General features: G+C 35.5%; 3 non-coding genes across 3 annotated transcripts; 2 read left to right on the top strand and 1 right to left on the bottom strand.

Annotated features, from left to right (window-relative positions):
* Positions 1–4,668: 4,668 nt before the first annotated feature.
* LOC111438074 lies at positions 4,669–4,774 on the bottom strand. Its single transcript, XR_002709608.1, has one exon. It is a non-coding gene; the product is annotated as a Plant small nucleolar RNA R71 (small nucleolar RNA).
* A 32,880-nt stretch (positions 4,775–37,654) lies between these two features.
* On the top strand, positions 37,655–37,726 carry TRNAM-CAU. The gene has a single exon. It is a non-coding gene; the product is annotated as a tRNA-Met (tRNA).
* Positions 37,727–38,223: 497 nt separating this feature from the next.
* Positions 38,224–38,303, top strand: TRNAL-UAG. Its single transcript has one exon. It is a non-coding gene; the product is annotated as a tRNA-Leu (tRNA).
* The last annotated feature ends 33,786 nt before the right edge of the window (positions 38,304–72,089 follow it).

Raw genomic sequence — 72,089 nt, 5'->3', positions numbered from 1 at the left:
CTGTTTGGATTGGGATCTTCACGGACAAAAAAGATTGCAATCAGTTTGATAGTGATTGAGTGACATTGCTTCTTCGACCCGAACCTAGGAATCTCTTCGATATGATACAAAATGGATCAGCATCATAATTATTTTAAATTAATTAACCAAAAGATAACGCTAAAGACCAAACTGAGCATTACTGACAACTAAGAGTAAAATGTAAAATATTCGAACCAATAACCAAATGAAAACTAAACTTCGAAGTATAATAAAAATGTAACTGTGGGATCTCACATCGGTTGGAGAGGGGAACGAAACATTCCTTATAATGTCGTAGAAACTTTTCCCTAGCAAACACATTTTAAAACCGTGAGGTTGAGAGCAATATGTAACGGCTCAAAAGGGACAATATTTTTTAGCGGTTGGCTTGGACAATTGTAACATATCAACGAAGACAATTTTTGTTAATAGTAAGCTTGGACTATTGTAACAGATCAAAGCAGACAATATCTATTAACGGTGGACTTGGGCTGTTGTAACTGGTCAACCCGAAAAATATTTCTTAGGGGTGAGATTAAAATGATATATATATTTTTTAATTCTTTCCATCCTTTGGAAGAAATAAAAACTTGATCCCAATTCATTACTTATCCCTTTTGTGGTCTTTCATTAAGTTGGTAAATGGTAACCTTAGTGTATTAAATTCATAACATCCCATTAATGTTGTATTTCTAAAATTCATATTAGCAAATTAATTGAATATTGTCCCAAAGATTATACAACGGGATGGACAACAATGAAACGAACCTCATCCCATCAAACAATTTACAATACAACATAATTGCAAACAAGCTTCGTCTCAACTTGGCTTTCATTGTTTCGATGATATTGCTCCTCGGCTCTTCTTTTGGTAATTTTCAACCTTGTTTCTTTTTCTTTTTTTTTTTTTTTCATTTTTTGATAACTCTCCAAAAGTAGAGTTATATCAAGTCTTTTTACCGTTAATTTTGCACTTATACTCACCATTTTCTCATTAACTGCTCCATTTATTCTAATTAGTATACATGAGATAGCCAATTGTGGTTCAATATGAAAAGAAGATTAATTTTCATAAATCGAGCTTAATTGTACACTTAATTGAGCTATTTGGTAAAATTCTAGAACATTTATGCTGAACCATGATGCTATAGCAAATCTGGAACCAACACTGCTTGCAAATCTGGAAATAAATTGCAGACCTTGATGCTGAAACAATACGGAAAGCAAACTTTTCGAGGATGACCTGAAAATTTTAATCCACATCAGAAGTCCATGTGGATCATTGGCTACCAAATTAGAAACATAGTAGGTGGACAATTTTATCGTTTCTCAGCCCTAAATTAGAAGAAACAAGCATTATAAAAGGAAAAGGATACCTAAAATAGGGAGGGGCCACACTTGGGGGAGAGAAATTGGATTAGACAGCAGCAATGGAGGGGCCACACTTGGGGAAAGAAATCGGATTAGACAGCAGTAGCCTCCGCTACTGTGAAACCAGAGAAGAAGAAGAAAATCCTAATCCAGCAAATATTGACAGCAGATGAAAAAGTTGACCAACAAAGATTGATTAGGGCAAAGAGGTGGATGTGAGAGCTCAAGGGAAGGGAACTTCCAGAACGACAACAAAACGAGATAACTCTCTATTTTCTTATTCTCTTTCCTCATTCCATCAATTTTACATGATTGAGATGTGAATTCCTCTGTTTAATTCAGTTTGTATGGAGAGCTTGTTAGATCGATATGACTACCCTAGAAGGGGTGAATAGAGTTTCAACAATATTTTTGTTTTTTTAATAACAATAAAACTTGATACCGTGCAATAAAAATTAACAATAATTTAGAATTTAAATAGAAAAGGGAATTTAAATAGAAAAAGGGTTAGAAAATATAACACCTTAGTTTTATAGTGTTTCAGTCAAACTCGACCTACTCCACTACCCAAGCGCCTCTTGGGAATTTGAATAAAACTTTCTGACTCTTTCCTTTGATCAGAGCCCGAGCCGAACCGCTACACCACTCCTTTTACGAGTGCAAGAGAAAACTCAATCCTTTCCACGGCTCAGGATCAAACTGGTACACCCTTCTTTTTACGAGTTCAAGAGCAAACTCAATCCTTTCCACGGCTCAGGATCAAACTGGCACAATTGTCTGAAATCTTATAGAAACACCACAACTCTCTGAAGTAATAGATTTACAATTTTCTCACAATACAATTGACATCTCTCTCAAGAATAAGATAAACAAGAAATAGAATTGGAAGCTTTGGAGAGAGCAACAATGGAGGCTTTTAAACAAAAATTTTAGATCGAGAAAACTATGAAAATTGTGTATTGTATTCTATGTTGTGTGTTGTGTTCTGAAAAATATGAAGAGGTGATGAGAGAAATAGAATTGGAAGCTTTGGAGAGAGCAACACCACAACTCTCTGAAGTAATAGATTTACAATTTTCTCACAATACAATTGACATCTCTCTCAAGAATAAGATAAACAAGAAATAGAATTGGAAGCTTTGGAGAGAGCAACAATGGAGGCTTTTAAACAAAAATTTTAGATCGAAACACACCACAACTCTTTGAAGTAATAGATTTCCAATTTTCTCGCAATACAATAGACATCTCTCTCAATCTCTCTCAAGAATAAGATAAACAAGAAATAGAATTGGAAGCTTTGGAGAGAGCAACAATGGAGGCTTTTAAACAAAAATTTTAGATCGAAACACACCACAACTCTCTGAAGTAATAGATTTCCAATTTTCTCGCAATACAATAGACATCTCTCTCAATCTCTCTCAAGAATAAGATAAACAAGAAATAGAATTGGAAGCTTTGGAGAGAGCAACAATGGAGGCTTTTAAACAAAAATTTTAGATCAAGAAAACTACTGAAACTGTGTATTGTGTTCTATGTTGTGTATGTTGTGTTCTATGTTGTGTATGTTGTGTTCTGAAAAATATGAAAAGGTGATGAGAGAAATAGAATTGGAAGCATCTCTCTCCATCTCTCTCAAGAATAAGATAAACAAGAAATAGAATTGGAAGCTTTGGAGAGAGCAACAATGGAGGCTTTTAAACAAAAATTTTAGATCGAGAAAACTATGAAAATTGTGTATTGTATTCTATGTTGTGTGTTGTGTTCTGAAAAATATGAAGAGGTGATGAGAAAAATAGAATTGGAAGCTTTGGAGAGAGCAACACCACAACTCTCTGAAGTAATAGATTTACAATTTTCTCACAATACAATAGACATCTCTCTCAAGAATAAGATAAACATGAAATAGAATTGGAAGCTTTGGAGAGAGCAACAATGGAGGCTTTTAAACAAAAATTGTAGATCGAGAAAATTATGAAAATTGTGTATTGTATTCTATGTTGTGTGTGTTGTGTTCTAAAAAATATGAAGAAGTGATGAGAGAAATAGAATTGGAAGCTTTTGGAGAGAGCAACAATGGAGGATTTTAAACAAAAATTTTAGATCGAGAAAACTATGGAAATTGTGTATTGTGTTCTACGTTGTGTGTGTTGTGTTCTGAAAAATATGAAGTTGTGTGTGTTGTGTTCTGAAAAATATGAAGAGGTGATGAGTTTAAATAGTGAAGTTGAGAAAATTATGAAAATTGTGTAGTGTGTTCTATATTGTGTGTTGTGTTCTATGTTGTGTGTGTTGTGTTCTTAAAAATATGAAGAGGTGATGAGTTTAAATAGTGATGAAGTTGTAAAAATAGGAATTGATACGGATCACTAAAATGTGAAGACATAAAAATAATATTTATTTATTTTTAAATTTATCGTAAAAAATTATAGACCACGTGTTCATATATATATATTATTATTTTAAATTAATACTCAAAACATTTTAAATTCATTTTCATTTATATAAATATATTTAAATGTAATAATATAATAAAAAAAATATTAATAAAAACCACGTGCGTGACCTTTAAAAAGTAATTAGAAAATAAATCTAATTGAAATATTATAAATGTAATTTAAATAATTTTATAATTCAAGAAAACTAGTTTTCATTGAAATAGTAACCAAAAACTTTTATTTTAGATTAAAGCAATTGAAAATTTCACCATTTATTACTCTACCAAAGTTATAAATGTCATACTTCGATTGGTCCATGATGTCAATTTCGTCCGCTGGTCCATAATGTCAATTTTGTCACCATATCATCACGTCAACTATCTTGTTTTGAATTTGATTGGTCCATGATGTTAATTTTGCCGCCACATCATCACGTCGGGTATCTTGTTTTGACTGAAACTTCTTCGTTTTATCTCTAATTTGAGTGAACCAAAAAAGACGTTCAAATCGTTATTCCCAACCTTACACTATCGACAAAATACTGAGAATTGTTAATAATTAAAGTTAGGTTTGTTATCATCCAAACATCAATTAATTAATTAATTTGAGATTAAAGGCCAAAAAGCCAACAATCTCACCCTTTTTCATGATGACAAACCATATCAAGAAAAATAGTATGAAATCCATAAAACCATAAAACTTAAAATAATGAACATGTCCAAATAATAATATCGTGATACCACATCATCATAGTCATTTTAATATATCATCATAGTCATTTTAATACATCATCACTCATTTCAATTTTTTATCAAGTATTTTTCACCCACTAGAAATGCACGGTTCAGAAATGAGATTGTCGCTTTTCAACAATTTGAAGATGAAACACTAAGTGAAGCGTGGGAGAAATTCAAGGAGATGCTTAGAAAATGTCCTCATCATGGATTACCTCATTGTATACAACCATGGATTAAATATTGCTACTAAACAAGTAGTTGGTGCTTCCGCCAATGGAGCTATTTTGTCAAAGACATACAATGAAGCATATGAGATTTTAGAGAGAATAGCATCTAACAATTGCCAATGGGCGGATGTGAGAAGCATGGGCAGATGTGAGAAGCAACTCAGGAAAGAAGACCCGAGGAGTACTTAAAGTTGATGTTTTGTCTTCTATCAATACTCGACTAGCTTCGGTGACTAATATTTTACAAAATCTAGCATTGGGACATGGCACAATGACCAAAGCATCAGCCCATACAGCTGCTGTAATGACCCAGACAGCAGCTAAATCTTGTGTATATTGTGGAGAAGAACACACTTTTGATCAATGTCCAAGCAATCCGGCCTTAATTTTTTATGTGGGGAATCAAGCTAGTCATGGGAACCCGAAAAATAATCCCTTCTCAAATACTTATAATCTGGGGTGGAGAAATCATCCAAACTTCTCATGGAAGAGACAAGGCTCATACAATCAACAAATGCCACCTAAAGCAATTTATCCTCTAGGTTTTGAATTACAAAACCAATTGACATATGGTTCTCAACAAGCCACCTCCCAAGGGAAAGGAGCTAGCCAAACTCAACACATACCAGGAATATCTCTTGAGAGCCTAATAAAGGAATATATGGCTAAAAATGATGTTGTGATACAAAGTCAACAAGCATCCTTGCGAAATTTGGAAGTTCAAGTAGGTCAATTAGCAAATGAGTTACGAAATAGACCTCTTGGAAAGTTGCCGACAAACACCGAAACACCAAAAAGAGAAGGCAAGGAGCAATGTCAAGCAATAGAGTTGAGAAGTGGGAAAGAAATACCCAGCAGAGGAGAAAAAATTAAAGCACATGGTGATAGTCGCTCTCAAGAAACTGTTGATACACAACAGAGAAAGGAGGAAGCTACTATGCAGAAAGAGCACAACAAAAATGATGCAGAAGTTGCTGTATAGAAAGAAAATAACAGAAATTATGCAGAAATTGTGAAGCCTCCTAAAACACAAACAATAGTCAGCAGTGGACAAGAAAGCAGAATATACACACCATCACCTCCTTTCCCACAAAGAATAAAAAGAAAGAAGTTAGAAGCCCACTTTGAGAGGTTCGTGGATATATTTAAGGGAATTCACATAAATATAACATTAGTTGAAGCTTTGAAGCAAATGCCAAATTATGTGAAATTCTTGAAGGATGTGCTCACCAATAGAAGAAAGTTTGAAGAATTCAAGGTGGTACCCATTGAATGAAGAGTGTAGTGCAATAATGAAAAACAAGATCCCACTAAAGAAGAAAGACCCCGGTTCATTCATAATTCCCATATAAAGAGGAGGGAAGAAGCTAGGTCGAGCATTATGTGATTTGGGATCAAGCATTAATCTAATGTCGCTGTCTATTTACAAAAAGTTAGGTATTGGTGAAGCTAGATCAACTACAGTCACTCTTCAACTAGCAGATCGATCTTTCACTTATCTAGATGGAAAAATCGAAGATATCCTAATTCAAGTGGACAAGTTCATATTTCTAGCAGATTTTATCATTTTGAGGAGACTATTTTTGAAAACTGGAAGAACATTGGTAGATGTCCACAAGGGAACTATAATGCTAAGAATGAATGATCAACAAATAGAATTTCATATGAATGACAACATGAAATATCCAGCAGTAGTAGAGGAATGCTCAACAATTTATAAATTGATAGAGAATCCAACAACTGATAGCTGGAAACAGCAACAAGAAGAAGACAGCAGCTGGAATAATTGCATTACACAACAAGTAGAATTGGAGAAAATTGTAAGAGTTTTTGAATCACTGGTAGAGGAAAGAATAAATTCATCAATGAAGTTATCTATCGACACACCCTTGAACTATATCTTAGAAGAACTATTTGACATATGGGAGATAGACTTCACGAAATTATTCACACCCACGGTAGAATGGACAGTTTCGAAGGGACATCATTTCTTTGACAATGGATAACTGAAAAAAATGAAAAGAGAAAGAGGGAGCTAGTCACAATTTGCAAGTAAATATATGAAGCTCCGAGTAAACCAAGTTAGTTTTTCTTTTCTTTTTATTTATGCACTTATATAGTTGTTTTTAAATAGCTATCTTCACTTTCCTTAGAATGATAATTCTGTAGATTTTATTTTACTTGTTGTCGTGAATAACTCACATGCCCCAAAGAAGCTATTTTGTAGATGAATTAGGGGGATTTAGATGTGGTTAGGAATGCAAATTTCAGCATATAAAAGAGACTAATTACACTTGGTGCATGCTAGGATGTGATTGATGACAAATATTATTCTCTTGTAGTGCACGTTGCCACATAGTTGTCTTGTTCATTTTCATTTGCATGTGGTTTTATTTCATTTTAATGTTGTTCACTTTCTCATTCACTACATGCCAAGGAACTACCACCAAAGAAATTTTTTTTAGGAACATCCTAAAAGATTTTTTAATCCCCCAATGAAAGAAATTTGTATGGAAAAGAGAAATGGACAGAAAATAATCCTTCTACATTCTCGGGTAAGCTTGAAATGTTTAAAAGGGGCTGCTAGACATCATAGCTCACATGCAAAAGTAGACATACAGCAGCAGTACCAACAGCTGGACTGATAGCAGATTTACAACAGTAGTATTTCCAAGTTTTTTGATAAAATCTTAAAAGAATGGAGCCGCAGAGAATCTTCACGATGCCTAAAGATAAGAGAATTCTCTAAACACACCCTTTACAATCTTATTATCTTATTTTGAAGCACGTATTCATATTTTGTTGTCTATTTTTGTTTTGTTGACTGCATATAATTTTGAAAGATGTTCATGCATGCACCTTAGAAACTACATATAATTTTGAAAGATTTTCGTGCATGCACCCTAGAAACATGAGCTTTATTAGATAGGGTAATATGGAGTAGGGATGTTTTATGCAAGAACTAGGGATCTAATATAAAGTGCTTCAATGTGATAAATAAAATAGTAAGGTGAGAGGTGTGTTTCCTTAAAAACAAACTATATAACTCGAAAAAAAAAAGTTAAGGAAATTACAGCTTAAATGTAACGACCCGAAATTTTCTACTTAGTTTAAGGTCGCTATTGTACACATACCATAAACATTGAATGCGGAAGACTTCATTTAAATTCCATAAAACATAACCTTTAACTTAAAACACAGCCATGGACTTACGTGTTTCGAAAACATCTTTAAAACGACACAACAAAAGACCCGAAATAAAATAAATAAGCGTTTAAGTTTAAAACATCCTATTCTATCCTAAGTCTAAGAAAATAAATACCACTATCCTATGCATATGCCATGATCTCGAGTTGCGATGCAGTTGTCAGCCGTACAGGAATGCCTTGCCTTAACTTGGAAAATGTAGAAGCACATGGCTTGAGTATTTAAAGAAATACTCAGTAAGTGACCCCACTATTGGGGTTAAATGCAACAATCACATGTAATAAAATGATGGGACCTATCTTTCGTTTCGTTTCATTTCATTTCGTTTCGTTTCTTTTTCGTTTCGTTTCGTTTCGTTTCGTTTTCTCTACGGTGTAATCCTAACAGGTAATCGTGGACGTGTATCATATACTCTACACGCAGCCCATACGTGCGAGTATGGGCTCACCAGCTAGTTCGCACACCGCTGGGCCACTGTCCCTAGCCAGTGGACATGCTCTGGGGGCCCACCGGGACCCGTTAAAACTAAAACCATCACAGCACCGCTATGCAGGGCATAATGATCGTTGTCCTGCCATTTGGATGTACGTGTCCATACCCTCGTGATGGGATAGGGGTATCCCCCCAAATGCATGATCACACAATATGCATGAGGTCCCACTAGTTCTACAGTCATCATTTAATGAACATAACCCCGTGTCACGTTTTCATGCTTACATGTCATTCTAATTCACATTTCGTTACATATCATACATATTCCTAGCGGGGTTATATATCATGCAATTTACCGTATTTCATGTCATACAATTCATATCAAGTCTTCTTACCATTAATTTTGCACTTATACTCACCATTTTCTCATTAATTACTCCATTTATTCTAATTAGTATATATGAAATAGCCAATTGTGGTTTAATATGAAAAAAAGATCAATTTGCATAACTTGAGCTTAATTGTATACTTAATTGAGCTATTTTGTAAAATTTCAGAACATTTATGCTGAACCATGATACTATAGCATATATGGAAACAGCACTTCTTGCAAATCTGGAAATAAATTGCTGACCTTGATGCTGAAACAATCCGGAAAGCAAACTTTTCGGGATGACCTAGAAATTTTAATCCACATCAGCAGTCCACGTGGATCATTGGCTACCAAATTAGAAACATCCTAGGTAGACAATTTTATCCTTTCTCAACCCTAAATTAGAAGAAACAAGCATTATAAAAGATTATAAAAGGAAAAGGATACCTAAAATAGGGAGGGGCCACACTTGGGGAGAGAAATCGGATTAGACAGCAGCAGCCTCCGCTGCTGTGAACTGCTGTGAAACCAGAGAAGAAGGAAAAGGAGACCAAGGATTGATTAGGGCAAAGAGGTGGATATGAGAGCTCAAGGGAAGGGAACTTCCATTGACGAACGACAGCAAACCGGGATAACTCTCTATTTCCTTATTCTCTTTTCTCATTCCCTCAATCTTACATGATTGAGATGCTAATTCCTCTGTTTAATTCAGTTTGTATGGAGAGCTAAACTTTATAGGCGAGACAAGAGAGTTTTATATAATTTAAGTATGTTGGCTGTATGATTTGAGTTTATTAAAGAGTTGTTGTTAATGATTAACATGTGTGTTTAATTAGCTACTTTACATACATAGTTGTTCTCTTATTCAGGAATGTTGGCTTTTATGTCCTAAAACTCATAGTTTGTAAACAAAAATATATTCTATATTCAATAAAGTTATTATTGTTGTTTATTCAGTAAAGATTGTTACCGAATAAAGTGAACTTTACGATTATTAATCTAAATCCAATAAACTAAGAATACTCTAGCTATAGTATGATTACTTGAACTATATGTAGAGACATAAGAGTGGATCAAGTTCAAGTATATAGTCAAAAGGATCTTTAGTATAAGGATAAGGCTGAGTACCTTATTTTAGGGACACTATGTATGCGGCCCACTTTTGTATATGATATAAACAATGTGATCATTAAATTGTACATGTGGAGACATGTGAGTGTGGCGTCCTATGCAATGAGTATTGCATAAGATCGGACAATGAAGAAAACCACTCTCACTTTATAATGTCGTTTACTGTTGAGACTGTTTTTCTTTTTATTCGATGACCTAGGTAACTCGATCTTAATTATGAGCTAACCATGAACTCCTGTTTTTTCGGAATTATCCTTAAATTTGCATGGGTGAGAGTGGCTCGAGTTTGCCGACTCAATAGGCCTCCCATTTAGGGGGTAGAACTGGGTGAATAGCTGGGGAGGTGGGGTGCACAATGGAATTCGCTCCTACCCACTTTTAGGGATAGAAGAGAGGTAGTTCCCTTAAGCACTGACTCCAGGTCTTGAACAAGGGGCCCCACCCTCTCATTGGCCTGAGAGGGATTCGATTTACTGGTTGGACCTCAAACCAATTGTTCATTAGAGGATCAGTGAGACATAAGGAATAAGAAGTAATTTCAGGGGTAAAACGGTAAATTGACCAAGCTCTAGTTACGAACAACCTGTGAAGAATCGACTTACTAATCATAGTTATATCAAATGGACAGAAATATATCTATAGTAAGGGGAGTGCAACTACTAGGCTATAGTGGAGTGTTCTAGTAGTTAACGAATGTTGGTTAACAAGGTTAATGAGTTTAGCCGGTTAATCTTGGATCGTTGGAGCCTATGATCTATAGGTCCATTAGGTCCCTCTGCTAGCTCATATCGAACTAAACCATAGAACAGTGTGACGAGTGAGTTCGAAGTGTTCGAATTCAAATTAGGGAATATGCGCTACATATATACGATATATTTAACCGCATTTTTGTTTTATTTACGAATTAAACAAAAAGAGAGAATCTGTCTTGGCGCCCAAAACCCTTTACTCTCCCATAACATAAATACACTCTTTCTAAAGACATACAATTCTATAAACACCAACAGACACATAAATCATATCACTCAAATACACACTATGTTCACACTTACACAAACTACACTCAAATGACACTCTAGTCAACACGTGATAGCTATACATATCATCATACTCACTAAAGATACATCACCATTCTCACAAACACAAACATCTAACTATAACCAATCTATACCTACTCCTTAACCTTCTGACACCGATGGTTTTGATGTGTGATCATTCTTGACCGGACCCTCCTTTACGGTTAGGCACCCTCCACTGTGCGCACAAGCCGAAGGCGTATTGGCAATTCCTTCGCTTACTGCAGAGATAAGGCTGCAGCGCGGCGTAGAGATACTGAGGTTTGACGTTAGACTGTTCATAAGCTCCCACCTAACTCCTTACTAAGATTGCTTTGTAAAACTCGGATGTGATGGTTGACGTCGTTGTTAACATATACCATCCGAGACCCAATCTTTAATGTAAGGCTCCATCCACTGAGTGCCAATGCCGAAGGCGTAGTGACATTTCCTTCGGTTACTGCAGAGATAAGGCTGCAGGGTGAGTGAGGAAAAAACTTATTAAGTCTTGCATCTTGAGCTTTTTGACCTTTTACTGTGAATAGGCTACTACCTTACTCCTATCGCGGGTTGTTAAGTCTTCCCTTCGGATGTGATGGTTTTCGTAGTTGTTAACATAATATCCGAAGAAGAACAATCTGTAGGGCTCCATCCACTGAGTGCCAAGGCCGAAGGCGTAGTGGCATTTCCTTCGGTGACAGCTTTATTGCTGGGCGAGTGACGATAAGCTTATTAAGTCTTGCTTTCTCGTGTTTTTTGACCATATAAGAAGCTCAAAAGAAAGCTAAATACTCCTTATGTCTGACACTGAACGTACCCCACCTTGATATTATGGTTTTCTTCATTTTCCCATAATATCATTGGCCTCTCTGTTAAGGTTTTTGCTTACTTACTTTACAGAGATACGAACAGTTTAGTAGGGCACCATCCACTGTGCGCCAAGACAGAAGGCTTAGTGGCATTTCCTTCCGGCATAAATAGGTCGGAATCTGTCTTATTTAAATATCTTAATCAATTATGTGTCGGAATTGATTGGGATTGGCATTTGAATTAATATTAAATATTAATTAAATAGTTTAATTAATCATTTAATGTAACTTTAATTTGAAATTCATTATTCAAATTAATTATTGAATTAAAATGAAGAAAGTCAAAATGTTGACTTCATTTAATGGAAAAATCCATGTTAGTGGAATTTTGAGGTGTCAAAATTTGGTTTAACCAAACTTGCATGCTTGCCAAATAAACCCCACAAATTTTAGTGGAATTTTGAGTGTCAAAATTTGGTGAACTCAAACTTGCATGCTTGCCACATAATCCCAAACATTTGAGTAGAATTTTGAGTGTCAAAATTTGGTGATCTCAAATTTGTATGAACATGCAAACATTACTCTATAAATAGAGTGATCATGGTACATGGAAGGGCTTCCTTAGTGAAAAACCTTGAGAAAAACCTCTTACAAACACTTTCTTCATATATACAAAATCCCTCCCAAGTTTAGTCACTCACCGGATTCCACAACCCCGTTCTAAGGCCGGAGGATAGTGGAGAAGACACTAGTGGTGGTTCGAAACCGGTTCGTGAGGAAAAAGGAATTTGAACTACAAAAGGTTAGTATTCAAACTCATTAAGTTTTAATACTTATGAACATGCTAGTTATTTACTATAATTGATGTTCTAAAAGTGCCTAAGATCCAAATTGCTTCTGCATGTGTTATATTAACACCATTAATTGGCATCAGAGCAAGTTTTAGGCACTTTATTTACATCAATTTGATCATGGTGGGTACCATTTCATGGATGAAATCATTGTGGTTGCTAAAGTCGATGGTTTTGGTTTTGGTATTTTTTTTATGCTTCCATTTGATACAATTATTGTAATAAGTCTAATGTGTATGGACTTTAATGAATGAAGAAAGGTCTGTAATTTTTATGGAGCCATTAGAGTCCATTTTAGGTTGTAATTGATCGAAAATGGAAGAGATAGCAAGCTGAACCGAAGAAGATGGAAGAGGGGGTTCGGGTGATTTTCTGTCGTTGGGGTCCGATTCAACGTTTTTAATGGTTGGTTCGCCCAGTTCATGATCCTCGGGAGCGGCTCAAGTTATTTTTAATTATTAATGTAATAATTTAGTTAATTGCTTGCTTTAAAATGCCAAAACCAACCCACTTTAGTGTGTTTAATTAATTATGCATTATGAATGTATGTTTTAATTAAATAGAAAATGTATATGCATAAAGTATGTCATATAGATTTAAAATCCCACCATAGGCTAAGCATGTTTCATGCATTCCAAGTATGTTATAAGTGTTATAATGTATAGTATGCATGTGTAGGGTTCCATGAGTGATAGATATAAATTGTTATATTATTGCATGGAATGGATGATTATATAATTTTTATATAAAGCATGTTAGATGCATGTTATAGGTTATTTTCAACGTCATAAAACGAGATAGACGTTAAAATCTATAATAAAGATAAGTACATGCTCACTTAGGGTTAAGAACCAAGCACGATCAATTTTAATAGTTAAAATAGGTCGATGTCTTGTAAAATTGTGCTCACAAGAAAGCTCACCTGGCACGATCTTGTCTAAGGCTTGAGGTACTTAAGTTGACGGTTTACAGAACACCTACTACCTGGAGATCGGACCAGTACTTGAGCTTAGTTAGCCCAGTTTTATGAGCATGCTTAAGTGATGTAAGTTTTGAAAAAATCACCTAGACTTAGATTATTTAATTAGCGGGAATATACCTAAGTAATGAGTATACCCAACCGTCTAAAATACTTAGTGAGAGGAAAAAGGTGTATGAGATACATCGTTTTCCTTTCACTCTCTCTGAAAAATTCCCACCGTGAGATTCATGCTCGGCCTCGTGTCGCCCTGGGAGCATCCTCCATTCGAAAGGTATTTGCATGAGTCAATAACAAGGTGAATAGAAAAAGTATTTATAGTAAGTGGGAGAAGGAAGAAGGTATTTGCATGAGTCAATAACAAGGTGAATAGAAAAAGTATTTATAGTAAGTGGGAGAAGGAAGTATATCAAATACGTCCTATATAACAAGGTGAATAGAAAAAGTATTTATAGTAAGTGGGAGAAGGAAGTATATCAAATACGTCCTATGGTCTCCACCACTAGGTTAAAGTATTTATAGTAAGTGGGAGAAGGAAGTATATCAAATACGTCCTATGGTCTCCACCACTAGGTTGCACCGTGAGATTCCCATGTTCCACCTGCATGTTGCCCTAGCGTCCTATGGTCTCCACCACTAGGTTGCACCGTGAGATTCCCATGTTCCACCTGCATGTTGCCCTAGAGCAACTACCTATTCGGAGGGTCGTAACATGGGAGTCGAAACAACGCAAACTCCAGAAATCGATAGGATTTCTTAGGTCCGTTCCCAACTTTGGCTTTTTCATTTGATAGCATTGTTGGGACCGATCTATGAGGTTTGAAAATGGCAGGTCACACTTACGAAGAAATACTAAGAGTTGGTATATTCTTGACCAAAACAGCGATAACTAAGAACACTATAGGAACAAGAGTTATTCTGGGATTAGTGTTTAAGTCAAGAATGTCTCGGTTTAGTGAATGAGTGATTGACTGCCCCTCGGTAGCAGTTGCTCTAACTCACTAAAGTATTGTTGCAAATTAATAATGATTTGGGTACATTATTACATTTGCTAAAACTGATTGGATTAAACAAGATTAAGTCAAATCACTAATAGAATTTTCTTTATGTCACAGCATGACAAACTCAATAGTACAATTACTCGCTTCTGAGAAATTAAACGGCGACAACTATACAACTTGGAAATCAAACCTAAACACAATATTGGTCATTATTGATTTAAAGTTTGTTTTAACTGAGGAGTGTCCTCCAAACCCTAGCTCAAATGCAAACCGAACAATTCGGGATGCGTATGACAGATGGATAAAGGCAAATGATAAAGCCCGAGTGTACATTCTAGCCAGCATATCTGATATTTTGGCTAAGAAATACGATGTTATGGGTACTGCTAAAGAGATTATGGAATCTCTAAAAGGGATGTTTGGACAACCGTCCTTCTCCCTTAGACATGAAGCCATAAAATACATTTACAACTGCCGTATGAAAGAAGGGACCTCAGTTAGAGAACATGTCCTGGACATGATGGTCCATTTCAATGTGGCAGAAGAAAATGAAGTTGTCATTGATGAGAAGAGTCAAGTCAGATTTATCATGATGTCTCTTCCGAAGAGCTTCTTCCAGTTCCGCACAAATGTGGTGATGAACAAAATAGAATATAACTTGATTGCTCTTCTCAATGAGCTACAGACTTATCAGTCCCTCTTAATGAACAAGGGACAAACAGGAGAAGCAAATGTTGCCATCTCCAAGAAATTACTACGAGGATCGTCCTCCAAAAATAAGTCTGGACCTTAGAAGAAGGGTAAAGGGAAAAATAAGATTCCTACTAACCGCAAGGTTCAAAAAGAAGATAAAGGAAAATGTTTCCATTGCAACGAAAATGGGCACGGGAAGAGAAACTGCCCAAAATACCTTGCAGAGAAGAAAGCCGAAAAGACACAACAAGGTAAATATGATTTACTCGTTGTAGAAATATGTTTAGTAGAGTATGATTACTCAACTTGGATACTAGACTCAGGGGCCACTAATCATATTTGTTCTTTTTACCAGGAAACTAGCTCCTGGAGAATGCTTGCGGACGGCGAGATAACACTCAGGGTTGGAACAGGAGAGGTTGTCTCAGCAAGAACAGTAGGAAATTTAAAGTTGTTTTTTGGAGATAGATTCATTATATTAGATAATGTACTTTTTGTTCCAAGAATGAAAAGAAATTTAGTATCTATCTCTTGTTTATTAGAACAATTGTATAAAGTATCTCTTGAAATCAATGAAGTGTTCATTTGCAAAAGAGGTATTCATATTTGTTCTACAAAACTAGAAAACAACTTATATATGTTAAAACCGAGCGAAACAAAAGTTATTTTAAATACCGAGATGTTTAAAACAGCTGAAACTCAAAATAAACGACAAAAGATTTCTCCTAATACCTACCTTTGGCACTTAAAACTAGGCCACATTAATCTCAATAGAATTGAGAGACTGGTTAAAAAGGACTTCTAAATGAGTTAGAAGACAACTCTTTACCTCCATGTGAGTCTTGTCTTGAGGGTAAAATGACTAAACGATCGTTTTCTGAAAAAGGTTATAGAGCCAAAGAAACCTTAGAACTCGTGCATACAGATCTTTGTGGTCCAATGAATGTCAAAGCACGATGAGGGTATGAATATTTCATCAGTTTTATTGATGATTACCTAATGCGTCACAAGTTCGAAGCTCTTGAAAAATTCAGAGAGTATAAGACTGAGGTTGAGAATTTATTAGGTAAAACTATTAAGACACTTCGATCAGATCGAGGAGGAGAGTACATGGACTTAAGATTTAGGGACTATATGATAGAACATGGAATAAAGTCTCAACTCTCGGCCCCTGGTATGCCTCAACAAAATGGTGTATCTGAAAGGAGAAATAGAACTCTGTTAGACATGCTTTGGTCTATGATGAGTTTTGCTCAATTACCCGATCTGTTTTAGGGATATGCAGTGGAGACTGCTACATATATTTTGAACATGGTTCCTACTAAGAGTGTTTCAGAAACACTTTATGAGTTATGGAAAGGGCGTAAAGGTAGTTTACGTCACTTCAAAATTTGAGGATGTCCAGCACATGTGTTGTTGCAAAATCCCAAGAAATTAGAACGACGTTCAAAATTATGTCTATTCTTAGGATACCCCAAAGAGACGAAAGGTGGTTTGTTTTATGACCCTCAAGAAAATAGAGTGTTTGTATCAACAAACGCTACATTCTTAGAGGAAGACCATGTAAGAAATCATCAACCTCGCCGTAAACAAGTATTAAGTGAGATTTCTAAAGAAGCTACTGATAAAACAATAAGAGTTGTTGATCAAGTTGGTTCTTCAACAAGAGTTGTTGATGGCCTGACACTTCTGATCAATCACATCCTTCTCAAGAGTTAAGAATGCTTCGACGTAGTGGGAGGGTTATAACTCAACCCGATCGTTACTTGGGTTTCGTAGAAACCCAAGTCATCATATCTGATGATGGCATTCAGGATCCATTGACTTATAAACAGGCAATGAATGATGAAGATAGAGATCAGTGGATCAAAGCCATGAATCTTGAAATGGAGTCAATGTACTTCAATTCAGTCTGGGAACTTGTAGATCAACCAGATGGGGTAAAACCTATTGGTTGCAAATGGATCTATAAGAGGAAATGTGACCAAACCGGTAAGGTACAGACCTTTAAAGCTCGACTTGTAGCAAAGGGTTATACCCAAAAAGAGGGGGTGGACTATGAAGAAACCTTCTCTCCTGTTGATATGCTTAAATCGATAAGAATATCTTGTCTATTGCCACATTTTATGATTATGAAATTTGGCAAATGGATGTTAAGACAACCTTTCTAAACGGCAATCTTGAAGAGAGTATCTATATGGCTTAACCAGAGGGGTTCATTGAATAGGATCACAAGCAAAGGGTTTGCAAGCTTAAAAGATCCATTTATGGGTTGAAGCAAGCATCTCAATCCTGGAATATAAAGTTTGATACTGCGATCAAATCTTATGGCTTTAAACAGAATGTTTACGAACCTTGTGTTTATAAAAGGATAGTCAACTCTACAGTAGCTTTCCTGGTGTTGTACGTTGACGATATTCTACTCATTGGGAATTATGTGGGATTTCTAACTGACAATAAGCATTGGCTAGCGACACAATTCCAAATGAAAGATTTGGGAGAGGCTCAGTTTGTTCTTGGAATTCAAATTGTTCGGAATCGCAAGAACAAAACACTAGCATTGTCTCAGGCACGTACATCGACAAAATGTTCATTCGATATAAGATGCAGGACTCTAAGAAAGGATTATTACCTTTCAGGCATGGAGTTCATTTTTTGAAGGAACAAAGTCTTAAGACACCTCAAGAAGTTGAGGATATGAGACACATTCCTTATGCATTAGCAGTCGGTAGTCTGATGTATGCCATGCTATGTACCCGACCCGACATATGCTATGCTGTGGGAATTGTTAGCAGATATCAGTCCAATCCGGAACGTGCTCATTGGACTGCCGTTAAGAATATCCTCAAGTATCTTAAGAGAACGAGGGACTATATGATAATGTAAGGTGCTAAGGATCTAATCCTTATAGGGTACACTGACTCAGATTTTCAAATCGATGTAGTTTCGAGGAAATCGACATCAGGATCTGTCTTCACTCTGAACGGAGAGCAATAATATGGAGAAGCATAAAGCAAGGTTGCATTGCTGATTCCACCATGAAGGCTGAGTATGTTGCTGCTTGTGAACCAGCGAAAGAATCTGTATGGCTTAGGAAGTTCTTAACTGATTTGAAAGTTGTTCCAAATATGCATCTTCCCGTCACTCTTTATTGTGATAACAGTGGAGCAGTTGCAAATTCAAAAGAACCAAGAAGCCATAAGCGAGGAAAACATATTGAGCACAAATATCATCTCATAAGGGAGATTGTGCAACGAGGAGATGTGATCGTCACACAGATAGCTTCAGAGCACAACATTGCTGATCCATTTACAAAGCCCCTCACGGCTAAAGTGTTTGAAGGGCACCTAGTGAGTCTAGGACTACGAGTTATGTAATCTAGGGCAAGTGGGAGAAAAGGCATGAGTATTATTCCAAGTGGAAGTTTGTTGGGTTTTATGTTCTAAAACTCATAGTTTGTAAACAAAAACATATTCTATTTTCAATAAAGTTATTATTGTTGTTTATTCAGTAAAGATTGTTACTGAATAAAGTGAACTTTACGATCATTAATCTAAATCCAATGAACTAAGAATACTCTGGCTATAGTATGATTACTTGAACTATATGTAGAAACATAAGAGTGGATCAAGTTCAAGTATATAGTCAAAATGATCTATAGTATAAGGATAAGGCTGAGTACCTTATTTTGGGGACACTATGGATGCGGCCCACTTTTGTATATGATATAAACAATGTGATCACTAAATTGTACATGTGGAGACATGTGAGTGGGGCGTCCTATGCAATGAGTATTGCATAAGATCGGACAATGAAGAAAACCACTCTCACTTTATAATGTCGTTTACTGTTGAGACTGATTTTCTTTTCATTCGATGACCTAGGTAACTCGATCTTAATCCTGAGCTAACCATGAACTCGTGTTTATTCGGAATTATCCTTAGATTTTCATGGGTGAGAGTGGCTCGAGTTTGCCGACTCAATAGGCCTCCCATTTCAGGGGTAAGACTGGGTGAATAGCTGGGGACGTGGGGTGCAAGATGGAATTCGCTCCTACCCACTTTTAGGGATAGAAGAGAGGTAGTTCCCTTAAGCACTGACTCCAGGTCTTGAACAAGGGGCCCCACCCTCTCATTGGCCTGAGAGGGATTCAGTTTACTGGTTGGACCACAAACCAATTGTTCATAAGAGGATCGGTGGGACATAAGGAACAAGAAGTAACTTCAGGGGTAAAACGATAAATTGACCCAGCTCTAGTTACGAACAACCTGTGAAGGATCGACTTAATAATCATGGTTAGATCAAATGTACAGAAATATATCTATAGTGAGGGGAGTGCAACTACTAGGCTATAGTGGAGTGTCCTAGTAGTTAACGAATGTTGGTTAACAAGGTTAATGAGTTTAACCGGTTAATCTTGGATCGTTGGAGCCCATGATCTATAGGTCCATTAGGTCCCTCTGCTAGCTCATATCGGACTAAACCATAGAACAGTGTGATGAGTGAGTTCAAAGTGTTCGAATTCAAATTAGGGAATATGCACTACATATATACGATATATTTAACCGCATTTTTGTTTTATTTACGAATTAAACAAAAAGAGAGAATTTAAGATATTTAAATAAGATTTAAATATCTTAATCAAATATGTGTCGGAATTGATTGGGATTGGCATTTGAATTAATATTAAATATTAATTAAATAGTTTAATTAATCATTTAATATTACCTTAATTTAAAATTAATTATTCAAATTAATTGTTGAATTAAAATGAAGAAAGTCAAAATGTTGACTTCATTTAATGGAAAAATCCATGTTAGTGGAATTTTGAGGTGTCAAAATTTGGTTTAACCAAACTTGCATGCTTGCCAAATAAAGCCCACAAATTTTAGTGGATTTTGAGTGTCAAAATTTGGTGAACTCAAACTTGCATGCTTGCCACATAATCCCAAACATTTGAGTGAAATTTTAAGTGTCAAAATTTGGTGATCTCAAATTTGCATGAACATGCAAACATAACTCTATAAATAGAGTGGTCATGGTACATGGAAGGGCTTCCTTGGTGAAAAACCTTGAGAGAAACCTCGTACAAACACTCTCTTCATATATACAAAAGATTAGTATTCAAACTCATTAAGTTTTAATACTTATGAACATGCTAGTTATTTACTATAATTGATGTTCTAAAAGTGCCTAACATCCAAATTGCTTCCGCATGTGTTATATTAACACCATCAGGGAGAAGGTTGGGAGCAATGAAATCCTCTTTAATACTCTAAGACTTGAAGGGTAATAGAAGAGTTATGAATAATTCTTCTCTTAGAGCCTTGTTAATAGAAATTATAACGATTATGGAAAAAATCATCATTCATGACCCTCGGAAGTGGGCTTGAGACTCTATTAAAAGGAACTGAAATCTACCACAAAACTCAACAACTTATCTATTTAATCTCTCTTAGCCAAACCTTCCTCATTAGAGTTGATTTTCCCATTATTTTCTATTTTTCGACAGCAGTGGCACTCTGATTTAGTTTTGTTTAAGTAGTCAAAATCACCAACATCCATTTGAATGTTACCCAAAAACCCTGTCACAGCCCAAAATTTGAATCTCGAAATCAAGAGCTGGACCAACAGACTATGCAATGAAATCGTGTAAAAACAAATAGGGAAGACGAGATTACAAAAAAAATGTTTAGCAATTATGTAAAAGGTTTGAAATCTAAAACAAGGTGTTCAAGTATGAAAAGTATGTAAAGGTTTACAAAACAATGCATGACAAAGCTAAACAAAATTATCCACAGACTCCTAGACGCCCCGGAACACTCCTATGTGGCATTAAGATTCAGCATGCATTCCCGCCTCGATCCATGGCATCACTCACCTGAGAAAATAAAAAAGAGTAGAAAGGAACGAGTATAAAAATATTCAGTAAGCAGCCTACTTGTAGGCTCTTTTCGCATCCTTATCTTGGTGGGTAATCACGATCTTTCTCGGGTTTCTAAGGAGAGTGATCTAAGCTGCAACTCTCTTTTCTGTATCTTAGGAGGCTTGTCCATCTTAAGCAATGAAATGATCAGTGTCCTGAGGTGAGGCACGACCTCATAAGTAAATCTGAGGGGATTGTATGGCTGGATCTGAAAACGTGACTCTCTCTGAACATCATCCATGGAGGTTAACTGACGGCCCTCACATGGGACCATACATCCACTAAACGGGGTGCGACCCCCTGTGTGCCGGTCAGCTACTGAGTCATCCTATGTGGCTCCACGTCCCCTGCTTAGGGACGGGTTTCTACGACCCAAGAGTCCTTTTCAGAAGACCCCTTAACTATCACCACTAGGTCTGGGCACCTGTCACACTTCCCTATCTGGATCTGCTAAGCTCAACGATCACTGTACCGGAGCTCTGTCTCGACGGTACGATATCGGAGGAGAGAGGGAAGTGGAAGTTCTGATGACACTATCTACACTACTCAACTCTAGCGGGCTACCTACAGTTACCGTGGTGACCTCTTATTCTTTCTAGGGTGGAACCTGGTGGCTTAAACTTAGATTCGTGTATCTCTAGGATTCTCATGCCTGGTCTTACAAACCTATCGGGTTTGGAATTCTGGGCTCTTGATCTGTTGGTAATCATTTTGCGGGTCTAATTGCACGGTATTCTAGAGGTCCCCTAATCTAGGGTCTCGCTAGCCTACTTAGTTACAAGAACCCTAATCTAAGCTCATAATTTCTTCCTATTCATCAAGAAAGATAATACAAGCAATCATCATGCATAAGAGTTTACACGCAGCAGTTCATGCAATATTAACAAACATGCTCAACGGAAAGATAACGTTCATCTTTACCCAGAGCACAGATTTCACAAGTTTTCCATCCTCCTCATGCAAACATACTTGATTCTCTATCAAACAGATTCAATAAATATTTAATAACTAGCTTTCCTTAATCATATCATTTTCGCAGTTCCCATACTAATACACTAGGTCCGACTAGCTAAATTAATGGGTGGTAGCATGCATGCTTGTTCCTAGCGGTTCCTACAAGTACTGCTCGTGGGAATCCAAATCGCTACTTACTTGGTTGACGCGTGCCTTCCCGAGTTCGAGTTTTATTGACGGAATGGATTTTAACAATTCTGAAATTTCCTGCATAGGTCCTAATTCACATAATAATAAGGTCAACATCAAAATTGAGTCGGAAAACAAGCAAACAGAGAAAATTTACAATCTCTTGGGTATCTCGTTCTATGACGTTTCAGCTCTTTATTCCTTCATCAAAGTTACTCATCTATTTTTTCTGAAGCTAAAGGAATCCTTAATTTGAAGGAAAAGTGGGCATAGATAGGAATTCGACACTTACCTCCAACTTGAGCCCGAAACAGATTTTCTTTAATTGGGAACATTCCTGAGATTATTTCTCTTTACGGTCTTCTATGGAAACATTCCTTGTTGGTGCAAAAACCTATTGGGGTCGTCCTTGCTCGAAGAATACTTGTATATCCTTGGATTGGAATTTTGAGTTTTCCTTGAAGCTTTTTAATGGCGGATTGGATTGGGGGAATGGTTTCTAGGCACTTTCAGGACTCTATTCCTTCGTAGAACTTATGGGTAATGTTGTTTAGAAGTTATAGGAACCAGTTTGAAAGGAAATGGTGGAGAATTGCTCTCGAATTTGGAAGAAATCTGAGAGTAGGAGACCCAAAATCTAAACACTTATTGCCAACAGCTAGGTGCTCGACCTTGCTCGATTCTTGTTCCAAACTATTGCCCCAACTACAAAATTTATAGGAGAAACTTAAACCAACATTGGGATCTCCAGAATCATCATGAATTGCGGTTGTTTTTTCTAGAATATTCATCGAAAATATCTACTCCGATCAGAGCCTCACCGACCTTGGTTTTGAATCCTAGCCGTTGGATGTCCCGATCCGTGAGTTTTCTAGAATATATACAAGTTTGGAGGAGATCCAACGGCTGAGAGTCGACATTCGAAGGATTTTGTGTAGAAGGCACTATGTAGGTTTTGATTTTTTAGCAGAATGGCAAATCCATAATTATTCTTAACTTCAAGGGTATTTTGGTAATTTGCCACTTTCCGAATATTTTATTATTAATTTCTCGAAAAATCCATAATTTTTCTAAAAATTCTTCATCTCTTGTTGGTCATTTTTTCGGTCTTGAACATCTTGAAATTCCTTCTAGATAAGGAATTAAAAATCTCGCAAGATCCTTGATAATTGGAAAAATGACATTTTCGTCCCGTTCGCTTATGCTTTCATTCCAATCCTTCTCCAAAGGTCTTAAGTCCTTAAGATTACTCCTTAGGGTATAGATATGACTTACTAAGTCTCGTTTCATAGCTTAATCCTCATAATTTCTTTTCTTGGATCTTTTGGGTCGTGCATAGGTGGCTTTCCTTCACTTTTAGGGTGTTACAATACGTGACTAGATTACTCAAATTTGATTGGAAATTGTTTATGTATGCAGTACAAGCAAACCATTTGGCACAAAAGGAAGCTATCTTAAAGGTATTTCATGCAGGACTTCAGATGATTGCAGGGATAATGTTTTTTGTGATTGTAAATTAAACATGTGCTTCTGTCATGGCAAGAAGCATCCCTTCAACTTCAACTCCAACTCTCACAAGATGAGTAAGAACATTCATTTAGAAGACAACAAGGAGATCAAAGAAGTGCCTCTCAACAACTAATCAATATAATGAAGATGATCATAAAGAACTTGATCGATGTGACCCTGTATTTAGATTCTCATAATAAATAAACGATATTTTTGTTTAGTTCGTGTGCCTCTCAAGGTTTCGGGTCATAGTATATCATACGAATACAAGATATACTGACATGCTCGTTCCACATGAAGCTATTTAATGCAACAAATTATTCATAACAACATACCATAAAGAATCATATACATGACACAGACATCGTGAGTCAAAAATCAAGACTCGAATCTATCTCGAACTCTATAGCTCCATAGTTCATACACAATCTCGTCTCGGGTGTGCAGTTAGTTTCTATTTAAAAAGATGAGTAGTGTGATATAGTAACAATGTTTAGAAAATGCTCAATTTTGAAGGACAAGAAAGAGAGTTATCTAAAAATTATTGTTATAATTATTTATATTATGATTGCGATTATTATATTATGATGAGACGGTTTAGGTGAGATCTACCGTAGACCTAACTTTCAATTCCCTTATGGAATCTAGTCGGTCTAGGGATCATCTCTGCTCCTCTCTTCTTGAGAATTTATACATCCCTCATTATTATATGGACAACTATCTCTCGAGTTCTGGTTTAGGTTTATCCTCAATAGAAAAATAAAATAGAGCATCTAGAACCCAAGTGGAGAGCATGCGTGTGGAGTGTGTAGAAAAGTACAATGCATCCAAATCCACCGATAAATGAAATTAGAGCCAAAGCCAAAACATGATGTTTTAATCCACAAGACACAAAATCATATTTGCATACGTGCATTTCTCGACCTTAATAGTGGGGTCACTTCTTGAGTATTTTTCAATATTCATTCTATCATTAAAAAAAATTTACAGTAATGAAAAGGACATATAAACTGTTGTTGGCTTCTCCTATGGAGGCTATAGCACTAAATCTTTTATGCTAAATCTAACATTTATTTATATTTTTCTATCTTTTTTAATTTTGTTTTACAAGAGTCACTATGGGATCACCTCCCGAGTATTTTTCAATATTCATTCTACCATTAAAAATAAAGGTTTGAAATATTTGTTTAGAATCACATCCAAAATTAGGATCATTACCATCAAATTTTGAAAAATTCATTGGCTGATTATTGTACGTTAGTCTTTATTCCCATTTGGGTTATCGTACCATATTTTGGTTTCATATTACCTAATTTAGCAAATATTCCTCAATTATATAAAAGTAATGGGTACAAAATTGAAGACACAAAATTATCATCACCCAAAAATCTCTAAAATCCCTCCCAAAATCATGGACAAGAACATTTCTATCAAGTTCGCTTTCCTAGGTGGAATCATCTTGTTCTTCACTGTCTTCGATACAAGTATCTTGTAGTTATTAAAAAATGTACGAGTGTTTGAGGGTTGAGTTGGGTCAGGTCAGATTATGACATTTTCTAGACCGAACCCAATTATTTGCATTATAAATTTTTCAGCATAAACAACCCTTGTTATATAATGAATCCAACTAAACCCAACTCGACCATAAATTTTTTGGGATAGATAGTTGGTTCAGATAGTTCGAGTTATTTATTCAAATTTTTTTTATTTTGATAAAAATAAATCATTAGTTTGTAAAATATATGTTTATTTATTTTCATACATTTGGTTACCATTTGCACTTCAATTTTGTGTATATTTTGTGAGCAAACATGTATATCTTAAAATTAAACGGAAGTTTGATTGTACAAAGATTCAAACTAATAAGTTTTAGGGTTACCAAAGAACGAACTCAGTAGAACTCAATTCAACATATGTTTTGAAAAATTACTTTTACCAGATCTCGTAGAAAATAAATAATTATTAAATAAAATAAATACATATGTATAATTGTATTGTACACAAAAATGTATATTTTAAAATTAACAATAAATTTAAATTGTTTTGGTTCAATCGAGTTTTGGGGAACCCATAAACAACCTTAATCATAAAAGTTTTCAGTTATTTGAATTTAGTCCAAATAAGTTCATAATTAAACTCGAACCAGATTGGTTCGGTCAATCCAATCTAGTTTCGGGAGAACCCTTAAACCAACTCAATGATAAAAGTTTTCAGTTATTTGAATTCAGTCCAAATAAGTTCATAATCTAACTCGAACCACACAGATTGAGTTGGGTTGATCGAATTTTTTGAGTCATTAGATTGATTTTGATATTAATTTAAGTATTACTTTGTTTGATGCACAGTGACAAGCAAACCATTGTGAATACAAGGAAGTCATATTCATATTCCGTGCAACACTGTCCAAGATTGCTTTAATCCTAAGGTTTGTGAGTGCAAATTTGGGCTGTGTTTTTGCGTACCTAAGAGCCCGCCGCCGCACTTCAGCTTCCACCATGACAACATCAGCGATACCACTCAAAATTAAGAAGTGGCTCTCAACAACTATTCAATAAATACCATTATTTTCATCGCAATATGCTTTACACAAATGAATAAAACTATGTTAACACCATGTATTTCAATATTATATATTAGATTAAATTGAAAAATTACTTTTCGTTTATGATTTATGAGTTCGAGTATGAGTATTGTGAATGAGCGATTGAGGTACATGAGAGATGACTGCGTGAATTGCGTCGTTTTATAGAATGTTTTATAGGGCCCTTACGTATCGTCATTAGCCTCAAGGTTTTATGACGCATCTACTAGGGAGACGGTCTAACCCTACTCCGACCAGTGCTTTGCGTCGTCTGGTGACTGGCTTTCGTACCATTTGTTATGGCCCAAAGCAGAAAAAGTTGGGCTTGGCTGTTACAAATGGTATCAGAGCCAAACACCAGGCGGTGTGTTAGCGAGGACGTTAGGCCCTCAAATGGGTGGATTGTGAGATCCCACTTTGGTTGGAGAGGGGAACGAAACATTCCTTATAAGGGTGTGGAAACCTCTCACTAATAGACACATTTTAAAACCATGAGGCTGACGACAATACAAATCAAGCCGAAGCAGACAATATCTCCTAGTGGAGGGCTTGGGTAGTTATACTTTAGTTGTCATATATGGTGCAGACAAATGTCTTTGCTGCCAAAAATCCAAATCTTTCAACTAAAAATAATAAATAATGATGTTATGAGCATTCTTGATTAGCCACTTCATTCTCAAGTCCTTACTTCGTGTTAGTAGGACCTACAGGTCGAGTCAAAGTTCTATGCTCTCTCTTTTTGTGTGGAATTATGTGCGAGAGAGAAGAATCTGTGGTGGCAGCGAACAGCAAGACTACAACTTAATTTTGACTTTTCACTCTATAAGATGAGCACAATTCATTAAACAAAACAATACAATACTATGAAAGTTATTAAAAGATTAGAATCAGTTCAATCTTCTCGTCCCTCTCATGTGCCACGACCTTGTCTATACCCGAAAACATAAAACAAATTGAAATAGATGCATTTTAATTCACAAAAATACTGGAGTCATCACATGGTCGATGTTTTCACCTTCCTCACCAGTCCGGTATTACGACCTTGTCTTAAATAAGCCTAAAACCGGAATATGATTTTAGGTCCCATTAGACATTGAAAGACTTACATGTGTGTATTTCTTTATCTTAACAATAGGGTCACTTATGGTGTTTTTTTAAATAGTCATTCTCTTCCTAAATTTTTTTCCGTTAAAAACATGATTCATAATTACTACTTTATATTAATTTAAATTTTATTGTCAAGTAAATATTTGAAATATTTCTATAAAGGCTCGAAGATTTCATGAAAACATTTGAAAACTCTCCTAAAATGTATGTTGCATACCTGAAAATTAAAGTCAGTACACATTATTTACATTTTCATCCATGAATTTTTATTAATTACGATGTTTTGGTTCGTCAAGCTAATATCTATAAATGTTTAAAAGAATTAAATAAATTTTGAAAATTTTATGAAAAAATTAACAATACTTTTTTATCTTTTGAGTTGTTCTGGTAGATCAGTCGTTCAAGACCTTTGGTCTCTATCCGGACCCGATGAATAAAATGGGAACACTTCTTGTGGACTCGTTGAGAATGATTCTGATCCAGTTCATGACCCATTAGAAATAGAAGGCGCTCTGTTTGGATTGGGATCCTCACGGACAAAAAAGATTGCAATCAGTTTGATAGTGATTGAGTGACATTGCTTCTTCGGCCCGAACCTAGGAATCTCTTCGATATGATACAAAATGGATCAGCATCATAATTATTTTAAATTAATTAACCAAAAGATAACGCTAAATACCAAACTGAGCATTACTGACAACTAGGAGTAAAATGTAAAATATTCAAACCAATAACCAAATGAAAACTAAACTTCGAAGTATAATAAAAATGTAACTGTGGGATCTCACATCGGTTGGAGAGGAAAACGAAACATTCCTTATAATGTCGTAGAAACTTTTCCCTAGCAAACACGTTTTAAAACCGTGAGGTTGAGTGCAATATGTAACGGCTCAAAACGTACAATATTTTTTAGCGGTTGGCTTGGACGGTTGTAACATATCAAAGAAGACAATTTTTGTTAATAGTAAGCTTGGACTATTGTAACAAATCAAAGCAGACAATATCTATTAGCGGTGGACTTGGGCTGTTGTAACCGGTCAACCCGAAAAATATTTCTTAGGGGTGAGATTAAAATGATATATATATATTTTTTAATTCTTTCCATCCTTTGGAAGAAATAAAAACTTGATCCCAATTCATTACTTGCATCCCTTTTGTGGTCTTTACATTAAGTTGGTAAATGGTAACCTTAGTGTATTAAATTCATAACATCCCATTAATGTTGTATTTTTAAAATTCATATTAGCAAATTAATTAAATATTGTCCCAAAGATTATACAATGGGATGGACAACAATGAAACGAACCTCATCCCATCAAACAATTTACAATACAACATAATCGCAAACAAGCTTCGTCTCAACTTGGCTTTTATTGTTGCGATGATATTGCTCCTCGGCTCTTCTTTTGGTAATTTTCAACCTTGTTTCTTTTTCTTCTTCTTTGTTCTTTTTTTCGTTTTTTGATAACTCTCCAAAAGTAGAGTTATATCAAGTCTTTTTTCCGATAATTTTGCACTTATACTCACCATTTTCTCATTAACTGCTCCATTTATTCTAATTAGTATACATGAGATAGCCAATTGTGGTTCAATATGAAAAGAAGATTAATTTTCATAAATCGAGCTTAATTGTACACTTAATTGAGCTATTTGGTAAAATAATAGAACATTTATGCTGAACCATGATGCTATAGCAAATCTGGAACCAACACTGCTTGCAAATCTGGAAAAAAATTGCAGACCTTGATGCTGAAACAATACGGAAAGCATACTTTTCGAGGATGACCTGAAAATTTTAGTCCATATCAGCAGTCCACGTGGATCATTGGCTACCAAATTAGAAACATCGTAGGTGGACAATTTTATCGTTTCTGAACCGTAAATTAGAAGAAACAAGCATTATAAAAGGAAAAGGATACCTAAAATAGGGAGGGGCCACAATTGGGGGAGAGAAATTGGATTCAGCAGCAATGGAGGGGCCACACTTGGGGAAAGAAATCGGATTAGACAGCAGTAGCCTCCGCTACTGTGAAACCAGAGAGAAGAAGAAAATCCTAATCCAACAACTATTGACAGTAGATGGAAAAGGAGACCAACAAGGATTGATTAGGGCAAAGAGGTGGATGTGAGATCTCAAGGGAAGAGAACTTCCAAAACGACAACAAAACGAGATAACTCTCTATTTTCTTATTCTCTTTTCTCAGTCCATCAATTTTACATGATTGAGATGTGAATTCCTCTGTTTAATTTAGTTTGTATGGAGAGCTTGTTAGATCGATATGACTACCCTAGAAGGGGTGAATAGAGTTTCAACAATATTTTTGTTTTTTTAATAACAATAAAACTTGATATCGTGCAATAAAAATTAACAATAATTTAGAATTTAAATAGAAAAGGGAATTTAAATAGAAAAAGGGTTAGAAAATATAACATCTTAGTTTTATAGTGTTTCGGTCAAACTCGACCTACTCCACTACCCAAGCGCCTCTTGGAAATTTGAATAAAACTTTCTGACTCTTTCCTTTGATCAGAGCCCGAGCCGAACCGCTACACCACTCCTTTTACGAGTGCAAGAGAAAACTCAATCCTTTCCACGGCTCAGGATCAAACTGGTGCACCCTTCTTTTTACGAGTTCAAGAACAAACTCAATCCTTTCCACGGCTCAAGATCAAACTGGCACAATTGTCTGAAATCTTATAGAAACACCACAACTCTCTGAAGTAATAGATTTACAATTTTCTCACAATACAATAGACATCTCTCTTAAGAATAAGATAAACAAGAAATAGAATTGGAAGCTTTGGAGAGAGCAACAATTGAGGCTTTTAAACAAAAATTTTAGATCGAAACACACCACAACTCTCTGAAGTAATAGATTTCCAATTTTCTCGCAATACAATAGACATCTCTCTCAATCTCTCTCAAGAATAAGATAAACAAGAAATAGAATTGGAAGCTTTGGAGAGAGCAACACCACTACTCTCTGAAGTAATAGATTTCCAATTTTCTCGCAATACAATAGACATCTCTCTCAATCTCTCTCAAGAATAAGATAAACAAGAAATAGAATTGGAAGCTTTGGAGAGAGCAACAATGGAGGCTTTTAAACAAAAATTTTAGATCGAAACACACCACAAAAGTAATAGATTTCCAATTTTCTCGTAATACAATAGACATCTCTCTCAATCTCTCTCAAGAATAAGATAAACAAGAAATAGAATTGGAAGCTTTGGAGAGAGCAACAATGGAGGCTTTTAAACAAAAATTTTAGATCGAAACACACCACAAAAGTAATAGATTTCCAATTTTCTCGTAATACAATAGACATCTCTCTCAATCTCTCTCAAGAATAAGATAAACAAGAAATAGAATTGGAAGCTTTGGAGAGAGCAACAATGGAGGCTTTTAATAAAAAATTTTAGATCGAAACACACCACAACTCTCTGAAGTAATAGATTTCCAATTTTCTCGCAATACAATAGACATCTCTCTTAATCTCTCTCAAGAATAAGATAAACAAGAAATAGAATTGGAAGCTTTGGAGAGAGCAACAATGGAGGCTTTTAAACAGAAATTTTAGATCAAGAAAACTATGAAAATTGTGTATTGTATTCTATGTTGTGTGTTGCGTTCTGAAAAATATGAAGAGGTGATGAGAGAAATAGAATTGGAAGCTTTGGAGAGAGCAACACCACTACTCTCTGAAGTAATAGATTTAAAATTTTCTCACAATACAATAGACATCTCTCTCAAGAATAAGATAAACAAGAAATAGAATTGGAAGCTTTGGAGAGAGCAACAATGGAGGCTTTTAAACAAAAATTGTAGATCGAGAAAACTATGAAAATTGTGTATTGTATTCTATGTTGTGTGTTGTGTTCTGAAAAATATGAAGAGGTGATGAGAGAAATAGAATTGGAAGCTTTGGAGAGAGCAACACCACAACTCTCTGAAGTAATAGATTTATAATTTTCTCACAATACAATAGACATCTCTCTCAAGAATAAGATAAACAAGAAATAGAATTGGAAGCTTTGGAGAGAGCAACAATGGAGGCTTTTAAACAAAAATTGTAGATCGAGAAAACTATGAAAATTGTGTATTGTATACTATGTTGTGTGTTGTGTTCTGAAAAATATGAAGAGGTGATGAGAGAAATAGAATTGGAAGCTTTGGAGAGAGCAACACCACAACTCTCTGAAGTAATAGATTTATAATTTTCTCACAATACAATAGATCTCTCTCAAGAATAAGATAAACAAGAAATAGAATTGGAAGCTTTGGAGAGAGCAACAATGGAGGCTTTTAAACAAAAATTGTAGATCGAGAAAACTATGAAAATTGTGTATTGTATTCTATGTAGTGTGTGTTGTGTTCTGAAAAATATGAAGAGGTGATGAGAGATAGAATTGGAAGCTTCGGAGAGAGCAACAATGGAGGATTTTAAACAAAAATTTTAGATCGAGAAAACTATGGAAATTGTGTATTGTGTTCTACGTTGTGTGTGTTGTGTTATGAAAAATATGAAGTTGTGTGTGTTGTGTTCTGAAAAATATGAAGAGGTAATGAGTTTAAACAATGATGAAGTTGAGAAAATTATGAAAATTGTGTAGTGTGTTCTATAGTGTGTGTGTTGTGTTCTATGTTGTGTGTGTGTTGTGTTCTGAAAAATATAAAGAGGTGATGAATTTAAATAGTGATGAAGTTGTAAAAATAGGAATTGATACGGACCACTAAAATGTGAAGACATAAAAATAATATTTATTTATTTTTAAATTTATCGTAAAAAATTATAGACCACGTGTTTATATATATATATATATATATATATATATTATTTTAAATGAATATTCAAAACATTTTAAATTCATTTTCCTATATATATATATATATATATATATATTATTTTAAATGAATATTCAAAACATTTTAAATTCATTTTCCTTTATCTAAATATATTTAAATGTAATAATATAATAAAAAAAAATATTAATGAAAACCACGTGCGTGACATTTAAAAAGTAATTAGAAAGTTTAAAAAGTAATTAGAAAGTTTTATAATCTAACTAAAATATTATAAATGTAATTTAAATAATTTTATAATTCAAGAAAACTAGTTTTCATTGAAATAGTAACCGAAAACTTTTATTTTAGATTAAAGCAATTGAAAATTTCACCATTTGTTACTCTACCAAAGTTATAAATGTCATACTTCGATTGGTCCATGATGTCAATTTTGTCACCATATCATCACGTCAACTATCTTGTTTTGAATTTGATTGGTCCATGATGTCAATTTTACCGCCACATCATCACATCGGGTATCTTGTTTTGACTGAAACTTCTTCGTTTTATCTCTAATTTGAGTGAACCAAAAAAGACGTTCAAATCGTTATTCCCAACCTTACACTATCGACAAAATACTGAGAATTGTTAATAATTGAAGGTAGGTTTGTTATCATCCAAACATCAATTAATTAATTAATTTGAGATTAAAGGCCAAAAAGCCAACAATCTCACCTTTTTCATGATGACAAACCATTTCAAGAAAAATAGTATGAAATCCATAAAACCATAAAACTTAAAATAATGAACATGTCCAAATAATAATATCGTGATACCAATATCGATGCATCATCATAGTCACTCACATCATTTTAATTTATCATAAAAAATAATAATATCGTTATATTAATGCTTCAATGAATTATGAATTATGAAACATCACAACAACGAAATGATTCATTAATTATAAAATAACAAATTTAAAAGCATATTTTTCCTAATTTTCTCCCTTTGTAATCATGAAAAAGAACAATAAAAAAGAATGAAAGAATGGCATGCTCCCCCTAAAAACATGCCTTTAAATAAGATTATAAAATTCAAGATATATCACACCAAGTAATACCAAACTCAAATTCAAGATATATCACACCAAATAATACCAAGCTCAAGCCTTTTTTTGCAAAAAAAATCTTCATTTAACGGCTTGGTAAAAATATCTGTTAATTGATTATTAGAGTTTACAAAATCAAGAATAATATGTCCATTTTGCATTTGCTGTCTAATAAAATGATGGCTAATGTCCATATGTTTAGTCATAGAATGCTCAACAAGTTTTTTGGTTAAATTAATAGCACTAGTGTTATCACAAAATATAAGCATACTATCAAATTTTAATCCAAAATCACAAAGACTTTGTTTCATCCAAAGAATTTGAGCACAACAACTAGCAACCGCAATATATTCCGCTTCGTTAGTAGATAAGGCAACCGAATTTTACTTTTTACTAAACTAAGAAACTAATGAACTACCGAGAAATTGACAAGTTCCACTAGTACTTTTACGATCAAGTAAACATCCCCAAAATCTACATCAGAATATCCTACCCATCTAAACCCAACATTTCTAGGATACCACAATCCTAAATTGATAGTCCCAAGTAAATATTTAAATATTCTTTCAAGGGCATGTAGATGAGATTCCTTAGGACAAGATTGAAACCTAGAACAAGAACATACATTAAATATAATATCAGGTCTCCTAGTAGTCAAGTAAAGTAAAGATCCAATCATAACTCGATAAGATTTTATATCTACACATTTTCCTTTTTCATCCTTATCAAGCTTGGTAGATGTGCTCATTGGAGTTTTTGCAATCTTACCTTCATTGACCTTGAACCTTTTGAGTAAATTCTTGATGTACTTCTCTTTATTTAGGAAGATACCATCTTTTGGTTGTTTGATTTGAAGTCCAAGAAAGAAATTGAGCTCTCCCATCGTACTCGTCTCAAACTCATTATGCATACATTTAGAAAATTCTCCGCATAAAGAAGGGTTAGTAGAATCAAATATAATATCATCCATATATATTTGCACTAATAGCATATCTTTTTCTTTAATTTTAATAAAGAGAGTAGTGTCGAGCTTACCCATTTTGAAATGATTCTCAATAAAAAAATTACTAAGTCTATCGTACCAAGCTCTTGGAGCTTGTTTTAAGCCCTAAAGAGCCTTTTTCAACTTATAGACATGACGTGGAAAGTCAAAATTTTCAAATCCAGGAGATTGTTTTACATAAACTTCCTCCATAATATAACCATTTAAGAATGACTTTTCACATTCATTTTGATATAATATAAAATTTTTGTAAGAAGCAAATGCATGTAACATTCTAATAGCCTATAATCTAGCAACGGGTGCAAAAGTTTCTTCATAGTCTATACCTTCCTCCTAACAATAACCTTGAGCTACAAGTCCAGCTTTAGGCATTGCTTGCCTTCGGCAACCAAACATCACTTTTGTGGAATTCAATTTTGTTTGGCCACACGTCGCCTGCGCATGCATGTTTAATCGTGCGCAACACAACAACGTTGCTTCTCATTGTTATATCAGTTCCCAACAATAGGATCCATGCATCATGATATGATGCATGACCATCTTAGTTTGCTCAAACACATACGTTGGGAATTGACCCATGGGTCAATCATCTCATTAGGACATTTGAAACCATCTGGATTCTCTTGAGCATCAGACTCTCCCGTGTACATGCTAAACCATTTACGACATACTTTCTTGATAACGGGTGCATGATCCAACCTTCGACACATGGGTTGGGGAGCAATATTGGCACACCTATGCCATCTCTTACTTTCTTGTTTCTTTCATCAAGCATAGAAAATGTTATCTATTTTAAGATTAAGATCAATCATTAGCTCAGGCATAAATCTTGACTTGGAAAAATATGCAAATAAGGGCCACATTTTATGTGACAAGGGTAATGTGCCATTGCAACCATATCACAATCCTCACCCAAATCTTGTTAAACATGTCATAATCTAATAATCATGCCAAAAACTTGATGATGGAATATAAAATTTTAAAATGACTCACCGTGTCAAAGGAATCATCATTTTCAAATGACAATTGTGGTCGGTGGCGTTTGATGTTAAAAACCTTGAGGATGTGAATCTAAGAACGATCATTAAGGACATATATTGTGTGTTCTTCTTCAATGATGGAAGGAGAAGACGCTAAACCTATTGAGGTGGCCTCTTGAAGAATCTTTTAAAAATCACCTACCGAAGATGTCTGGGCTAAAACTGCTAGTAGCCTAGACATTGAGTTGAGAAATTCAGTGTTTTTCCTTTGTGGCAGATCTTGTAAATGACCATTGTTCGAAAGACATATCAAAACTATTTACTTTTCGTTAAAGGATCGTCATATCCTTTCTGCCCTCATGTTTGATGTTCACATAGAGAACCTTAACATCTCATTAGATACTCACTTCATAAGAGTCATTTTCAGTATATTTTACAAGTTAAGCATTCAAATATCTCCCCCCACAACTCTTAGATCTTCTCTAAAAAGATTTACTAAGCTCATAGAGGTAAATCTGGAGAAATCGTCAACCTCTTTCAAAAACCCTTTCATGGGATCAAATTACTAAGAATTCTACCTGGATCCTTAAATATGTGAGCCTTCCAATAAAGAAAGACCCAAAGTTTGCTCAACTCATCGAACATGATGATAGAAAACGTAAAAGTAAAATTCAATGAAAATTAAATTTTCTTTCCAAAGGTAAAGATTCTTAAGCTCGAGATCTAGTACCTCAGGAATCTCGAGATCTCCATAAAAAATCAACATGTCAAAATCTATGCAAATAGAGCCGGTTGATTACAACAAAGAAGTAGTTTTAGTCGATTATGAGGGCAATCCCAGATCTCCAACTCAAACCGAATGGATACTACATCTATCTTCAACCAGATCGATATTATCACAAATGAATTGTCCACTGATAAAGAATTCCTGAAAAAGGCATTACAACCTCGAAGGATATCCTAAATATCCAACATCAAAATAACTTCTCAAACAAGATTCTCTCAACCATTGCAAGACAAGTTAAGAAAATTGGAGAAAAAATTAAGGAAAAACGACAACAAAAGAAATAAAAAAAAAACTATTGCAAATATTAATGGCGTGAGATTCCCAAAAGATGAGGAAAGTTCTTTTGTTCATACCAGCTATTTTAGACAAAGTAATCAGTCTCGGCTCAACAGAAGAGGGACTTGCTTTGATGGAAGAAAAGCTAAACAATCTCTCAATTTTGATAGAACCTTAAGTAATGAAACTTTGAGTGTCATAATGAACCAGATGAGAATGACCTAAAAAAATTTTAAAATGATTTCTCGAAAGAAGAAAAGATGCCCAAAAATCTAAACCTCATCAACAAAATTGTTAAATTAGAGGACAAAGTCCAAAAAACTAGATGAAGAAAAATTGGTATCCTATGCCCTCTTTCCCCGATGTTTCGTGCGAAGAAAAAACTCAAATGACTCAATCCACCAATGAAGGAACGTGCATACATAAGTGGAATATAGATGGTCTATCCAGTCATCTAGTCATAAATGTAATCAACAAAATGTTGATGGGAGCTAGCGCCTATAAGCTTCGAGGTAAGTTTGACCACGCTATTGCTCAAATTGTAACTTTTGGTTTCACAGGAGTACTCAAGGATGGGTTGGAGAAGCATATCTCCGACAAAGAAAAGCAAAGGATACTCAACCATACTACTATAGAAAAAGAAGTACAAATATAAAAAGTGAAATTGGAATATCTCAAGTTATGGAGAATGATATAAGTATTGAATAGCCATTAATACCCTTTTATATATTGTCTTAAAGTTTGTCGTAGGCGAACTAGAAATCCTTACTGAACGTTTGAGAAAATTCTTATGATTATAAGATGCGAAAAGTTAGCTACTTCTGATGGTACAAAGATATAATTGTAACTAAGGTTATGACAAGATATGATAGTACCCTTTAATTATGAATGATGCTCTTCATTGAAGGACTTCCAAAGTATATTTCTCAAAGGATAACTACCGCTCTCAATGAAGAGTGTAAGCATAAGATTCCTTGGAATGAATTCACTTATGGTGATTTAGGTTATGTAATAGCCAAGTCAACCGCCAGCAAATATTGTCTACTTTGGCCCGTTACATATCGTCGTGAGTCTCACAGTTATAAAAGCATCTGTTAGGTATCAAAATGATATTAATTAAATAATCAGAGTGGCGCAGCGGAAGTGTGGTGGGCCCATAACCCACAGGTCCTAGGATCGAAACCTGGCTCTGATACCAATAATAAATAACATTCCCATCAATTACAAGGTCTCTATAACTTTACTCACACTCAAAGACATGCCAATGATATTAATTAACTCTTTTAAATTAGGAATTTCACCAAACTCTTTTAAATACTCTATGGGTACGCCCTACTTTGACCAGTGCATCGTGTAACGGTCATACTTCTTCAAATGTGCGGCTTCGTGATCTTGACATGCTCGCCAAAAACTTTATGGGGTACACAATCTTTATTCACATTTTTCACCTCGGCTTTGTGGCTTTGTTATACCATAGGCAAGGTTTGCCTTCAACGTTCAAACATCACTTATGTGGAATCAAAACTTGTTTGACCACACACGCCGCCTATGCATGCATGTTCTATCATGTGCGACACAACAATGTTGCATCTCATCGTTATCTCCGAACCCAACAACACGATCCATGTATCGTGATGCAATCTCATGTCTTGAGATACTCAATCATCTTTGTTTTCTGGACACATTTGTTGGGACAGTTTGGCCGAGTGGTCTAAGGCGCTAGATTTAGGCTCTAGTCTAAAAGGGCGTGGGTTCAAATCCCATAGTTGTCATGATCATACACTTTTTAAATGTGCGGCCTCGTGATTAAGGAGTACTCAATCCCCATTCACATTTTTCACCCTTTGTTGTACCTTACGTACGGTTTGCCTTATGGTTTGAAAATCAATAATGTGGAACTAAAAAATTATTTGACCACACCCAATGCATGCATGTTCAATCATGTGCGACACAACATCATTGCATCTCATCATCCGACCCATGCATCGTATTGCAATCTCATGTACAGTCGAGTGGTTTTTTTAAATCCCCTAGCTATCATTTATTTTCATTTTTTTGTAAAGCCTCTAGCCCTACTTGTTTTGACTTTTTATGTATCACTATTAACCTCGTGGTTTTAAAACTTGTCTATTATGAAGAGATTCTAACCCAATTCCGACAAGTGTCTCATGATCTTGTCACGCTCACGACAAATCTAAAGGAGTACTCAATCTCCATTCAAATTTTACACTCGACTTTATGCTTTGTTAAACCTTAGGCAGAGTTTTTCTTCAGCATTCAAACATCCATAATGTGGAATTAAAACTTGTTTGACCACACACGCCGTCTATGCATGCATGTTCAATCATGTGCGACACAACATCATTGCATCTCATCATCCGACCCATGCATCGTATTGCAATCTCATATACAGTCGAGTGGTTTTTTTAAATCCCCTAGCTATCATTTATTTTCATTTTTTTGTAAAGCCTCTAGCCCTACTTGTTTTGACTTTTTATGTATCACTATTAACCTTGTGGTTTTAAAACTCATCTATTATGAAGAGATTCTAACCCAATTCCGACAAGTGTCTCATGATCTTGTCACGCTCACGACAAATCTAAAGGAGTACTCAATCTCCATTCAAATTTTACACTTGACTTTATGCTTTGTTAAACCTTAGGCAGAGTTTTTCTTCAGCATTCAAACATCCATAATGTGGAATTAAAACTTGTTTGACCACACACGCCGTCTATGCGTGCATGTTTAATCATGTGCGACACAACATTGTTGCATCTCGTCGTCATCTCGGTTCCTAACAGCACAACCCATGCATCGTATTGTAATCTCATGTCTCGAGATAGCTTGACTATCTTGATTTGTCCAAACACATTCGTCAGGACAGTTTGGTTGAGTTGTCTAAGGTGCTAGACAATCAATAATGTGGAACTAAAAATTATTTGACCACACCCAATGCATGCATGTTCAATCATGTGCGACACAACATCATTGCATCTCATCATCCGACCCATGCATCGTATTGCAATCTCATATCTAGAGATATGTTGACTATCTTGGTTTGTCAAGGCACATCTGTTGTACAGTCGAGTGGTTTTTTTAAATCCCCTAGCTATCATTTATTTTCATTTTTTTGTAAAGCCTCAAGCCCTACTTGTTTTGACTTTTTATGTATCACTATTAACCTCGTGGTTTTAAAACTCGTCTATTATGAAGAGATTCTAACCCAACTCCGACAAGTGTCTCATGATCTTGTCACGCTCACGACAAATCTAAAGGAGTACTCAATCTCCATTCAAATTTTTCACTTGACTTTATGCTTTGTTATACCTTAGGCAGAGTTTTTCTTCAGCATTCAAACATCCATAATGTGGAATTAAAACTTGTTTGACCACACACGCCGTCTATGCGTGCATGTTCAATCATGTGCGACACAACATTGTTGCATCTCGTCGTCATCTCGGTTCCTAACAGCACAACCCATGCATCGTATTGTAATCTCATGTCTCGAGATAGCTCGACTATCTTGATTTGTCCAAACACATTCGTCAGGACAGTTTGGTTGAGTTGTCTAAGGTGCTAGACAATCAATAATGTGGAACTAAAAATTATTTGACCACACCCAATGCATGCATGTTCAATCATGTGCGACACAACATCATTGCATCTCATCATCCGACCCATGCATCGTATTGCAATCTCATATCTAGAGATATGTTGACTATCTTGGTTTGTCAAGGCACATCTGTTGTACAGTCGAGTGGTTTTTTTAAATCCCCTAGCTATCATTTATTTTCATTTTTTTGTAAAGCCTCAAGCCCTACTTGTTTTGACTTTTTATGTATCACTATTAACCTCGTGGTTTTAAAACTCGTCTATTATGAAGAGATTCTAACCCAACTCCGACCAGTGTTTAGTGATCTTGTCACGCTCACGACAAATCTAAAGGAGTACTCAATCTCCATTCACATTTTTCACTGACTTTATGCTTTGTTATACTTTAGGCAGAGTTTTTCTTCAGCATTCAAACATCCATAATGTGGAATTAAAACTTGTTTGATCACACACGCCATCTATGCGTGCATGTTCAATCATATGCGACACAACATTGTTGCATCTCGTCGTCATCTCGGTTCCTAACAGCACAACCCATGCATCGTATTGTAATCTCATGTCTCGAGATAGCTCGACTATCTTGATTTGTCCAAACACATTCGTTGGGACAGTTTGGTTGAGTTGTCTAAGGTGCTAGACAATCAATAATGTGGAACTAAAAATTATTTGACCACACCCAATGCATGCATGTTCAATCATGTGCGACACAACATCATTGCATCTCATCATCCGACCCATGCATCGTATTGCAATCTCATGTCTAGAGATAGCTTGACTATCTTGGTTTGCCAAGGCACATCTGTTGTACAGTCGAGTGGTTTTTTTTAAATCCCCTAGCTATCATTTATTTTCATTTTTTTTTGTAAAGCCTCAAGCCCTACTTGTTTTGACTTTTTATGTATCACTATTAACCTCGTGGTTTTAAAACTCGTCTATTATGAAGAGATTCTAACCCAACTCCGACCAGTGTCTCGTGATCTTGTCACGCTCACGACAAATCTAAAGGAGTACTCAATCTCCATTCAAATTTTTCAATTGACTTTATGCTTTGTTATACCTTAGGCAGAGTTTTTCTTCAGCATTCAAACATCCATAATGTGGAATTAAAACTTGTTAGACAACACACACCGTCTATGCGTGCATGTTCAATCATGTGCGACACAACATTGTTGCATCTCGTCGTCATCTCGGTTCCTAACAGCACAACCCATGCATCGTATTGTAATCTCATGTCTCGAGATAGCTCGACTATCTTGATTTGTCCAAACACATTCGTCAGGACAGTTTGGTTGAGTTGTCTAAGGTGCTAGACAATCAATAATGTGGAACTAAAAATTATTTGACCACACCCAATGCATGCATGTTCAATCATGTGCGACACAACATCATTGCATCTCATCATCCGACCCATGCATCGTATTGCAATCTCATGTCTAGAGATAGCTTGACTATCTTGGTTTGCCAAGGCACATCTGTTGTACAGTCGAGTGGTTTTTTTTAAATCCCCTAGCTATCATTTATTTTCATTTTTTTTTGTAAAGCCTCAAGTCCTACTTGTTTTGACTTTTTATGTATCACTATTAACTTCGTGGTTTTAAAACTCGTCTATTATGAAGAGATTCTAACCCAACTCCGACTAGTGTCTCGTGATCTTGTCACGCTCACGACAAATCTAAAGGAGTACTCAATCTCCATTCACATTTTTCACTCGACTTTATGCTTTGTTATACCTTAGGCAGAGTTTTTCTTCCGCATTCAAACATCCATAATGTGGAATTAAAACTTGTTAGACAACACACACCGTCTATGCGTGCATGTTCAATCATGTGCGACACAACATTGTTGCATCTCGTCGTCATCTCGGTTCCTAACAGCACAACCCATGCATCGTATTGTAATCTCATGTCTCGAGATAGCTCGACTATCTTGATTTGTCCAAACACATTCGTTGGGACAGTTTGGTTGAGTTGTCTAAGGTGCTAGACAATCAATAATGTGGAACTAAAAATTATTTGACCACACCCAATGCATGCATGTTCAATCATGTGCGACACAACATCATTGCATCTCATCATCCGACCCATGCATCGTATTGCAATCTCATGTCTAGAGATAGCTTGACTATCTTGGTTTGCCAAGGCACATCTGTTGTACAGTCGAGTGGTTTTTTTTAAATCCCCTAGCTATCATTTATTTTCATTTTTTTTTGTAAAGCCTCAAGTCCTACTTGTTTTGACTTTTTATGTATCACTATTAACTTCGTGGTTTTAAAACTCGTCTATTATGAAGAGATTCTAACCCAACTCCGACTAGTGTCTCGTGATCTTGTCACGCTCACGACAAATCTAAAGGAGTACTCAATCTCCATTCACATTTTTCACTCGACTTTATGCTTTGTTATACCTTAGGCAGAGTTTTTCTTCCGCATTCAAACATCCATAATGTGGAATTAAAACTTGTTAGACAACACACACCGTCTATGCGTGCATGTTCAATCATGTGCGACACAACATTGTTGCATCTCGTCGTCATCTCGGTTCCTAACAGCACAACCCATGCATCGTATTGTAATCTCATGTCTCGAGATAGCTCGACTATCTTGATTTGTCCAAACACATTCGTCAGGACAGTTTGGTCGAGTTGTCTAAGGTGCTAGACTTTGACTCTGTTTCAAAAGGGCTTGGATTCAAATCCCACAGCTGTCATTTATTTTCATGTTTTGTAAAGCCTCGTGCCCGCTGCTAACACATATTGTTTGTTTTGAATTTTTATTTATTGTTGTTAACATCATTGTTTTAAAACGCGTCTACTATGGAGAGAGTCTAGCCCAACTCTGACCAGTGCATCGTGTCAAAGTCATACTTTTTCAAATGTGCGGCTTTGTGATCTTGACACAATCATGACAAAGGAGTACTTAATTCCTTTTCATATTTTTCATCTAGCTTTGTTGCTTTATGGCTTTGTTGGACCTTAGGCAGGGTTTGCCTATGGGTTTCAAACATGAATAATGTGGAATTAAAACTTATTTGACTGCACACGCCGCCTATGAGTGTTAAATCATTTGCAACACAACAACGTTGCATCTCATGGTCATCTCAGTTCCCAACAACACGACCCATGCATCGTGATGCAATCTCTAGAGATATCTCGACTATCTTAGTTAGTCCAAACACACTTGTTGGGATAGTTTGGCTTAGTGGTCCAAGGTGCTAGATTTAGTCTGTGGTTTAAAAAGGGATCTGTTTCTAATCCCATAACTGTCATTTATTTTTATTTTTTTTAAAACCTCAAGTCCGCTACTAGCACATAGTTTGATATTTTATGTATTGTTAACCTCATAGTTTCAAAATGTGTCTACTATGGGGAGCCTAATCTTGACACGCTCATGGAAAACCTTAAGGAGTACTCAATCCCCATTCACATTTTTCACCCGGCTTTGTGGCTTTGTTGGACCTTAGGCAGAATTTTCCTTTGGAATTCAAACATCACTTATGTGGAATTCAAACATGTTTGACCACACACGCCGCCTATGCGTGCATATTCAATCATGTGCGACACAAACAGGTTGCATCTCATTGTAGATGAGAGCCCCCCAATCAGGAAAGACTCACCGTCTGCTTAAATCATCGAACATCATAATGAAAAGCCTAGATGAAAGCTATCTCGCGACGAAGAAAAGCAAAGGACACCCAGTCATACTACTATAAAAAAAAAAAGTAGTACAAATATAGAAAAAGTAGTACAAATATCAAAAGTAAAGTTAGAATGTCTCAAGTCATGGAGAATGATATAAGGGTTGAAGGGCCGTTAATACCTTTTTATATACTGTCTCAAAGTTTGCCATAAGTGAACTTAACATCTATGAGGAAAGCTAGAGATCAAAATGATTAATATCAGCAGAAGCATGGTGGGCCCATAATTCACAGGTCCCACGATTGAAACCTAACTTTGATATCATAATACTACATGTGAAATAACATAGTCAACAAAAATAAGGGACATTACTTATCCTACAATACATAAAATACATAAAAGTGGCAGTGAACCACACATCACTCACCTATCTTTTTTGGTTTGATTGTCCTTCTTTCAGTGTCCCTCAACGAGGCGTCTCCGTCATCAAACCGAAGTTAAATCATGCTTCATGATAACCAATTACTTTGTTGATTGAATATCTTAGAGAGAAAAAATACTTGTTTGAGATTTGAATCACTCCGCAGGCAAGATCGATCATGTCAAGCTTAGATGATACTAAACATACAACCTAAACTACGTAGCATTACAAAAAAAAACTTAGTACTTAGTTAAAAGAAGGCATAAATGATCTTTTTACTACCTTTTTCAAGTCTACAAGACAACATAAGTGGCTATATATGCCTCAACATGAAACCCTTCACCTTCAACTAGGAATTTTAAGAGTTGTATCATTCATACCTTTAGGACTATAATTAGCCACTATAAAAATAAGGAATTTTAAGAGTTGTGTCATTCATACTTTTAGGACTATAATTAACCATGGTAAAATGTAACGATCTTATTTTTTTTTTACTAAAATAGAGTCGTACCATATACATGATGTGATCTTTTTATGTGGATTTATTCATTTTAAATGTTTCATCAGTCCCATGGACTTACATAATAAAAATAAAATCTGTAAATAAATCGAAAACATATAAGAAATGATAATAAACATATATATCCAAAAACTAGAAAACAAATGATGATGGAGTTGACACACGAGTCGTGTGAGTTGCGACTGACATGGGAAGCGTGTGCGCTGCACATGAGAAGATCATGACTAGTTTGTCAAGTCACACATGCATTTCTCGGAGAGTGTTCTTTTCAGGTCATGGGCTACTGGGGTGTGATTTAGTGCTTGTTGGGCCACCCGTGTTGAACCTGGATCCAAAAGTCTATCGGTTTTGTCTCTCTAACCTTTTTTCTACTTCTACTAGATCTTCGGCACTCACTGAAAATGCTTTAAGGAAATAAATAGTCATAAAATGCATTTATGTCTATCGCGAGATTTCTGATGCGAGGGTGGTTGCTCCCACGAGATCGCTAACTCTTTAACCTAAATGTGAATAAAAATTCATAAAATACATTAGGGAGATGCACAAAAAAAATTTGTAACTAGGATAAATAAAACTCATCTTCCTTAAGCTTATATTGCATGATTGAGATGTCTTGATTCGTATCATTCTCCACTTCTTCAAGAGGATTCATCATCGAATCTATTTGTAAAACTTTGCTGCAAAAGTAGGTTAAGAAAGTACAGAAGACCTCACAACACTTTATCACGTGAACACTCAACACCTTATTCACGTGTACACTCAAGGAATTGTTGGCAACTGTTTGCACTCATTTACACAAATTAAGCTCTCTGTAAGGACATGGCTGATGCGATGGCTCTAAAAGACAGGTAAATATTTTGCGAAATAAAATCATTAAAATTTAAAACATAATTTACATCATACCAAAATAGTGTGCGCACATTAGTAATTTAGAATACAACATAATCATTAAACGACAGAATAAGGAACAGACGCAAAATATTTTAAAATAAAAGGGTTGAGACGGCGGGTGAGGTTAATCTATGGCACCTGCTCCAGAGTCCGCTCCCGACCTCGACCAGCTCCTTATTACCTGAAAAAAAATGGAGAATAAGGAATGAGTACAAGACTCAGTAAGTAACCTACTTGTAGGCTCTTAATCGTGTCCTTGATATGCTAGGGTACCACATTCTTTGTTCTTGTTTGTTCTTGATCTTGTTCTTGTGGTAAGTGCTTAAGCCCTTTTAATTCTTGTTCTTGTCTTGGGGTTCTTATCTTGATCTTTCTTGAGGACCTTAGTTCTTAAACCCTAAAACCTTGGTTTTCCTTTAAGGGCCTTAGCACTATGGTTTTTGGTTCTTGGTCATTTGTTCCTGGTTCTTGTCCTTAGAACTAGGATCTTGATCCATGTTCTAGTCCTTAATCTTTCTCTTATTCTTGGTACTTTCTTGGTTCTTGTTCTATTATTGTTTCGTTCTCCAAGACACTCCCCCTAGGATTTACGGCATTAGACATATACTTGAGAATCCTGTTAACAAGGCTTCATGCATTCTAAGCGACACAGCTTTAACCTACGTCCAAGGCTTCATGCGTTCCAAGCGACGTAGTCCTTATCCATCGTCCTTGAGTGGTACCTAGTATTCTTCTTACTTGGGTAGTTGTAAAGCTTGTGTGTTGTTGTTCTTGGTTCTTAATCTTGTAAGTTTCTAAGGTCCTTAATTCCTTGAGACATAAGTCGAACTTGTATTTGTAACCATATGAACCCATCTTAGAGTAAGTTTCTCTAGAAGGTCATAGATTCTTAGGAAGTTCTTTAGAGGGTTCTAGAAGAGTCTGAAGTCTTGTGGTGTTTCCTTTAGATGTTTCTTGGATCCTAACTTGGTTTAGGTTCCAAACTTACTCCAATCAACTTGAAACCTCAAACATATCTTCATGTCCTTCATAATCGACCTTGTAAGAAGTAGCAAATCATTCGGAGCACGTATAGACCTTGAAATCTCATAAGAAGTTCTTGGGACATTTTGGCCATTTCACCCCTAATTCTTGGTTTTGCTACTTAACGTGTTCCAATGCCTTTCAACTTTACCAAATCATCAAACATCATAAAATAGGATCTACTTCAGAGTTTCATAGCATTTGGAGATCATCTAGGTCATGAACTGTAGGTAGATATCATTAGCGGCATTATGGTCATTGTGCACCACTTCTTGGTTTACCCACTTATCCTTATCTAATGACTACTAAACTTCATATAGAACCTCAAAATGCTATAATATGCTCAGAATTAAAATTTTATAGGCAGCAGAGTTCATCCAATGGGTTATTCTAATGTTACCTAATTACCGAGCAATTTGATAGGTTTAAGGTCTTAACTCGCGGTTCTTTGAGTTTTTCTTTCATCTAATCCTAGTTCGTACTTGGTGTTCATATGAAAATCCAAGTGATTCCTGCAAGTACTTCTTAACAAAAAGTCCAAGGTGGCTACTTACCTCGTTGTCGACATTCAGGACCTCTATTCTTGAGCTTCCGGTACCCGATTTACCTCAACTATCCTTTCACAGACTCCTTATTGTGTCTACTTTCTGGAACCATAGAGTTTTTCACGAAAATCTGTTTGAAAGGGGGTTAAAATTGAGAAAAACCGAGGGAAGGTTGAGTTTTGGGTTGACATGGCCAGTTCAACTGAACCAACCACGTCATCGTCTTCTTCCTCCAGACGGGGAGAAGACGCGTGTGATCGTTCGCACCGCCGTCTAAAACTCGCCCTCCCCAGCTCCTATCACACTGTTTCTCCCCTCGATTCTTTCATAAAACTTAAAGAAGGTGTTACAAGGAAGAGCTAGGGATTGATTTTATACCTTCTCATCGGATTGTAGCCTAAGATATTTGCTTCCAAAGTTCGTCCAAAATATGATTTCTCGCCGTTGTAAAAACAGATGATTTCTTATTGGGTAGCCGATTCTAGGGGTTTTTTAGGCTCGATTTCTTCACGAAACCTCTTCCTTATTGTTCTCTTAAGCTAAAGTTATTAGTTTGGAGGAATGACTTTGAGTGTAGAATCTTAATTTTGAGAAATCACTCTCCGTCTGCAAGTTACCCGACGCCTCCGATTTACAATCTCTTGGGTATCTCGTTCTTTGACGTTTCAACTCTTTATTCATTCATCAAAGTTACTCATCTTCTTTTTCTGAAGCTAAAGGAATCCTTAATTTGAAAGAAAAGTGGCCGTAGATAGGAATTCGACACTTACCTCCGACTTGAGCCCGAAATGGATTTTCTTCAATTGGGAACGTTCCTTAGATTATTTCTCTTTGCGGTCTTCTATGGAAACATTCCTTGTTGGTGCAGAAACCTATTGGGGTCGTCCTTGCTCGAAGAATACTTGTATATCCTTGGATTGGAATTTTGAGTTTTCCTTCAAGCTTTTTAATGGCGGATTGGATTGGGGGAATGGTTTCTAGGCACTTTCCGGACTCTATTCCTTCATAGAACTTGTGGGTAATGTTGTTTAGAAGCTATAGGAACCAGTTTGAAAGGAAATGGTGGAGAATTGCTCTCGAATTTTGAAGAAACCTGAGAGTAGAAGATCCAAAATCTAAACACTTATTGCCAACAGCTAGGTGCTCGACCTTGCTCGATTCTTGTTCCAAAGGATTGCCCCAACTACAGAATTTATAAGGGAAACTTAAACCAACATTGGGAGCTCCAGAATCATCATGAATTGTCAGTTGGATTTTCTAGAAAATTCGTTGGAAATATCTACTTCGATCAGAGCCTCACCGACCTTGGTTTTGAATCCTAGCCGTTGGATGTGACGATCCGTGAGTTTTCTAGAATATATACAAGTTTGGAGGAGATCCAACGGCTGAAAGTCGACAAAATAATACAATACTATGAAAGTTATTAAAAGATCAGAATTAATTCAATCTCCTCGTCCCTCTCACACGCCACGACCTTGTCTATACCCGAAAACATAAAACAAATTGAAGTAGATGCTTTTTAATACACAAAAATTCCAAAGTCATCACATGGTCGATGTTTTCACCTTCCTCATCAGTCCCGTACTACGACCTTGTCTTAAATAAGCCTAAAACCAGAATATGATTTTAGGTCCCATTAGACATTGAAAGACTTACATGTGTGTATTTTTTGATCTTAACAATAGGGTCACTTATGGTGTTTTTTTAAATAGTCATTCTCTTCCTAACATTTTTTTCGGTTAAAAACATGATTCATAATTACTACTTTATATTAATTTAAATTTTATTGTCAAGTAAATATTTGAAATATTTCTATAAAGGCTCCAAGATTTCATGAAAACATTTGAAAACTCTCCTAATATGTATGTTGCATACCTTAAAATTAGAGTCATTACACGTTATTTACATTTTCATCCATGAATTTTTACTAATTACGATGTTTTGGTTCGTAAGGTTAATATCTATAAATGTTTAAAAGAATTAAATAAATTTTGAAAATTTTATGAAAAAATTAACGATACTTTTTTATCTTTTGAGTTGTTCTGCTGGATCGGTCGTTCAAGACCTTTGGTCTCTATCCGGACCCGATGAATAAAATCGGGACACTTCTTATGGACTTGTTGAGAATGATTCTGATCCAGTTCATGACCCATTAGAAGTAGAAGGCGCTCTGTTTGGATTGGGATCCTCACGGACAAAAAAGATTGCAGTCAGTTTGATAGTGATTGAGTGACATTGCTTCTTCGGCCCGAACCTAGAAATCTCTTCGATATGATACAAAATGGATCAGCATCATAATTATTTTAAATTAATTAACCAAAAGATAACTCTAAAGACCAAACTGAGCATTACTGACAACTAGGAGTAAAATGTAATATATTCGAACCAATAACAAAATGAAAACTAAACTTCGAAGTATAATAAAAATGTAACGGTGGGATCTCACATCGGTTGGAGAGGGGAACGAAACATTCCTTATAATGTCTTAGAAACTTCTCCCTAGCAGACACGTTTTAAAACCGTGAGGTTGAGAGCTATATGTAACGGCTCAAAACGGACAATATTTTTTTAGCGGTTGGCTTGGACGGTTGTAACATATCAAAGAAGACAATTTTTGTTAACAGTAAGCTTGGACTATTGTAACAAAACAAAGCAGACAATATCTATTAGCGGTGAACTTGGGTTGTTGTAACCGGTCAACCTGAAAAATATTTCTTAGGGGTGAGATTAAAATGATATATATATTTTTTAATTCTTTCCGTCCTTTGGAAGAAATTAAAACTTGATCCCAATTCATTACTTGCATCCCTTTTGTGGTCTTTACATTAAGTTGGTAAATGGTAACCTTAGTGTATTAAATTCATAACATCCCATTTAATGATGTATTTCTAAAATTCATATTAGCAAATTAATTGAATATTGTCCCAAAGATTATACAATGGGATGGACAACAATGAAACGAACTTCATCCCATCAAACAATTTACAATACAACATAATCGCAAACAAGCTTCGTCTCAACTTGGCTTTCATTGTTGCGATGATATTGTTCCTCGGCTCTTCTTTTGGTAATTTTCAACCTTGTTTCTTTTTCTTCTTTTTTTTTCGTTTTTTGATAACTCTCCAAAAGTAGAGTTATATCAAGTCTTTTTACCGTTAATTTTGCACTTATACTCACCATTTTCTCATTAATTGCTCCATTTATTCTAATTAGTACACATGAGATAGCCAATTGTGGTTTAATATGAAAAGAAGATTAATTTCCACAAATCGAGCTTAATTGTACACTTAATTGAGCTATTTGGTAAAATTCTAGAACATTTATGCTGAACCATGATGCTATAGCAAATTTGGAACCAACACTGCTTGCAAATCTGAAAATAAATTGCAGACTTTGATACTGAAACAATACGAAAGCAAACTTTTTGAGGATGACCTGGAAATTTTAATCCACATCAGCAGTCCACGTGGATCATTGGCTACCAAATTAGAAACATCGTAGGAGGACAATTTTATCGTTTCTCAGCCCTAAATTAGAAGAAACAAGCATTATAAAAGGAAAAGGATACCTAAAATAGAGAGGGGCCACACTTGGGGGAGAGAAATTGGATTAGACAGCAGCAACGGAGGGGCCACACTTGGGGAGAGAAATCGGATTAGACAACAGCAGCCTCCGCTGTTATGAAACCAGAGAAGAAGAAGAAAATCCTAATCCAGCAACTATTGACAGTGGAAGTAAAACGAGACCAACAAAGATTGATTAGGGCAAAGAGGTGGATGTGAGAGCTCAAGGGAAGGGAACTTCTAGAACGACAACAAAACGGGATAACTCTCTATTTCCTTATTCTCTTTTCTCATTCCATCAATTTTACATGATTGAGATGTGAATTCCTCCGGTTTAATTCAGTTTGTATGGAGAGCTTGTTAGATCGGTATGACTACCCTAGAAGGGGTGAATAGAGTTTCAACAATAATTTTTTTTTTTAATAACAATAAAACTTGATACCATGCAATAAAAATTAACAATAATTTTGAATTTAAATAGAAAAAAAAATTAATTAGGAAAAGGGTTAGAAAATATAACACCTTAGTTTTATAGTGTTTCGGTCAAACTCGACCTACTCCACTACCCAAGCGCCTCTTGGGAATTTGAATAAAACTTTCTGACTCTTTCCTTGGATCAGAGCCCGAGCCGAACCGCTACACAACTTCTTTTACGAGTGCAAGAGAAAACTCAATCCTTTCCACGGCTCAGGATCAAACTGGTACACCCCTCTTTTTACGAGTTCAAGAGCAAACTCAATCTTTTCCACGGCTTAGGATGAAACTCGTACAATTGTCTGAAATCTTATAGAAACACCACAACTCTCTGAAGTAATAGATTTACAATTTTCTCACAATACAATAGATATCTCTCTCAAGAATAAGATAAACAAGAAATAGAATTGGAAGCTTTGGAGAGAGCAACAATGGAGGCTTTTAAACAAAAATTTTAGATCGAAACACACCACAACTCTCTGAAGTAATAGATTTCCAATTTTCTCGCAATACAATAAACATCTCTCTCGATCTCTCTCAAGAATAAGATAAACAAGAAATAGAATTGGAAGCTTTGGAGAGAGCAACAATGGAGGCTTTTAAACAAAAATTTTAGATCAAGAAAACTATGGAAATTGTGTATTGTGTTCTATGTTGTGTATGTTGTGTTCTGAAGAATATGAAAAGGTGATGAGAGAAATAGAATTGGAACCATCTCTCTCCATTTCTCTCAAGAATAAGATAAACAAGAAATAGAATTGGAAGCTTTGGAGAGAGCAACAATGGAGGCTTTTAAACAAAAATTTTAGATCAAGAAAACTATGGAAATTGTGTATTGTGTTCTATGTTGTGTATGTTGTGTTCTGAAGAATATGAAAAGGTGATGAGAGAAATAGAATTGGAACCATCTCTCTCCATTTCTCTCAAGAATAAGATAAACAAGAAATAGAATTGGAAGCTTTGGAGAGAGCAACAATGGAGGCTTTTAAACAAAAATTTTAGATCGAGAAAACTATGAAAATTGTGTATTGTATTCTATGTTGTGTGTTGTGTTTTGAAAAATATGAAGAGGTGATGGGAGAAATAGAATTGGAAGCTTTGGAGAGAGCAACACCACAACTCTCTAAAGTAATAGATTTACAATTTTCTCACAATACAATAAATCTCTCTCAAGAATAAGATAAACAGGAAATAGAATTGGAAGCTTTGGAGAGAGCAACAATGGAGGCTTTTAAACAAAAATTGTAGATCGAGAAAACTATGAAAATTGTGTATTGTATTCTATGTTGTGTGTGTTGTGTTCTGAAAAATATGAAGAGGTGATGAGAGAAATAGAATTGGAAGCTTTAGAGAGAGCAACAATGGAGGATTTTAAACAAAAATTTTAGATCGAGAAAACTATGGAAATTGTGTATTGTGTTCTACGTTGTGTGTGTTGTGTTCTGAAAAATATGAAGTTGTGTTATTGTGTTCTCAAAAATATGAAGAGGTGATGAGTTTAAATAGTGATGAAGTTGAGAAAATTATGGAAATTGTGTAGTGTGTTCTATATTTTGTGTGTTATGTTCTATGTTGTGTGTGTTGTGTTCTGAAAAATATGAAAAGGTGATGGGTTTAAATAGTGATGAAGTTGTAAAAATAGGAATTAATACAGACCACTAAAATGTGAAGACATAAAAATAATATTTATTTATTTTTAAATTTATCGTAAAAAATTATAGACCACGTGTTTATATATATATATATATTATTATTTTAAATGAATATTCAAAACATTTTAAATTCATTTTCATTTATATAAATATATTTAAATGTAATAATATAATAAAAAAAATATTAATCAAAACCACGTGCGTGACATTTATAAAGTAATTAGAAAGTTTAAAAAGTAATTAGAAAATTTTATAAATCTAATTGAAATATTATAAATGTAATTTAAATAATTTTATAATTCAAGAAAACTAGTCTTCATTGAAATAGTAACCGAAAACTTTTATTTTAGATTAAAGCAATTGAAAATTTCACCATTTGTTACTCTACCAAAGTTATAAATGTCATACTTCGATTGGTCCATGATGTCAATTTTGTCCGCTGGTCCATGATGTCAATTTTGTCACCATATCATCACGTCAACTATCTTGTTTTGAATTTGATTGGTCCATGATGTCAATTTTTGCCGCCACATCATCACGTCGGGTATCTTGTTTTGACTGAAACTTGTTCGTTTTATCTCTAATTTGAGTGAACCAAAAAAGACGTTCAAATCGTTATTCCCAACCTTACACTATCGACAAAATACTGAGAATTGTTAATAATTGAAGGTAGATTTGTTATCATCCAAACATCAATTAATTAATTAATTTGAGATTAAAGGCCAAAAAGCCAACCATCTCACCCTCTTTCATGATGACAAACCATTTCAAGAAAAATAGTATGAAATCCATAAAACCATAAAACTTTAAATAATGAACATGTCCAAATAATAATATCGTGATACCAATATTGATGCATCATCATAGTCATTTTAATATATCATCAAAAATTTGAAATTCACTCACATCCATATTCTCCCCCTATGTTGATTCAATTATAAAATAACAAACTTAAAGCATATTTTTCCTAATTTTCTCCCCTTTGTAATCATAAAAAAGAACAATAAAAAATAATGAAAGAATGACATGCTCCCCCTAAAAACATGCCTTTAAATAAGATTATAAAATTCAAGATATATCACACCAAGTAATACCAAACTCAAATTCAAGATATATCACACCGAATAATACCAAGCTCAAGCCTATTTTTGCAAAAAAAAACTTCATTTAACGGCTTGTTAAAAATATCTGCTAATTGATTATTAGAGTTTACAAAATCAAGAATAATATGTTCATTTTGCACTTGCTCTCTAATAAAATGATGGCTAATGTCCATAGTCATAGAATGCTGAACAATTTTTTTTGGTTAAATTAATAGCACTAGTGTTATCACAAAATATAAGCACACTATCAAATTTTAATCCAAAATCACAAAAGAGTTTGTTTCATCCAAAGAATTTGAGCACAACAACTAGCAACCACAATATATTCTGCTTCTGTACTAGATAAGGCAACCGAATTTTACTTTTTACTAAACCAAGAAACTAATGAACTACCCAGAAATTGACAAGTTCCACTAGTACTTTTACGATCAAGTAAACTTCCCCCAAAATCCGCATCAGAATATCCTACTCATCTAAACCCAACATTTCTAGGATACCACAATCCTAAATTGATAGTCCCAAACAAATATTTAAATATTCTTTCAAGGGCATGTAGATGAGATTCCTTAGGACAAGATTCCTTACCACAAGATTGAAACCTAGCACAAGGACATACACTAAACATAATATCAGGTCTCCTAGCAGTCAAGTAAAGTAAAGATCCAATCATACCTCGATAAGATTTTATATCTACACATTTACCTTTTTCATCCTTATCAAGCTTGGTAGATGTGCTCATTGGAGTTTTTGCAATCCTACCTTCATTGAACTTGAACTTCTTGAGTAAATCCTTGATGTACTTCTCTTTATTTAGGAAGATACCATCTTTTGGTTGTCTGATTTGAAGTCCAAGAAAGAAACTGAGCTCTCCCATCGTACTCGTCTCAAACTCATTATGCATACATTTAGAAAATTCTTCGCATAAAGAAGGGTTAGTAGAATCAAATATAATATCATCCACATATATTTGCACTAATAGCATATTTTTTTCTTTAATTTTAATAAAGAGAGTAGTGTCGAGCTTACCCATTTTGAAATCATTCTCAATAAGAAAATTACTAAGTCTATCGTACCAAGCTCTTGGAGCTTGTTTTAAGTCCTAAAGAGCCTTTTTCAACTTATAGACATGACGTGGAAAGTCAAAATTTTCAAATCGAGGAGGTTGTTTTACATCAACTTCCTCCATAATATAACCATTTAAGAATGACTTTTCACATACATTTTGATATAATATAAAATTTTTGTAAGAAGCAAATGCATGTAACATTTTAATAGCCTATAATCTAGCAACGGGTGCAAAAGTTTCTTCATAGTCTATACCTTCCTCCTGACAATAACCTTGAGCTACAAGTCTAGCTTTAGGCATTGCTTGCCTTCGGCAACCAAACATCACTTTTGTAGAATTCAATTTTGTTTGGCCACACACGTTGCCTGCGCATGCATGTTCAATCGTGCGCAACACAACAACGTTGCTTCTCATTGTCATATCAGTTCCCAACAATAGGATCCATGCATCATGACATGATGCATGACCATCTTAGTTTGCTCAAACACATACGTTGGGAACTGACGCATGTGTCAATCATCTCATTAGGACATTTGAAACATTCATCCGTCTGGATTCTCTTGAGCATCAGACTCTCCCGTGTACATGCTAAACCATTTACGACATACTTTCTTGATAACGGGTGCATGATCCAACCTTCGACACATGGGTTGGGGGGCAATATTGGCACACCTATGCCATCTCTTACTTTGTTGTTTCTTTCATCAAGCATAGAAAATGTAATCTATTTTAAGATTAAGATCAATCATTAGCTCACGTCATAAATCTTGACTTGAAGAATATGCAAATAAGGGCCACATTTTATGGGACAAGGGTGCCATTGCAACCATATCAGAATCCTCACCCAAATCTTGTTAAACATGTCATAATCTAATAATAATGCCAAAAACTTGATGATGGAATATAAAATTTTCAAATGACTCACCGTGTCAAAGGAATCATCATTTTCAAATGACAATTGTGGTCGGTGGCGTTTGTTGTTAAAAACCTTGAGGATGTGAATCTAAGAACGATCATTAAGGACATATATTGTGTCTTCTTCTTCAATGATGGAAGGAGAAGACGCTAAACCTATTGAGGCGGCCTCTTGAAGAATCTTTTAAAAATCACCTACCGAAGATGTCTGGGCTAAAACTGCTAGTAGCCTAGACATTGAGTTGAGAAATTCAGTGTTTTTCCTTTGTGGCAGATCTTGTAAATGACCATTGTTCGAAAGACGTATCAAAACTATTTACTTTTCGTTAAAGGATCGTCATATCCTTTCTGCCCTCATGTTTGATATTCACATAGAGAACCTTAACATCTCATTAGATACTCACTTCATAGTAGTCATTTTCAGTATATTTTACAAGTTAAGCATTCAAATATCTCCCCCACAACTCTTAGATCTTCTCCAAAAAGATTTACTATGCTCATAGAGGTAAATCTGGAGAAATCGTCAACCTGTTTCCAGAACCCTTTCATGGGATCAAATTACTAAGAATTCTACCTGGATCCTTAAATATGTGAGCCTTCCAAACAAGAAAGACACAGTTTTCTCAAATCAACGAACATGATGATGGAAAACCTAAAAGTAAAATTCAATGAAAATTAAATTTTCTTTCCAAAGGTAAAGATTCTTAAGCTCGAGATCTAGTACCTCAGGAATCTCGAGATCTCCATAAAAAATCAATATGTCAAAGTCTATGCAAATAGAGCCTGTTGATTACAACAAAGAAGTAGTTTTAGTCGATTATGAGGGCAATCCCAGATCTCCAACTCAAACCGAATTGGACACTACATCTATCTTCAACCAGATCGATATTATCACAAATGAATTGTCCACTGATAAAGAATTCTTGAAAAAGGCATTACAACCTCGAAGGATATCCTAAATATCCAACATCAAAATAACTTCTCAAACAAGATTCTCTCAACCATTGCAAGACAAGGTAAGAAGATTGAAGAAAAAATTAAGGAAAAACGACAACAAAAGAAATAAAAAAAAAACTATTGCAAATATTAATGGCGTGAGATTCCCAAAAGTTGGGGAAAGTTCTTTTGTTCATACTAGCTATTTTAGACAAAGTAATCAGTCTCGGCTAAACAGAAGAGGCACTTGCTCTGATGGAAGAAAAGCTTAACAATCTCTCAATTTTGATAGAACCTTAAGTAATTAAACTTTTAGTGTCATAATGAACCAGAGGAGAATGACCTCAAAAAATTTTAAAATGATTTCTCGAAAGAAGAAAAGATACCCAAAAAACTAGACCTCATCAACAAAATTGTTAAATTAGAGGACAAAGTCCAAAAAAACTAAATGAAGAAAAATTGGTATCCTAAGCCCTCTTTCCCCGATGTTTCGTGCGAAGAGAAAACTCAAATGACTCAATCCACCTATGAAGGAACATGCATACATAAGTGGAATATAGATGGTCTATCCGGTCATCTAGTCATAAATGTAATCAACAAAATGTTGATGGGAGCTAGCGCCTATAGGCTTCGAGGTAAGTTTGACCACGCTATTACTCAAATTGTAACTTTTGGTTTCACATGAAATCCTTACTGAACGTTTGAGAAAATTCTTATGATTATAAGATGTGAAAAGTTAGCTACTTCTGATGGTACAAAGATATAATTGTAACTAAGGTTATGACAAGATATGATAGTACCCTTTAATTATGGATGATGAGCTTCATTGAAGGACTTCCAAAGTATATTTCTCAAAGGATAACTACCGCTCTCAATGAAGAGTATAAGCATAAGATTCCTTGGAATGAATTCACTTATGGTGATTTAGGTTATGTAATAGTCAAGTCAACCGCTAGCAAATATTGTCTACTTTGGCCCGTTACGTATCGTCGTGAGTCTCACGGTTTTAAAAGCATCTGTTAGGGATCAAAATGATATTAATTAACTAATTAGAGTGGTGCAGCGAAAGCGTGGTGGGCCCATACAGGTCCCAGGATTGAAACCTGGCTCTGATACCAACAATAAATAACATTTCCATCAATTACAAGGTCCTTATAACTTTTGGTTTCACAGGAATACTCATACTCAAAGACAGGTGATAGGTATTGTTTTCACGAGTATAGCTCAAATTATAACTTCTCGTTTCACGAGTACTCAACCTCACCTTCAACCTAAGGGCCAATGATATTAATTAACTCTTTTAAATTAGGAACTTCACCAAACTCTTTTTAATACTCTATGGGTGCTGTCCAACTCATGGTTTTAAAATGCATCTACTATGTTGAGAGTTTCGCCCTACTTTGACCAGTGCATCGTGTAATGGTCATACTTCTTCAAATGTGCGGCTTCTTGATCTTGACTGCTCACCAAAAACCTTATGGGGTACACAATCTCCATTCACATTTTTCACCTCGGCTTTGTGGCTTTGTTATACCATAGGCAAGGTTTGCCTTCAACGTTCAAACATCACTTATGTGGAATCAAAACTTGTTTGACCACACACGCCGTCTATGCGTTCATGTTCTATCATGTGCGACACGACAATGTTGCATCTCATCGTTATCTCGTTTCCCAACAACATGATCCATGTATCATGATGCAATCTCATGTCTTGAGATACTCAATCATCTTGGTTTTTCTGGACACATTTGTTGGGACAGTTTGGCCGAGTGGTCTAAGGCGCCAAATTTAGTCTCTGGTTCAAAAGGGTGTGGGTTCAAATCCCACAGTTGTCAATGATCATACACTTTTTAAATGTGCGGCCTCGTGATCTTGACACGCTCATGATAAACCTAAAGGAGAACTCAATCCCTATTCACATTTTTCACCCTTTGTTGTACCTTAGGTCGGGTTTGCCTTAGGGTTTGAAAAATAAATAATGTGGAACTAAAAATTATTTGACCACACCCAATGCATGCATGTTCCTAGTTTAAAAGGGCATGGGTTTAAATCCCCTAGCTATCATTTATTTTCATTTTTTTTTGTAAAGCCTCAAGCCCTATTTGTTTTGACTTTTTATGTATCACTATTAACCTCGTGGTTTTAAAACTCGTCTATTATGAAGAGATTTTAACCCAACTCCAACCAGTGTCTCGTGATCTTGTCACGCTCACGACAAATCTAAAGGAGTACTCAATCTCCATTCACATTTTTCACTCGACTTTATGCTTTGTTATACCTTAGGCAGAGTTTTTCTTCAGCATTCAAACATCCATAATGTGAAATTAAAACTTGTTTGACCACACACGCCATCTATGCGTGCATGTTCAATCATGTGCGACACAACATTGTTGCATCTCGTCATCATCTCGGTTCCTAACAGCACAACCCATGCATCATATTGTAATCTCATGTCTCGAGATAGCTCGACTATCTTGATTTGTCCAAACACATTCGTCAGGACAGTTTGGTCGAGTTGTCTAAGGTGCTAGACTTTGACTTTGGTTCAAAAGGGCATGGATTCAAATCCCACAGCTGTCATTTATTTTCATTTTTTGTAAAGCCTCGTGCCCGCTGCTAACACATATTGTTTGTTTTGACTTTTTATTTATTGTTGTTAACATCATGGTTTTAAAACGCGTCTACTATGGAAAGAGTTTAGCCCAACTCCGACCAGTGCATCGTGTCAAAGTCATACTTTTTCAAATGTGCGGCTTTGTGATCTTGACACGATCATGAAAAACCTTAAGGAGTACTTAATTCATACTTTTTCATATTTTTCATCTAGCTTTGTGGCTTTGTGGCTTTGTTGGACCTTAGGCAGGGTTTGCCTACGGGTTTCAACCATGAATAATGTGGAATTAAAACTTATTTGACCGCACACGCCGCCTATGAGTGTTAAATCATTTGCAACACAACAACGTTGCATCCCATGGTCATCTCGGTTCCCAACAACATGACCCATGCATCGTGATGCAATCTCATGTCTAGAGATAGCTCGACTATCTTAGTTAGTCCAAACACAATTGTTGGGATAGTTTGGCTTAGTGGTCAAAGGTGCTAGATTTAGTCTCTACTAGTATATATAGTCTGTTTTGACATTTTATGTATTGTTAACCTCATGGTTTCAAAACGCGTCTACTATGGGGAGTCTAATCTTGACACGCTCATGGAAAACCTTAAGGAGTACTCAATCCCCATTAACATTTTTCACCCGGCTCTGTGGCTTTGTTGGACCTTAGGCACGATTTTCCTTCGGAATTCAAACATCACTTATGTGGAATTCAAACTTGTTTGACCACACACCCCACCTATGCGTGCATGTTCAATCATGTGCGACACAACACGTTTTATATACTGTCTCGCGACGAAGAAAAGCAAAGGACACCCAATCATACTACTATAAAAAAAAAGTAGTACAAATATAGAAAAAGTAGTACAAATATAAAAAGTAAAGTTAGAATGTCTCAAGTCATGGAGAATGATATAAGGGTTGAAGGGCCGTTAATACCTTTTTATATACTGTCTCAAAGTTTGCCATAAGTGAACTAAACATCTATGATGAAAGCTTGAGATCAAAATGATTAATATCAGCAGAAGCGTGGTGGGCCCATAACTCACAGGTCCCACGATTGAAACCTAGCTTGGATATCATAATATTACATGTGAAATAACATAGTCAGCAAAAATAAGGGACATTACTTATCCTACAATACATAAAAGTGGCAGTGAACCCCACATCACTCATCTATCTTTTTTGGTTTGATTGTCCTTCTTTCAGTGTCCCTCCACGAGGCGTCTCCGTCATCAAACCGAAGTTAAATCATGCTTCATGATAACGAATTACTTTGTTGATTGAATATCTTAGAGAAAAAAAAATACTTGTTTGAGATTTGAATCACTCCGCAGGCTAGATCGATCATGTCAAGCTTAGATGATACTAAACATACAACCTAAACTACATAGCATTATAAAAAAACTTAGTACTTAGTTAAAAGAAGGCATAAATGATCTTTTTACTACCTTTTTCAAGTCTACAAGACAACATAAGTGGCTATATATAGCCTCAACATGAAACCCTTAACCTTCAACTAGGAATTTTAAGAGTTGTATCATTCATACCTTTAGAGTATAATTATCCACTATGAAAATGAAGAATTTTAAGAGTTGTGTCATTCATACTTTTAGGACTATAATTAACCACTGGAAAATGTAACGATCTTATTTTTTCTTTACTAAAATAGAGTTGTACCATATACATGATGTGATCTTTTTATGTGGAAATATTCATTTTAAATGTTTCATCAGTCCCATGGACTTACATAATAAAAATAAAATCCGTAAATAAATCGAAAACATATAAGAAATGATAATAAACATATATATCCAAAAACTAGAAAACAAATGATGATGGAGTTAACACACGAGTCGTGTGAGTTGCGACTGACGTGGGAAGCGTGTGCGCTGCACATGAGAAGAGCATGACTAGTTTGTTAGGTCACGCATGCATTTCTTGGAGAGTGTCCTTTTCAGGTCGTGCGCTACTGGGGAGTGATTTAGTGCTTGTTGGGCCACCCGTGTTGAACCTGGATCCAAAAGTCTATCGGTTTTGTCTCTCTGACCTGTTTTCTACTTCTACTAGATCTTCGGCGCTCACTGAAAATGCATTAAGGAAATAAAAAGTCATAAAATGCATTTATGTCTATCGCGAGATTTCTGATGCGAGGGTGGTTGCTCCCACGAGATCGCTAACTCTTTTTTTTTCCTTGTTGTTACCGTAAATGTAACCTAAATGTGAATAAAAATTCATAAAATACATTAGTGAGATCCACAAAAAAAAAAATGTAACTAGGATAAATAAAACTCATCTTCCTTAAGCTTATATTGCATGATTGAGATGTCTTGATTCGTATCATTCTCCACTTCTTCAAGAGGATTCATCATCGAATCTATTTGTAAAACTTTGCTGCAAAAGTAGGTTAAGAAAGTACAAATGACCTCATAACACTTTATCACGTGAACACTCAACACTTTATTCACGTGTACACTCAGGAATTGTTGGCCACTGTTTGCACTCATTTACACAAATTAAGCTCTCTGTAAGGACATGGCTGATGCGATGGCTCTAAAAGACGGGTAAATTTTTTTGCGAAATGAAATCATTAAAATTTAAAACATAATTTACATCATACCAAAATAGTGTGCGCACATTAGTAATTTAAAATACAGCATAATAGTTAAAAGACAGAATAAGGAACAGACGCAAAACATTTTAAAATAAAAGGGTTGAGACGACGGGTGAGGTTAGTCTATGGCACCTACTACAGAGTCCGCTCCCGACCTCGACCAGCTCCTTATTACCTGAAAAAAAATGGAGAATAAGGAATGAGTACAAGACTCAGTAAGTAGCCTACTTGTAGGCTCTTAATCGTGTCCTTGATATGCTAGGGTACCACATTCCTTGTTCTTGCTTGTTCTTGATCTTGTTCTTGTGGTAAGTACTTAAGCCCCTTTAATTCTTGTTCTTGACTTAGGGTTCTTATCTTGATCTTTCTTGAGGACCTTGGTTCTTAAACCCTAAAACATTGGTTTTCCTTTAACGGCCTTAGCACTATGGTTTTTGGTTCTTGGTCATTTGTTCCTGGTTCTTGTCCTTAGAACTAGGATCTTGATCCATGTTCTAGTCCTTGATCTTTCTCTTATTCTTGGTACTTTCTTGGTTCTTGTTCTATTATTGTTTTGTTCTCCAAGACACTCCCCCTAGGATTTACGGCACTAGACATGTACTTGAGAATCCTATGAACAAGGCTTCATGCGTTCTAAGCGACACAGCTTTAACCTACGTCCAAGGCTTCATGCGTTCCAAGCGACGTAGTCTTACCGCATCTTAGAGATATGGTCTGCTTGGCCTATGTCCAAGGTTTCATGCATTCCAAGCGGCATAGTCTAAAAACCTACATCCAAGGCGAACGTTCCAAGCGATGTAGTCTTAAAACTGCATCAAGGGCTTGCCCTATAATACAGTCTGCTTAATCTATGCCCAAGGCTTCATGCATTCCAAGCGACATAGTCTGAAAACCTACATCAAGGGCTTGCCCTATAATACGGTCTGCTTAACCTATGCCCAAGGCTTCATGCGTTCCAAGCGGCATAGTTTGAAAACCTACATCCAAGGCTTCTTACGTTCCAAGCGATGTAGCCTTAATATTGCATCAAGAGCTTGCCCTATAATATAGTCTGCTTAACCTACGCTCAAGGCTTCATGCGTCCCAAGCAGCGTAGTCTAAGTCATGAGCATGCTGTACCGTGGGAGGTCTTAGGAGGTTCTTGATTCGTGGCTAAGGTAACTTACTCTCTTCTTGTTCCTCTGTGACCTTAGACTACTCCCCTTGATAGACCATAAAGGTCACTTGCTCGGTGCATACTTGAACATGGCATCCTGCAAGTTTGCAGGGCATCTCTAATAGGTGAGGGAAACTTGAGGCATGACATCCTGCAAAGGAAACATGGTGCAAGGCATCCCACCTAGAAGAGGAATTCTTGGGCACCGCTTGGTGGGAGGTCATGAGTCACTTTGGACATGATTGGAGTATTACCTAGCATTCTTGAGTTTCTGTTTCTGAGTTTGGGGACCTTCATCCATCGTCCTTGAGTGGTACCTAGCATTCTTCTTACTTGGGTAGTTGTAAAGCTTGTGTGTTGTTGTTCTTGGTTCTTAATCTTGTAAGTTTCTAAGGTTCTTAATTCCTTGAGACATAAGTTGTAACTTGTATTTGTAACCATATACACCCATCTTAGTGTAAGTTGTTCTAGAAGATCATAGATTCTTAGGGAGTTCTTTAGAGGGTTCTAGAAGAGTCTGAAGTCTTGTGGTGTTTTCTTTAGGTGTTTCTTGGATCCTAACTTGGTTTAGGTTCCAAACTTACTCCAATCAACTTGAAACCTCAAACTTATCTTCATGTCCTTCATAATCGACCTTATAAGAAGTAGCAAATCATTCGGAGCACGTATAGACCTTGAAATCTCATAAGAAGTTCTAGGGACATTTTGACCATTTCACCCCTAATTCTCTGTTTTGCTATTTAACGTGTTCCAATGCCTTTCAACTTTACCAAATCATCAAACATCATAAAATAGGATCTACTTCAGAGTTTCATAGCATTTGGAGGTCATCTAGGTCATGAACTATAGGTAGATATCCTTAGGGGCATTATGGTCATTTTGCACCATTTCTTGGTTTACCCACTTATCCTTATTTAATGACTACTAAACTTCATATAGAACCTCAAAATGCTATAATATGCTCAGAATTAAAATTTTATAGGCAGCGGAGTTCATCTAGTGGGTTATTCTAATGTTACCTAATTACCGAGCAATTTGATAGGTTTAAGGTCTTAACTCGCGGTTCTTTGAGTTTTTCTTTCATCTAATCCTAGTTCGTACTTGGTGTTCATATGAAAATCCAAGCGATTCCTGCAAGTACTTCTTAACAAAAAGTCCAAGGTGGCTACTTACCTCGTTGTCGACATTCAGGACCTCTGTTCTTGAGCTTCCGGTACCCGATTTACCTCAACTTTCCTTTCACAGACTCCTTATTGTGTCTACTTTCTGGAACCATAGAGTTTTTCATGAAAATCTGTCTGGAAGGGGGTTAAAATTGAGAAAAAACCGAGGGAAGGTTGAGTTTTTGGTTGACAAGGCTAGTTCAACTTAACCGACCACGTCATCGTCTTCTTCCTCCAGACGGGGAGAAGACGCATGTGACCGTTCGCGCCGCCATCTGAAACTCGCCCTCCTCAGCTACAATCTCTTGGGTATCTCGTTCTATGACGTTTCAGCTCTTTATTCCTTCATCAAAGTTACTCATCTTCTTTTTCTGAAGCTAAAGGAATCCTTAATTTGAAGGAAAAGTGGGCGTAGATAGGAATTCGACACTTACCTCCAACTTGAGCCCGAAACGGATTTTCTTTAATTGGGAACATTCCTGAGATTATTTCTCTTTGCGGTCTTCTATGGAAACATTCCTTGTTGGTGCAAAAACCTATTGGGGTCGTCCTTGCTTGAAGAATACTTGTATATCCTTGGATTGGAATTTTGAGTTTTCCTTGAAGCTTTTTAATGGCGGATTGGATTGGGGGAATAGTTTCTAGGCACTTTCAGGACTCTATTCCTTTATAGAACTTGTGGGTAATGTTGTTTAGAAGCTATAGGAACCAGTTTGAAAGGAAATGGTGGAGAATTGCTCTCGAATTTGGAAGAAACCTGAGAGTAGAAGACCCAAAATCTAAACACTTATTGCCAACAGCTAGGTGCTCGACCTTGCTCGATTCTTGTTCCAAACTATTGCCCCAACTACAAAATCTATAAGGGAAACTTAAACCAACATTGGGATCTCCAGAATCATCATGAATTGTCGGTTGTTTTTTCTAGAATATTCGTCGGAAATATCTACTCCGATCAGAGCCTCACCGACCTTGGTTTTGAATCCTAGCCGTTGGATGTGAGATCCGTGAGTTTTCTAGAATATATACAAGTTTGGAGGAGATCCAACGGCTGAGAGTCGACATTCGAAGGATTTTGTGTAGAAGGCACTATGAAGGTTTTGATTTTTTAGCAGAATGGCAAATCCATAATTATTCTTAACTTCAAGGGTATTTTGATAATTTGCCACTTTCCGAATATTTTATTATTAATTTCTCAAAAAATCCATAATTTTCCTAAAAATTCTTCATCTCTTGTTGGTCATTTTTCCGGTCTTGAGCATCTTGAAATTCCTTCTAGATAAGGAATTAAAAATCTCGCAAGATCCTTGATAATTGGAAAAATGACATTTTCGTCCCTTTCGCTTATGCTTTCATTCCAATCCTTCTCCAAAGGTCTTTAAGTCCTTAAGATTACTCCTTAGGGTATAGAAATGACTTGCTAAGTCTCGTTTCTTAGCTTAATCCTCATAATTTCTTTCCTTGGATCTTTTGGGTCGTGCATAGGTGGCTTTCCTTCACTTTTAGGGTGTTACAATACGTGACTAGATTACTCAAATTTGATTGGAAATTGTTTATGTATGCAGGTACAAGCAAACCATTTGGCACAAAAGGAAGCTATCTTAAAGGTATTTCATGCAGGACTTCAGATGATTGCAGGGATAATGTTTTTTGTGATTGTAAATTAAACATTTGCTTCTGTCATGGCAAGAAGCATCCCTTCAACTTTAACTCCAACTTTCACAAGATGAGTAAGAACATTCATTTAGAAGACAACAAGGAGATCAAAGAAGTGGCTCTCAACAACTAATCAATATAATGAAGATGATCATAAAGAACTTGATCGATGTGACCCTGTATTTAGATTCTCATAATAAATAAACGATATTTTTGTTTAGTTCGTGTGCCTCTCAAGGTTTCGGGTCATAGTATATCATACGAATACAAGATACACTGACATGCTCGTTCCACATGAAGCTATTTAATGCAACAAATTATTCATAACAACATACCATAAAGAATCATATACCATAAAGAATCATATACATGACAAAGACATCGTGAGTCAAAAATCGAGACTCGAATCTATCTCGAACTATATAGCTCGGTAGTTCATATACAATCTCGTCTCGGGTGTGCAGTTAGTTTCTATTTAAAAAGATGAGTAGTGTGATATAGTAACAATGTTTAGAAAATGCTCAATTTTGAAGGACAAGAAAGAGAGTTATCTAAAAATTATTGTTATAATTATTTATATTATGATTGCAATTATTATATTATGATGAGACGGTTTAGGTGAGATCTACCGTAGACCTAACTTTCAATTCCCTTATGGAATCTAGTCGGTCTAGGGATCATCTCTGCTCCTCTCTTCTTGAGAATTTATACATCCCTCATTATTATATGGACAACTATCTCTCGAGTTCTGGTTTAGGTTTATCCTCAATAGAAAAATAAAATAGAGCATCTAGAACCCAAGTGGAGAGCATGCGTGTGGAGTGTGTAGAAAAGTACAATGCATCCAAATCCACCGATAAATGAAATTAGAGCCAAAGCCAAAACATGATGTTTTAATCCACAAGACACAAAATCATATTTGCATACGTGCATTTCTCGACCTTAATAGTGGGGTCACTTCTTGAGTATTTTTCAATATTCATTCTATCATTAAAAAAAATTGACAGTAATGAAAAGGACATATAAACTATTGTTGGCTTCTCCGATGGAGGCTATAGAACTAAATCTTTTATGCTAAATCCAACATTTATTTATATTTTTCTATCTTTTTTAATTTCGTTTTACAAGAGTCACTATGGGGTCACCTCCCGAGTATTTTTCAATATTCATTCTACCATTAAAAATAAAGGTTTGAAATATTTGTTTAGAATCATATCGAAAATATAGGATCATTACCATCAAATTTTGAAAAATTCATTGGCTGATTATTGTACGTTAGTCTTTTTAGTTATTCCCATTTGGGTTATCGTACCATATTTTGGTTTCATATTACCTAATTTAGCAAATATTCCTCAATTATATAAAAGTTTTGGGTACAAAATTGAAGACACAAAATTATCATCACCCAAAAATCTCTAAATCCCTCCCAAAATCATGGACAAGAACATTTCTATCAAGTTCGCTTTCCTAGGTGGAATCATCTTGTTCTTCACTGTCTCATTTTCTAGACCGAACCCAACCCAATTATTTGCATTATAAATTTTTGAGCATAAACAACCCTTGTTATATAATGAATCCAACTAAACCCAACTCGACCATAAATTTTTTGGGATAGATAGTTGGTTCAGGTAGTTCGCGTTATTTATTCAATTTTTTTTATTTTGATAAAAATAAAACATTAGTTTGTAAAATATATGTTTATTTATTTTCATACATTTGGTTACCATTTGCACTTCAATTTTGTGTATATTTTGTGAGCAAACATGTATATCTTAAAATTAAACGGAAGTTTGATTGTATAAAGATTCAAACTAATAAGTTTTAGGGTTACCAAAGAACGAACTCAGTAGAACTCAATTCAACATATGTTTTGAAAGATTACTTTTACCAGAGATCTCGTAGAAAATAAATAATTATTAAATAAAATAAATACATATGTATAATTGTATTGTACACAAAAATGTATATTTTAAAATTAACAATAAATTTAAATTGTTTTGGTTCAATCTCGTTTTGGGGAACCCATAAACAACCTCAATCATAAAAGTTTTCAGTTATTTGAATTTAGTCCAAATAAGTTCATAATTGAACTCGATCCAGATTGGTTCGGTCAATCCAATCTAGTTTCGGGAGAACCCTTAAACCAACTCAATGATAAAAGTTTTCAGTTATTTGAATTCAGTCCAAATAAGTTCATAATCTAACTCGAACCGCACAGGTTGGGTTGGGTTGATCGAATTTTTTGAGTCATTAGATTGATTTTGATATTAATTTGAGTATTACTTTGTTTGATGCACAGTGACAAGCAAACCATTGGGAATACAAGGAAGTCATATTCATATTACGTGCAACACTGTCCAAGATTGCTTTAATCCTAAGGTTTGTGAGTGCAAATTTGGGCTGTGTTTTTGCGTACCTAAGAGCCCGCCGCCGCACTTCAGCTTCCACCATGGCAACATCAGCGATACCACTCAAAATTAAGAAGTGGCTCTCAACAACTATTCAATAAATACCATTATTTTCATCGCAATATGCTTTACACAAATGAATAAAACTATGATAAAACCGTGTATTTCAATATTATATATTAGATTAAATTGAAAAATTACTTTTCGTTTATGATTTATGAGTTCGAGTATGAGTATTGTGAACGAGCAATTGAGGTACATGAGAGATGACTGCGTGAATTGCGTCGTTTTATAGAACGTTTTATAGGGCCCTTACGTATCGTCATCAGCCTCAAGGTTTTATGACGCATCTACTATGGAGAGGGTCTAGCCCTACTCTGACCAGTGCTTTGCGTCGTCTGGTGACTGGCTTTCGTACCATTTGTTATGGCCCAAAGCAGAAAAAGTTGGGCTTGGCTATTACAAATGGTATCAGAGCCAAACACCAGGCGGTGTGTTAGCGAGGACGTTAGGCCCTCAAATGGGTGGATTGTGAGATCCCACATTGGTTGGAGAGGGGAACGAAACATTCCTTATAAGGGTGTGGAAACCTCTCACTAATAGACACATTTTAAAACCATGAGTAGTTATACTTTAGTTGTCATATGACAAATGTCTTTGCTGCCAAAAATCCAAATCTTTCAACTAAAAACAATAAATAAGGATGGTATGAGTATTCTTGATTAGCCACTTCATTCTCAAGTCCTTACTTCCTGTTAGTAGGACCTATAGGTCGAGTCAAAGCTCTATGCTCTCTCTTTTTGTGTGGGATTATGTCGAGAGAGAAAAGAATCTGTGGTGGCAGCGAACAGCAAGACTACAACTTAATTTTGACTTTTCACTCTATAAGATGAGCACAATTCATTAAACAAAACAATACAATACTATGAAAGTTATTAAAAGATCAGAATCAGTTCAATCTCCTCGTCCCTCTCATGCGCCACGACCTTGTCTATACCCGAAAACATAAAACAAATTGAAATAGATGCATTTTAATTCACAAAAATACTGGAGTCATCACATGGTCGATGTTTTCACCTTCCTCACCAGTCCGGTACTACGACCTTGTCTTAAATAAGCCTAAAACCAAAATATGATTTTAGGTCCCATTAGACATTGAAAGACTTACATGTGTGTATTTTTTTATCTTAACAATAGGGTCACTTATGGTGTTTTTTTAAATAGTCATTCTCTTCCTAAATTTTTTTCCGTTAAAAACATGATTCATAATTACTACTTTATATTAATTTAAATTTTATTGTCAAGTAAATATTTGAAATATTTCTATAAAGGCTCCAAGATTTCAAGAAAACATTTGAAAACTCTCCTAATATGTATGTTGCATACCTGAAAATTAGAGTCGGTACACATTATTTACATTTTCATCCATGAATTTTTACTAATTACGATGTTTTGGTTCGTAAGGCTAATATCTATAAATGTTTAAAAGAATTAAATAAATTTTGAAAATTTTATGAAAAATTAACAATACTTTTTTATCTTTTGAGTTGTTCTGCTAGATCGGTCGTTCAAGACCTTTGATCTCTATCCGGACCCGATGAATAAAATGGGAACACTTCTTGTGGACTCGTTGAGAATGATTCTGATCTAGTTCATGACCCATTAGAAGTAGAAGGCACTCTGTTTGGATTGGGATCTTCACGGACAAAAAAGATTGCAATCAGTTTGATAGTGATTGAGTGACATTGCTTCTTCGGCCCGAACCTAGGAATCTCTTCGATATGATATTATGGATCAACATCATAATTATTTTAAATTAATTAACCAAAAGATAACGCTAAAGACCAAACTGAGCATTACTGACAACTAGGAGTAAAATGTAAAATATTCGAACCAATAACCAAATGAAAACTAAACTTCGAAGTATAATAAAAATGTAACTGTGGGATCTCACATCGGTTGGAGAGGGGAACGAAACATTCCTTATAATGTCGTAGAAACTTTTTCCTAGCAAACACGTTTTAAAACCGTGAGGTTGAGAGCAATATGTAATGGCTCAAAACGGACAATATTTTTTAGCGGTTGGCTTGGACAGTTGTAACATATCAAAGAAGACAATTTTTGTAAATAGTAAGCTTGGACTATTGTAACAGATCAATGCAGACAATATCTATTAACGGTGGACTTTGGCTGTTGTAACCGGTCAACCCGAAAAATATTTTTTAGGGGTGAAATTAAAATGATATATATATTTTTTAATTCTTTCCATCCTTTGGAAGAAATAAAAACTTGATCCCAATTCATTACTTGCATCCCTTTTGTGGTCTTTACATTAAGTTGGTAAATGGTAACCTTAGTGTATTAAATTCATAACATCCCATTAATGTTCTATTTCTAAAATTCATATTAGCAAATTAATTGAATATTGTCCCAAAGATTATACAATGGGATGGACAACAATGAAACGAACCTCATCCCATCAAACAATTTACAATACAACATAATTGCAAACAAGCTTCGTCTCAACTTGGCTTTCATTGTTGCGATGATATTGCTCCTCGGCTCTTCTTTTGGTAATTTTCAACCTTGTTTCTTTTTCTTCTTCTTTTTTTTTTTTCCGTTTTTTGATAACTCTCCAAAACTAGAGTTATATCAAGTCTTTTTTACCGTTAATTTTGCACTTATACTCACCATTTTCTCATTAACTGCTCCATTTATTCTAATTAGTATACATGAGATAGCCAATTGTGGTTCAATATGAAAAGAAGATTAATTTTCATAAATCGAGCTTAATTGTACACTTAATTGAGCTATTTGGTAAAATTCTAGAACATTTATGCTGAACCATGATGCTATAGAAAATCTGGAACCAACACTGCTTGCAAATCTGGAAATAAATTGCAGACCTTGGTGCTGAAACAATACGGAAAGCAAACTTTTCGAGGATGACCTGAAAATTTTAATCCACATCAGCAGTCCATGTGGATCATTGGCTACCAAATTAGAAACATCGTAGGTGGACAATTTTATCGTTTCTCAGCCCTAAATTAGAAGAAACAAGCATTATAAAAGGAAAAGGATACCTAAAATAGGGAGGGGCCACACTTGGGGGAGGGAAATTGGATTAGACAGCAACAATGGAGGGCCACACTTGGGGAAAGAAATCGGATTAGACAGCAGTAGCCTCCGCTACTGTGAAACCAGAGAAGAAGAAGAAAATCCTAATCCAGCAACTATTGACAGCAGATGGAAAAGGAGACCAACAAGGATTGATTAGGGCAAAGAGGTGGATGTGAGAGCTCAAGGGAAGGGAACTTCCAGAACGACAACAAAACGAGATAACTCTCTATTTCCTTATTCTCTTTTCTCATTCCATCAATTTTACATGATTGAGATGTGAATTCCTCTGTTTAATTCAGTTTGTATGGAGAGCTTTTTAGATCGATATGACTACCCTAGAAGGGGTGAATAGAGTTTCAACAATATTTTTGTTTTTTTAATAACAATAAAACTTGATACCGTGCAATAAAAATTAACAATAATTTAGAATTTAAATAGAAAAAGGGTTAGAAAATATAACACCTTGGTTTTATAGTGTT

The sequence above is a fragment of the Cucurbita moschata genome, unplaced genomic scaffold (genome assembly GCF_002738365.1).
Source record: "Cucurbita moschata cultivar Rifu unplaced genomic scaffold, Cmos_1.0 Cmo_Scf00070, whole genome shotgun sequence".
NCBI classification, from domain to species: Eukaryota; Viridiplantae; Streptophyta; class Magnoliopsida; order Cucurbitales; family Cucurbitaceae; genus Cucurbita; species Cucurbita moschata.
Note: the sequence above shows the minus strand (reverse complement) of the source record. Positions and strands in the feature narration are given on the sequence as shown.